Source organism: Solanum verrucosum, unplaced genomic scaffold (assembly GCF_900185275.1).
Source record: "Solanum verrucosum unplaced genomic scaffold, falcon-dt-bn FXZP01000252.1, whole genome shotgun sequence".
Lineage (NCBI taxonomy): Eukaryota > Viridiplantae > Streptophyta > Magnoliopsida > Solanales > Solanaceae > Solanum > Solanum verrucosum.
In genome coordinates, this window is record NW_026019988.1 from 7,501,817 (window position 1) to 7,571,361 (window position 69,545).

Here is a 69,545-nt window from a genome sequence, read left to right on the forward strand (position 1 = left end):
TTATGACTTTTATGAAAGGTTCTGACTTTTTCGAAGGGTTGTAACTTTTGTGACCTTTCCGATAATGAACAATAAGCATTTGTTCACACTACCCTTTGTTGTTTATAAATAGAGGGATTTTCTCTCATTTTAAAACAACGAAACTTTGAACTTCTTCTTCTTCGTTTGCACAATTAAATATTTGTGTACTTTGCTCATGTTGAGTGGCTCACTGACACCATTGTTTTTGCATCAATACACTGGTGAATATAATCGTTCTATTCTGAGAGGATCTATTCCTTTAAATCTCGGGTACTAGAGAGGAATAATTTCCTTAAAGGGACATTGTACATTCAGTGGGCTCGATTTTTTCCTTTCTATTTCATTCTATTGTTACAGATCCTGATATGCTTTTTTATAGTCATTAATTTGTACTTATGTTATTAATTGTTGTTTTTGAGTACATGTTTTAAACTTTATTGTTTATGTTTCTACAAAGTTGTTGTTATAAGTATTTGTTAGTACATATTAAATAGCACACGTTAATTGAGTATTCAGACAAGTTTTCTCTATTGAAATTGTTGAAGGTACAACAAAAAAAAAATCCTTAAAGATCTGCACTACCATCTCTCGAAGACAAAATTCCAATTTGGTATGCCATTGTAAGGACATAAGACCTTAAAAACTTTATCTCACCTTGATGTGCGAAGCGAACTAGGAAAAGAAGACAAGAATTAATAAACTTTTGACATGGGTTCAAGGATATGTCGGATGATCTGTAGAGGAATATAACTAGACTAGAGCCTCTTTGAATCCCAGAGGCATAGATAACTACACAATAAATTAATTGTTAATATTCAATATGAAGTATAGACAAATTCTCAAGTTTAATGCAAGTTGAAAATATTTTTCTTGAAGTAATAGATGTGTTTCTCGACACTACGATTGGAATAGAAGTGTAGGTTCAAATTGTACTTCATCACTTTGGTATATTGATTTCTAAAAAACACTCAAACAAACTAAATAGTTTTGTGTAATATTTTTCCCTTTCAAGCATACATAATAAGTTGAATTGCATGATACATTCTCCCTTTAATTTTTCATTTTAAAATTACTTATGATACATTTAAATGAGAAACTTTAAAATGATATATGTAAAACAAAATGTATGACAGAACTTTCTACACGATAAAATTAGAATATTTTTTCACCTTTTTTAGATGTTTCAATTTATTTATCCCTTCACCAACGATTATTTATTTATAAGAAAATTTAATATATCAGGTTGATGTTCATTTGATTCCCCAAAAATATCAAATAGTAACACTTCCTGGAAGCAAAATGATAAATTATAAAATCATATTAAAGATGATTGATTGAAGTATAATTATAAGATGTTATAATTATCATTTCATTTACATTATTAATGTTTGTTACTACGTAATCTTGTATGTAAGATAATATAATATAATATAATATTTTTGTTTTAATGAATGACAAATTTTAAGTATACTTTTATAAATTCTGTCATATTAAATTTAATCGCTGACAATTTTGCATATTAATTTTATAAATCCCCTAAATATTTACACCTCAAATCATATTAAGGAGGGGTTATCATCGCTCTGCCTATTCATCAGTTTCGCCCGCCGTCGCCGTCACCGTCACCGCCGTCTCCATCACTATACCGTCGAGCCCTTTTGCTGCAACACTTAGTATCAGGTAACTTCTCTCTCTTTTGTGCCCTCCTTTTTCCTTGTTGCATCTGCTGCCGAAAATCATTCCTTGTACATATCAAGCAACCAAATTTTAAGTAGTAATAGCATGTAAATGAACTGGGTTGAGCAGTTTTAGGTTCAATTTCCAGTACAGACAGAATATTTCTTCTATCTGTTTTGTCATTTGTGCACAGAGTTACTTGTTACCGTTTGCTGGTGGGAGGTAGGTGACTCAGGTGACAGATATTTCGTGGAATTAGTCGAGGTGTACTTAACCTGGCCTGGATGCCAGAATTATCAAAATAATAATAATTTAAGAAGTAATAGTAATACATCTTAACCAGGTCCAAGGAGACAAACAAGGTTAAAGAGTTGAATGATTCAAACACTTGAGGGGTTATTTGATTGGTGGGAGGTCATAGGTATCGTGTGGAATTAGTCGAGGTGCGTGCAAATTGGCTCCGCACCATGATTATCAGGACAAAAAGTCCAATAAGTAATAGTAATACATCTTAACAAGGTCCTCAAGGAGATGGACTAGAGGTTGAAAAGTTGAAGTATTCAGACACTTGAGGGGTCATTTGGTTTGTGAACAGTTTGTGTGATTACAATGTGGGGATTATGGCGATTAAATAATAACAAAATTATTTAGTGGGTGTACTTTTATTGTTAGATGTTTGGTTCATTGGACTAAACATGTGTTTTAATGGGTATAGTTTGAATCATGTGTTTGGTTTTATGAAGTTTTATTTTCAATTTTAGTCCTGGGTTTCTTGAAGAACTTTGGAAAAAGAGTTTTGGAGGAGGACATATGTCATTTTCTTGTTTTATCTCTAGGATTATTAATCTTGGTATTGTTGTCCATATTGATAGTGGTATGAAAAGAATAACAATATTGTGGTTTAAATAATCATGGGATTACTTATACCGGAATAACATGTCCTACATTTATCCTGAGATTGTAATCTCTTATCCTTGTAACCAAGGTACCAAACACCTAAGTTAATTTTTCCAATTGCCTACTACTTATTGGCTGGGCAGGTGAGTTGTAACAAGTATCGAGTGGATGTGCGAGCAAGTTGTCCCAGCTAATATTGTTATGTACTAACAAAGAAAAAGATCTGCCAATGCTCTGAATTCTTAAATCTAGTGGGACCATGATAGACTGGTGACTACAGATGAAATGGACCTGAATGGAATGGAATGTCTACCAACATCTTCAGAATCTAGGTGTAGTTGATTGATATTATTCAATAATCTAACTTAACGGGTGACTTTTGACCTCAATTCTGATATGGTTGTTAAAGCCATCAGGAAAGCGTTATATGTGGTGAACACGTCCGGACTATGACATAAAGAAAAATGGAAGCAACAAAATACTAGGTGATTAATCCCATCTGTCCTAGCCTTGGTGGACAAAGTTAACTCTGGTAACTGTTGTTGGCGGGAGGTGACTAGTAACTGTGGAATTAGTTGAGGTGTGTGAAAGTTGGCCCGTACACCACAGTTAGAAAAGAAAAAAAGAAAAAAAAGGAATAAGAGTAGCTTGATGATCTGTCTTTCTATCACTATTGTTCTCTTTAATCACTCATAAAGTTGTTTTGGAAATTGACAGGAATGGGAGCTGACGAGGTTATAGTGGAGCAGACTCCTTCTGGAACAACGTCTGAATCTATTGAAGCCTTGCTTGAGGTACCTCAACTTAGCTTATGTGCTTGCTTTATGTTGACCATGATATGCCTGTAGTCTTGATTTACGGATTGAGTGGAAAATAACATAATCACTGTAGTAGATATAGAAGTCTGCCTAACTTTGAACTTCCATAAATTCCAATTATAATTAAATAAGTTTTTACATTCAATTTTCACCTTAGTGGTGTAGGCTTTTTTGCTTGAGTTAATGCCCTTTATCTCTCAATCATTTGCTCTCTATCAACAGGCTGCCAGATATGATGATTTGGATGATGTCATGAGCTTAGCATCTTCTGGTGTTTCTCTCGATTCAAAGGATTCTGAGGGACGAACAGGTTTAAGTTTTTGAAATGACTTATTTGATGATTTAGTAGCTACCCTATCTGAGAATATCATACCTGTATACTTCTCATATGCCTTATTTGATTATTTGATGGTTACTCAAGCAGAGAACATCAATAATGTTGAAGTGTGTGGCCATCTCAATTAAATCTTAAGCAGTTAGAGAGAAGTTTTAATTACTTAATACATATTATGTCTCAACAAGCCCTCATGTGTTGGCATGATTCCTTTTCATGGGTCAAACACGTGAAAATAAAAATTATATTTTTGATTTTTCGCTGTTGGTGAGATTTTAACTCAAGATCTTTGCTTGCTCTAATATTGTGTTGAAGTGTGCGACCATCTTATTTAAAAAATTTAGCTAGATTGTTTAGAGACTGATACGTTTGGCAGAACACGATGAGTTACTTCAGGATTAAGGTAGGAAAATTAGAGAAGGGAATTTTCCCCAGTAGACCTGAAATCTATCATGGTATTGGAGATCAACTTGGCAATTTCTTCATTTGTTGGAAAAAAGTTGTTCTACAATTTGGAAAAACTTTTGGGTTGACATTTGAGCAACAACACCAACATACCCAGTGGGTTGACATTTGAGCACAAGTCAATATCTCATAAAGGTGTAATCTTTTACTACGGAAGTTTAACTTCTAAGTTTTATACTTTAAAGTAGAATTGCCAAACAATTTCTAGAAAAAATATAGGTTACCTTTATAACAGGAGGCAAGACACATATTACATGTTTTCAGGTGACGTAGTCCGGCTTTCGGGAAGGTTATGTTTATATAAACAAAAGGTGCTATTGGGTTTTTCAGGAATTGGGTTTAAATATATTAGGACCCTTATATTCACGATTACATAGTGTGTGGACATCATTTTACCAAGGTTATTTGATATTAGAGTCCGATTCTTGGTTACTTGATGTTGGACTCCCATGTAATATTGTCCACGCACCAGAGGTCCAGTCCTGATTTTTTACAAGATTGTAGTGCTATGTTACAACAACAAAACAAAACTGAGAAGTCACATCCTATCTATGGCTACCTAACGGAAAAAGTTAAGAAAGACAGAGAATTGCAAACTAACATTATCGAAGTGGGACTTCCTTCAAATTATTTCATCAAGATAGAACACCAAACCAAGATTAAGAGTTACTCGTGATTTTCTTGTTTCATGAAGATAAGAAACGGAAAGGAGTTTGGGAATGGGTTATGAACTTCTTTGTTAAACGAATTTCTTTTATCCTATATAAGCTAAATCAATCTTTTTATCTTATAAAGCTAAAACACACTCTTTCTGATTATGTGGTCATACATGTGGAGAATCATCTTAAAACATACATTTGGAAGTAGCAAAAACTTCCATGTTTCTTTTGTATAATGGTAGAACTGTATGACTCTCAAAATTTCACCGAACTCAACCCCTTATGATTTAGTCTTTATTGATGTGTCTTTGATATATTTTAAACTTATTTTTTATAATCAAGAAATCCCTTGAGGGCCAATGGCACATGGTTAGAAACTCGGTGGATGATGGGTCTGCTCCTCAACCCTTCTTCACTTAAGTACCAGGCTTTTATATGCAACATGGTTTGGACCTGTGACGTGCCTAACCCACACATCATGTGCTAGTCTTACCACTATACCAAAGCCTCTGGGGCGGGGGGGGGGGGGTAAACTTATCCCTAAAGTCAAATATTTAGTAGTGTTATATAATTCTTAAATTGCATGTACATAATGTGAATTTCAGAAGCCTAAATACACAAACTTCCAATAATTTCACAAATTAATGGACACCTTTCCATTCTGTTGTTTTTTTCTCAAAAATATGAACTTCCCCACAAGGATAGCCTGTTTCCCTTGGCAATCAATGACAACATAGTCACAATGGTGCAGCAGCTGGAGTGCCTACTTGTGAGATCAAGTTTTCTTTATTGTCCTAAGCCATATGAAATGGCCAGCTGGTTTACAAATTCTGACCTTGACCCATCTTTCAAAATTTGAATTTTGAGACCCCACCCTTTTGAGTGTCTACTTCATTTGGATGCCAAGTCTGATACAGGCAAGCCAACTGTTATAAACTGACTACCTGCTATGTTGATTGAGTTGAGTTAGTTCCGAATAACAGTGGTATTCAGGCAAGCTTGTGTATAGCTTGGTTATTCCACTGGGTACCTGCTACCTCCCACCAACACAAGTAAGGGTAGTTTTATCTCAAAAAAAGTAAGGGTAGTTCTGCCTACAAGGTTTAGGCATATGAGAAGAAATCACTTAGTATGTTTTGTCTTTGCGGTTATCCTTGGTTTTCTTCCACTTCATAACCCGTTAGGCCACATCTTGAATTTTGGTATAGTTGAATATCTATCATATCTGAGGTTCTAATTCTTGAACTACATACGTAACTAGAAATATTTGATTACACTAATATGAAGAATTTTATGTGGTCAGTTGAGTATCTGCCAATTGCCATACCTTGAAGTCCTAAGTATTGAATTATATATTCTGCCTAAACTAATAGATTTCTAACATGACCTGTAGTCCTTATAAACAATAATAGGGCTCCTAATATGACATGCTGAACTAACTTCTTGCTTTGGCTATTTAATTTTTGCAGCGCTCCATATGGCTTCAGCAAATGGGCATTATGGCATCGTAGAGTATCTTATTCGTAATGGAGCGGTGAGTAGACTGCCCCACTTATTTGCATTATTACATATTTGAACATATCTACTGGTTTACGTACTTGTTGATGTGATCTTACAGTCTCAGTTTAATGGATAATCATTATTATCCATTTCACTGAAGAAAACTGATACACTCGAGTGCATTTCTGAGCATTGGGCAAAATAATTTTTTCTTGTAAAATTGAGTCAGACAATATCCACCTCACTGTCAAAATTTATTCTCTTTGGGGTGGATCTTTAACTTCTCTTATCCTTTGATATATTTAGATACACATTGAGTGATGAAACAAATTCTTGGTAACAGGATGTTAATGCTTCCAATGTGGAGAAAAATACACCTCTTCATTGGGCTTGTCTAAACGGACATATCGAGGTAAATTTTGCATTACTCTTGGATTATAAGTCCCTAGCATCCCTTAATTTATATGACGGCTTGTCAGGTAGTGAAGACCTTAATCCTTGCTGGTGCAACTGTCTCAGCCTTGAATAGGTGATGTATTTTTAACTTGTATAGATTTGCAGTTCATCTATATAATAATAATAACAAAAAAAAAGGCAGCTCGGTGCATTGAAACTCCTGCTATGCGTGGGGTCTGGAAGGGCTGGACCACAAGGGTTTATTGTAAGGCTGTGTACAATAGACCCTGGTGGTCTCCCCTTCATTAGATCTTGCACATTGCGGGAGCTTTAGTGCATCAAACTTCCTTTTTTTTTAATTAATAGATTTGTAGATCAAGTATGCTTTTACTTCTTCTGCTCGTGCTCTTCACTGAATTTTGTTTTGCTTGTTTTAGCCATGAGAAGACTCCAATCGACGAGGTCGTGTGTAGGGGTAAAATGAACGTCATCGATGCGATCAACGAGGCGGTAGCGCAACTTGAACTCACTGGCACAACGGTATCATAAGAAGTCAAAATTTTACTTGTACATTTTTCATGTGAGGATGCAAAAGTCTTACTGGTGGTCACTATGTACAAATATTTTCTAATAACTTAAATAGCCTCTCTTTCAAGTATTATGTAAGCTTTGAACTTCTAGTGCTCTCTCACATCATATTTGGTGACTAAGTTGACAATGGCAAATGATGCATACTCCATTATGTTAGTAACAATTTCCTTGACCAATTTATCAGGTCATTTCTACAAGGACAGCTTTTCTTTAATCAGTTTTGAAAGTTGAGGGATTCTGAAATGTTTGGATTTTCCAAAACTCCATAGACATGCAGAAGAAAAATGCTAAACAGATTCATTTTGGTAGTTTGTTATTACTGGTAGTTCCTACAAAGGATTGGACTAATGACGTATACAATACTTGAATTCTCGATGTAGATGCTACATACGTTCTCATCCTCATTTGGTCATCTATGGTGTCATTTGGACAACATTGAAATCTAATCCACTCACAATGCTAGTAATTTTAGAGGGATTGCAGAGTTCACCACATGAATTCAGTGCAAATTTTAATTGTTTTTTGGAGTTGGAGTAAAAGAATTAACAGTGTAGAATATGATGATAGAGGAAGAATAATCTTTTTACTTTCTTTTCTAGTTTCTGTGTTGTGAGAGAACACCCAAATCAGTTTAGCCCCTGTGAAACTGAGTCCAAAGGTCTGTGAATAACTTGAATGCACTCATATTTATCATCGAAAATATGATAAATTAGTCGATTTTTCCTCATCTGTCCTAGCCATAATGGATAGAGTTACTCGGTACCTGCACTTGAGGGAGGTATCGGGTACCTTGTGGAATTAGTTGATCCGTATACCAAGGTTACCCGGAAAAAAACAGAAATATGACTTGTCAACAAACCATTTTGGAAGCAAGATCATAAAAAAAAAAAAAAAAAACTATCCAGTATATGGATGCATGATTTACAGTATTCTTGTTTCTCAGATAGTTGTGGCTGGGCTTCAAAAATTACTTTACATATCAAGAAATTACATAGAATTCTACAACAACAACAACATAGCTAATGTAATCCCACAAAGTGGGGTCTGGGAAAGGTAAAGTGTACGCATACCTTACCCCCTACCTTAAAGTTAGAGAGGTTGTTTTAGATAGACCCTCGACAAGAGTTCTACATGCTGCGATCCTCCCCACATCTACATCGTTGATGGTGACAATGGTATATATTTTCCAAAGCTTGATGAGATAGCAATTCTTTTCATTCTTTGGTATGCATCATGCTACAATTCAACAAGTAATTGTACAGTTTGTGAAAGAGTGAATATCTCTGTTAGTTCTTGTGCCAACATAATGAAGTTTTATCACTGTCAATCACTTTGGTATCTACAAAGTGAAAAAATGAACTCATGTTGCACCAAAGCTTTCTTGCAGCCATTTTGCTTGGATTTGTAGCCCTGCATCCCTCAAAGAATTCAAAGCTGACTTTTGAAGTCTTCCATCTAACTTAGTCCCTTCTCTCTTCATATTCTGCAGAAGACTAATCAACTCATCAACTCTATTCATCTTTGAGAAAACACCAACCATAATCCCAGCCATTGCCCTATCGAGCCTTCCACCGTTTAGTGTAAATTCTTGATAGTATATCAAACACTTGTCAAACTCCCTTGCCTTGCTATATGCACTTATAATGCTTGTGTAACTTACTCTATCTGGAAAAATCTTCCTTCTCTTCATTTCCTTCCATATTTTTTCGACTTGTCTCAAGTTTAGAACTTTTCCATGAATGTCTAAGAGAGCATTGTACACCCAAACATTTGGTTGACAGCCTCTTTCTTTCATTATCGCGACAAGTTTCATTGCATCTTTTGGCCTTCCTGTTTTGCCATACATTGCAATCATGCTAGAATAAGCAACAACACATTTGTCAAACCCCTTTTGTTCCATTTCAGAAAATACCATTTCTGCATTAGAATACAATCCAAGCCTACAATACAAGTTCAGTACTGAGGCATATGTCACTTGACCTGGTTCACAGCCTTGTGAAGTAAGGTCTTCATACACTTGAACAGCAGACCTAAGACCTCTTTTTCTTGAAAATCCATTCACAATTGCACAAAATATGCAGTCAGACACTCGGATTTTCACCCGAGTCATCGTTGCAACAACATCAAGAGTCTTTTCCATACACCCCTCTTCAATATACATCAACACCAGTTTCAAAAACAGTGCTGGATCCCTCAGCATTTTCTTCCCTTCAGCTTCTTCTAAAAGCTCCTCAGCCATTTTCACTTCACGAATGCTCGCGAATCCACATATAACTATGGAGTAAAATGAATGATCCTCTTGAATCCCCTTCTTAGTCATGTCTCTAAAGTACTCCAAAGCCTCAAAAGCGCGACCAGATTTCCCTAACGACTCACAAAGACTCTTGTAAATTTGAACATACTGAGGTATTGTTGACTCCACTCTCTTGCTCTCAAATTCTTCGAAAAACGACACAACTTTATCAGAATTCCCCATTTTAGAATGTGCTTCCATGATACTGCAATAACATCCAGGGTCTAATACAAGCCCTGCAGATTTCATTCTCTCATACAACACAACAGTACTGCTATACATATGCAACTTATTATAACCTTTCATAGCAGAATCAAAAGCCAAAACAGAGATTTCTTGATCAACTACTATAAACAATTCAAGAAAACTATTTACAATCTTGAACTTTCTTGATTTCATACAACTACTTATCAATCTACAACATGTAGAACTATCAGGCAACACTTTCAAAGTTCTCAAATCTTTAGACAATGAAAAAACTGAACCCCATTTGTTTGAATTCACTAAATACCTGATAAGAAGCTTTAGTGTTGATTTCTCAGGTCTAAAATCTTTTTTCCCCTTTGCTTTCTCATAGTAATCATATCCAATTTCTTGAGTTTGAGAATCTTTAAGTAAACTGCAAATTACACCATTCAAATCTTTAGAATCAGGCAAACTAGTACTACTAGTAGTACCATTTGTTGTACTACTAAAATCTTGAATTTGTTCCAAGTCTAATAATTCTATAACTTGAGAATTCTTGGAGGGTGTTTTTTGGCTTTTTTTTTCATCTAAGACAGGAGAAGAACAACTACTAGAGGATTTTGCAACTAGAGTTGTTGAGTTCAAGAAAATGTTTGAAAGAAAAGGCAAAGTTTTACAAGAATAGCAAAATTTTGGTTTCAAGATTCTGTTTTTACAGTTAATACAAGGAGGAAATGACCAATCTGAAGAAGTGGCAATAGCCATTGATGATGATGTTGAAGAAGAAAAATGAGAAATGAATTGAAGTTTTTGTGTATTTTGCATTATTATGTTGTAGTACTAAGGTGAGGGGAAATTGTAAAAACATTATCAGTTTCAGATTCTGCCATGCATGTGGCTTGTATTGACCACTTATTGTTTGACAGGTGTGTGGTTATGGACTTTAGACTTATCAATGTGGATTTCAGCCACATAGTTTTATTTTGTCTTGAGGAAAATTGAAAATCAAGCAAAGTGGAGGAGCATTTGAGATAGTCAAATTAAAGTTATACAAGAAAAAATAACAATATCGTTTGTCCGGATATTTTTTTTACTTTTATAGTAAATTTATTGTTATAAAGAACATAAAATATAATATATTATAAAAAATAAATTTTAAAAAAGAGCTAACCGTTATAATACAATATTGTTATAAAATATCCCTTAATTTTATGATTTATAGCAGAAATATCCATTGTTAAAAAAGTATTGCACATACATCTTTGTTTAAGTTTTAACAAATAGTGCATAATTATCCTTTTTGTTAGCACGCCTACATTTACTAAATTAAAAAAATAATAATCTAAAAATATTTTTATTTTATTTTTAAAAATGTCAAGTAACTTTAAAAAGTTACATCACTCATTTTTTTTACCCCTTCAAATCCGGTCCAAATGAAAATAATAATCAATCCCTCTTCTAATTGACTAGTCATATTTAAAGTCATGTGACCTTTTTGAATTTTTAAAAAAAAAAAAATCAAATTTGAGATTTTTTACCTTTTATACATTTAATGAAAAGACTAAATATATATATACACAATTTGTTAAACATCCAGGATATATATGCACTACCTTTTTAATAAGAGGTATATTCGTTCTAAATTGCAATGTTGAGGGATATATTTTTTTCTTTTCCCTAAATACAATCAGATGGTGATTGTGCTAGAGAACGTGCTTGCATCAAGGATTCACCCTTAACCTATTTTTATTTGTGTTGGCGATGGATGTATTGATGTAACAATATATTCAAAGAGAGGTATCATGATGTATGTTTATGTGTAGATAATAGAGTATTGATTGATGAGATACAGAGAATGAAAAATAGAGTGGAGATTTGGAGATGAATTCTAGTGTCTAATGTTCAGGGAGAACACGACTAAGAAAAAATATTCAGACTGTAAGAAAAAATATTCAGAGTGTAAGTTCAGTCATGTTCGTCATGAGATAGATGTGATACACAAATTATCTCTATGTGAGAAGATTTCAAGTATCTTTGATCAATACTTCAAGAAAATTGAGAGATTGACATAATGCTATACATTATTATGGAGCGAACTGGATGAGATGAATATTGCATTCGATGTCTTGTCTGATAAAAATGGGCTCTGAGATTTAAAGGTTATTAGATCAACTATATATATTGTATGAAGCAGAGTGTTGACGGTCATCAACTTGCATGTTCAGAGATAAAAGTAGCGAAAATGTAGATGTTGAGATGGATGTATGAGAGTATTAGGAGAGATAAGATTATGAACGAAGATATTTGGGACATGATGAGAGTGACTTTCGTGGTGAATAAAATGATGAAAGCGAAATTGAGATGATTCGAGATGTGAAGCGTAACGACTCAGTCCGCTAGTGATATTGTATGTTCTGGGCTTAGGCCCTCACAGTTTTAAAACGCGTCACTAGTTGGTAAGGCCCGCTGACTTAAATACCCAACATCTCTCATGTGTTTTGTTGATGTGAGACTTCCAATCTTAAGCTGAAGCATTACATCACCCCTCTATGGACTCAGTGTCCTCATTGAGGTTTGCCCCACCGTATGAGATTTGCCTATACCCCTTCTATGGACTCAACGTCCTTACTGAGGTTTTCCCCACCGTATGAGATTTGCCTATACCCCTTCTATGGACTCAACGTCCTCGCTGAGGTTTGCCCCATCGTATGAGATTTGCCTATACTCAGCACTGAGATTTACCTCGCCTTATCGGGATTTGTCTAAACTCAGTCAAACTCTGGCCCACATTGACAAGGCTGATACATGAGGGGATCTGATACTATTTATAATGTCCCAGTCCGCTAGTGATATTGTTTGCTCTGGGCCTAGACCCTCACGACTTTAAAACACGTCACTAGTTGGTAAGACATACTTACTTAAATACCCAACATCTCTCATGTGTTTTGCCGATGTGAGACTTCTAATCTTAAGGCGAGGCCAATGGCGGAGCCAGGATTTTTAAGAGGGTTTAAAATCTGAGAAGTAAACATACGAACTAGTGGAAGGGGGTTCAACATCTATTATACATATCCAAAAAATAATTTTAACCATGTATAAATAGTAATATTTTTCGCCGAAGGGGGTTCGTAAGTATATGCTGCCTCCGCCCTTGGGTGAGGCTTCATATGAAGATGAGACGCACAAATATGTGAGATGTTGTCTATGATGGATCTGAGGAGATGTAAAGTTAAGTATTGGTAAGAGATGATTAGACATGAGATGACACACGTGCAACTTATCAATGAAAAAATATTAAATATGAGGATATGAAAGTTGAAAATGATAGTAAAAGGTTAATAGGTAATCGATCATTGTCTAGTTTTCCTTATTAGTATTATTCTCCTACTATCTTTTTTTTCAATATAATTATTATCTTATGTTTCCTTTGCTTCAGTTATCATACTATTATTATTCGATATGATTTTTTTACTATTATATTCTTCCGTACATGATTTTATATATTTTACTTGAGTTAAAAATTTATAATAGTAAATAACTTTACCTTTATAGATAGACCCCACTTGTCTCTCCCCTGCTAATACTCAATACATTGACCTGACGGCTTTGGTTCGGCTGATAAGGAAAACGTCGGAAATTAGGTTCGGAAACTGCTTTGAAGACGAGACTCAGCCTCGGCTTTTTGTTGAGGTTAGTACAACCGTAATTCAAAATTCATGTTCAAATTCAGCTCCGTCACCGGCACCGGCACCGGCTCTGGCACCGGGACGGCGGCGGAGGTGGCTGGCTCAGTCACTCACTATTATCCGTTCAATTTCATGCAGATTCTGTTACTGAATGCTTCAATTTCTTTAGGCGGAGCTATAATAGTTGCTTGTAGAGTGGTGAGTTGATAGGGAAGATGGGAACTAGGGTTCCGGTGCAGCACTACGATATGAGGTCGGCGGCGGATTCTTATATAGAGACTTCATTGCATGATCTCAATGCGGAGGGTATTGGTGGTGGAGGTGCTGGTGGTGATGATGTTGATCGTGGAGGAGGTGATGTAACTGAGGATAGCATGGATAACGGTGAAGAGTCAACAGCTGTTGTGAGTGAGCCCTTTTCATTTTCAATTTCCAGAAAATAATTTAGACATAAGACATAGCTGTCATGTAAGCATATCTAGGCACATCAACTCGCCTTTAACTTATAAAATGATCATTTAGACACTTCCAAAATTTATGTGCCAGCTCAGCGTAGGGTGCCCATGAGATATCGTGGGGATGATGAGTTGTAGTGTTTAGTTGCTAGTTGAGATCAAATTGAGCTGTCTAGATGTGCACTCTCAAAGTTGAAATGCTTAGTTGCTAGCTGCGGCCAAGTTTGAGTGTTGTGTTTATATATTATGCCAAAAATTTATCGTGTGTCACGTTAGTGTCAGGTGTCCACGAGACACAATGAGGACAAGTTGGAGTGTTTAGTTACTAGTTGAGATCAAGTTGAGGTGTCTAGATGTGCACTCTCAAGCTTGAAGGGCTTACTTGCCAGCTGAGATTAAGTTTGAGTGCCTATTTATGCATTATGCCAAATTCTCTACAACTAATACAGTCTTCCAGCTTGCTATTCTCCTATTTGGTGAGGCTCAGCGTATCTTGTTATACCAATTATACCTTTCTGGTTTTATTAATTTGACAAACAACAATAACAACTATGCCCCAACCCTAAGCTAGTTAGCGTTGACGGTATGAATCCTCACTTTGCACATGTATGTTAGAACCGTTTCCATCTGATATTCAGTAATTTACTGCTGTCCATTTTCCACTGGCTTACAAATATATAGCAAGATTAATGGCTCCTAGTGATGATTGGATCTAAAATAAGCATGCCTGAAATGATTTAACCTTAATCCCAACTAATTGTTACACATACATGGATCTTTTTCTTCCATTGTTCCCCAGTTTTCCTTAAGTTGGCATGGATTCTTGATATTTTAGGTCTTTCGAGATAAGTTCATTCCATGTGATTTTATGGCCGTCCTTTTGTTTTTAATGGCATTGACGTTCTGTTTTGTTGTGCCAAATTGGGGAACTTGTTTAGGGAGTAAGCAAAGCTTCTCTGCTAGTTAGACATCTTTTTTTCTGATGTTAGAAACTGGCGTTTTGATTGTGAAGCCTACACCAGTGAGTGTACATGTGCGCAAATTATTCATGAACTGTAATTGTATTGGTACTTTTTCAGGATTGCCTCCATGAGACCTTCAGAAACTCATTACCACTTCATGGTATAGTGGTGGAGGAAGATCGTACTAGCATTGAAAATAGTGGATCTTCAACGGGTTCCTACAATATTGTTACTATTGATGGTAACTTGAAATTTCATTTTATACTTGATCTTAAATGTATTAAAGCAACTAGATGACCTTTATTTTTAGATTTGCTAATACCAGTTTTCATGGACCAGATATTTCGCCAATTGAAACGGCAAGGACAAGATTTTTAGACATTATTGTTGATCATTTCATAAGGCCACATGTAGTTGATGTTGTAGATTCAGAGGCAGACTTTGCTGCTCAATCTTCACAAGATAAAATGAGCAAGCGGAAGTCGAGAGAAATCCATTATGAAGGTGATGCTACATATGTTTTGCCCTTGATGTACGTGGCTAACATGTATGAAACATTGGTTAATGAAGTGAATGTAAGGCTCTCTTCTTTGAATGGAATGCGTGAAAAAACCATCGGTGTGGCCCTTGAAGCAGCTGGTGGTTTATACAGAAAGCTTGCGAAAAAGTTTCCTAGGAAAGGTATGACATATAAGGCTCCAAAATTTCATTTCGACACTTGCAAGTCATTCGTGGTCTTCTCTCATTTAATCCATCTTGCTGTAATGTATATGATTTTTCATTGGGATCGGGGTAGAGGAAGACTGATTTTATTGTTGTATGTGTCAGCTTCAAATTTCATGCTACTGTATGCTTACGTTGTTGCTTTTCTACATCTTGCTTCCCTTCATCCATGTGAAGATGGAGAGGATAGAAAGGTAAAAAAAAGATGAATAGGAGAGAAAAAAATCAGAAGTAGATTCTTTTTATCTATGTAGAAACATGAAGCTGTGCAGAATCTTGGATCACCGGAAGCATCTAGTTTAGCCCATCAACTTTTAGCTTATGCATTTACTCATTGTTTTCCTCTTCTTTTAGCTGATATATATCATTATTCCCTGACAAGGGTGAAATAAAGAAAATGTTGTTTCCTGTAATTGTCTTCTCCTTTTTTTTTTTTTTTTTTTTTTTTTTTGGAAATTAGTAATGTTGTATTCCTCAGCATTAAGGATATGCTGAACTGCATTATTCCTGTTATTGGCCTTCCATTTTCACAGTTAACTTCTTACTTTGCTGATATTAATATACAGGACCTTGCATATTTAAAAGGCGGGAGTTGGCTACATCTTTTGAAACAAGGGCAAGGTTTCCTGAATTAGTGATACAAGAGGAGAAGCGTGTCCGGTTTGTCGTGGTTAATGGTTTAGCCATTGTGGAGAAACCAACTAGCTTATGTATTGATGATGTAGAATGGTATGTCAAACTCTCCATCTTAAATATTGAGGTTTGATTTATTTTAAATAATCTGTTTATTTACCTAGAATTCTGTCCCTCTCTATATCTCGGTCTCAGTTTAGCATCATATATCACTCTGGGAGATCAATTTTTATTGGTTGAAGTGCGGATATTGGAGCAGCTTCCTTTGCTAGTACTTCTGTTGGCATGAGATAATAGATGCATTTTTCTACATTCCACATTGACTTACTGTGTGTTTGAAAACCACTGTGTAGCCTAGTAATTACAAAGACCTGTTTGTTTGCCATTTAGGTAATTGTGGCAAAATTCCTAGCACCATGTCTGGTTGCACAAGTGTAATTACATAGTAATATATTTTTGAACTTTTCATTGACAGTTTATTGTCAAAAAATTAATGATTTTTTTTTCTCAGATGAACAGGTAAACAAATTTTAATGTGTGAGAAATGTGCATCTAAGTATATTAAATACTACTCCCTTTATTCCAGTCTATATGATCTTTTTTTAAGTATGTCCCAAGAAGAATGGCACCTTTGTCTTTTTGAAAACCATTTGATCTTAGCATCCCCATTTTACCCCTAATGAATTGACTTGTTGGGACCCTCACCACCACTCATTTAAAATGAAAAGAAATCTGGAGCTCTCACCACCACTCACTGAATAGTATACTTCTGGTACTTTGCAGTGTTGTCAATGGTGCGCTTAGAGCGCGTTAAGCCCTGAAACGAGGCTGAAAATGCGTTGAGTGCTTTGTGTCGCTTAATGTGCGCTTCAGTGTCGTCATCAAGGCTCTAGGACATACTTTTCCTTGTGAACGAGCATTTCTTGAAGAGGCTCTAAACCATTGATGTTTCACTTTCTTGTTAAAATAATCAATTTCTTTGTCCATATATTTGTTATTCATGCTTATATTATTCATCTTGGACTAAACCTACATGTATATATATTTGTATGTTTTCTCCATTTGCGCCTCTTCTCAATAAAGCCCACACTTTATTTGCGGTTTGTGCTTAAATCCCCCATGAACCTTGGAGCTTTTTAGCGCTTTTCGCTTTTGATAACACTGGACTACTTAGATATATTTGGCTTCACTTAGATGTCACAAGTCTTCTTTAATTCCTTAAACTCTATGTCCAGTAAAACATTGTCACATAAAATGAGACGGATGGAGTATATTTATTACTAAGTAGTTAAAATACATATTTTTCTTTAAAAAATGTATTAAATAGTTATGGATTGGTAGGTATTAAAAAGGCATATTGTCCTATACATTTTAAATATAAAAACTCATACATAAATGTAATACCACGAGTCCATAACTAAGAAAGCAAAATAGAGAGAAAAGGAAGGAGCAAAATATGAGAAGTTGCAAAGTTACCTAGAAGCACCATTAGCAACACATATGGAACATTGGAAAATGAAAAGAAAAGAAATAGAAGAAAAAGAGTTTAAAAAGAATAGTATTATTGAAAAATTAAAGTAAAAGAAACTTTGAAAAATTACCTTGTAAATATACCATACAATAACCAACAATCTCACTTCTTCCCCAAGAATTGGATAGTGTAATTGTTCTCCCTCAATTACACCCAATCCTATGCAAACACTCCAAATTTTTGTAACACACCCAATTACACATGTTTTTGGTCAAACGATATCCGGTCAGGCCTGTGGCTGGATCCTTTTATCTCTACCGAGTACCGACCAGTTGGGGCCGTTTACATGAGCATAGGGAATTCCGATTCTAAGGTTGCTTTCTGAACAGGTACTTAATAGTGGACCTTGAAGACAATAAGGGAATAAGATATAATCTAGAAGTTAATCATCTTTAATCAGACTTTGTTATCTTCCTTTTTGTCAGTTAAGGACACTTTTATCCTAGCACTGTGTATTCTTCATTGTCTTTAAACAAAATTACAGCTTCTCATAAAACAAAGAAAAATGGTTCCAGTCAGTATCTTAATTCATGAAATATCAGCATTTCTTATTGATCCATACTCCTGTTAATTTAGGTTCAGAAGAATGACTGGCCGAAATGAAGTCACTATATCCCCCAGAGACTACAAATTCTATGCTCCAAGACACAAGTATAGACGTGCGTCAAACTCAATTTCCAACATCACTGGTTTTTCAGTAAGTTTTGATGATCTTGTAGTCATCAATCATATGTAATTATGTATCTTTTTTCCTTTTCTGTTGTTTGGAAAATGGATTAGTTTTTTTTTCTGCTCATGTCTATCAGGCATTCACCAGCACGGACAATGCGTCTTCATTAGCTGCAGGTCAAAGCTACCGCTCTGTTAGTGAAGTAAGTATTTTCTCTTTTCCAACATCTTAATTTAATTTGTACATTGTTCCTGTTCATCTGATAAACTAGAACATGCATATAACAGTTTGCTATATATCAGACAATAGTTAAGGAGAAACAGCAAAAGGACCTGCTGGGAATAGGAACCAGAAATTTTATAGCCATCTAAGATGCAGTACATTGTCTGTGCGCATTCCATTAATACTTTTGGAAATTCATGAATCAACCTATTCAATCAGTTATTGGACAAGGAGATTTACGTAGACATTCTGCGATAAGTATTAGTAGTGAGTTACTTTTGGCAATTTATGAAAAACCTTAATGGCTTTCTGTATTGCTTATTTTGTTCTCTAAATTGCCAGAAGCTGCTGATAAAATAAGCAAAGAACTCCCCAAGAAACTTTGTACTGTTTCTAAGCATCCTTAAGGGATAGTTTAGCATCCTTTTCCTAGAAACTGCATAGAATTAGCAGTAGCAGTTCCTGCGCTGAAACATGTTTAGGCATCTTAGACCTAACAGGTTGAAGGACTACCATTCTTGTCCTGCTAGGTCCAAATGGATTAGACTCAATAGTGAAGCCAACTTTCTGTTAAAGTTTATAGAGGACTTAATAGGTTTTCCCCAGTGGATAAATTGGCTACAAACTTTTCTTGTCGGAGCTTGGGAATGCTTTTGCAGTAGTTATGACTTATGAGGTACTTGATACTAAACAGATTTCAGTGCATACGAAAGTGTGTTTTTTGTTTTTTTACCTGTTGGGCTTAATGCTGCATGAGATGTTTCTTCGGATGCTTTGATCTATCTTTGCGACAATGCAGATGTTTATACAGCTGTATTTGTTGATTCATATTCATTTTGTTCACTATGTTTCTGCAACAGGATAGTCAGCAGACTACCTCAAAACAGCAAATGCAACCTCTGGTCCATCAGGCTCAATTTCATCCCCTTCAGCAGGGTCACCACCAGCACCATATCAACCAAAGTCAACATATAGCTCATTTCTCTCACAATCAACAATGTGGCCCTCAGTCTCACTTGCCCGAAATTGTTCATGCTCAGCAGTCGCTAACCAATTCTCCGCACATGGCTTGCTTACAACAATTAGGCCATGTAGGAGGACGCATGCATATAATGGTGAGAGATCTTTTTATGTTGCTTTTTCCAAGTTATTTTTCTCAGCTCTATTATTTTTTTCTAAAAATACTGACCTCACAGCCTATTTAACGACATTGATAATGCAGCCTACAAGTCCTGCGAAGTTTTGTGATGAATGCGGTACTCCCTACTTGAGAGAGACCTCTAAGTTCTGCTCAGAATGTGGTACAAAAAGGTTAGGAATATGATGTATAAACTCATCAAGTCTCCCAATGTAAACTGTACATTACTTTGTAAATACATACTCCATCTGTCCCAATTTAAGTGTCTTACTTTCCCTTTTGGTCTATCCCAAAAAAGTTAATGACAATTATTTTAAAGCTTCAAAAGTTTTCTTATTTACACAAAGCCCCCACTTTTCGTCCTTCCTTTCCTCAAAACAATGTGGAGAGAGATGTTCTCTAGATGATTGAGGAGATGAAACTTTGAAATTAGTATATGCATGGATAGTAGTTACTTGTAATGCATTCTTTTTTGGTTTCCCCATTCCTCCGGTGTGCTGAGCCTGCATTGAAGCTCCGATTAAATTTGGATCGCGCACTTCGAGGGTATTGTAATGCATTCTTATTCCTTTTAAGATGAGACCTAGATATAGATTTTTCATTTTTTTAATAAAAAAAATTGGCCTTGGTTTGTGATTGTGAAGCACTTAAAAAGATTACTCCAAATCTAGTCAAACATAGCAATTATGGTATACAGTTGCACCATACCCACCTTTCTGTTGACATAATAATTCTCTTGCTAGTTCACACTTGGGGCAAAATGCATGTCTGCTTATGGAACTCAATAAATGAATATAACATTTTGTTGAAAAATGAGGTATCTCAAAAGGGAATGTTCCTTTTGAATTGTACAACAATAATATATCGAGTTTAGTTCTACAAAGTGGAGCATACATACACAAACATGACCTCTACTTTAGAGGTAGAACAATTGTTTTCGAAAGATCCTTGACTCAAGATACAAACAATTTAGAAAAAGTAGTGGAAAAAACTCAGATAGTAGCAGAATGATATTACGGCAAAATAATACTATAGTCAAACTACTTTTTTAATCATTTTCATAAAATAACTATTTCTAATAGTATTTGACTGGTTAGAGAATTGAAATGCACATTTGATGGATCTTTAATGTGGTTTCTATTTTTATTTCTCAAAATGGGCAAATTGAGCAAAATTAAATGAGTCTTGTTACAAAATTCTAACCAATTGCACTAGTGTTTCCCTTTTTAGGCTCTTATTCACTTCTCCTTTGTTTTGTTCAAATAAAAGGTAAAAAAAATGTAACTTTGAAGGGAGAATAAGAGGAAATTAAAGTAAGGTTGACTATTTTACAAAAATTTGCAATCCTAAAATGAAAATGATTAAAAAAGGGATATAAACTTTTATTACTCTCTTTGTGACAAAAATAATGGTGCAATAATATTTGGACAGCCAAATAACTTTTTCTTTAATTATAAATTTTGAAATATTTTTTATTACTTTAAATAGAACGAATGTATAGTGTGATGTATTGCACTCTACTCGAAAACACTTCCTATTAAAATAATTTCATTTTAGGATTCAAATTTGAAATCTTTGATTAATTATAAAAGAATACTTGCTACCTACCAAAATCTTTAATAGTCGAACAAATATATGAATTTTACTAATAAAGATATGAAAATAATCCTAATTTATTCTTAAAATTTAATTACCTTGACTTTTGTACTTGAAAATTTAATTTTCCTAAGAGTTGCACTTGAACAGTTGGACTATGAGATTAAAACTTCAACATGTACAAGTGTGATTTTGTAAAAAAATAAATCATTAAGTTTGTGAAATCTATTGAACTAAAGCAAATGTTCATGGACAAATACAATTCATGAAATTTTCCAAAAAAAAAAAAAAGAAAGTTAATTTAAGAGACAAAAACAAGCATGCATAGAGAAAAGTTTGTGTAGTTTATTAAACTAAAGCAAATATACATAAAAAAAAACATATATAAACGTTTCTTGAAAACAAAAATAATTTCTATAAGTGGGGAGATAGAGATTTCATTACTCTTCAAAGTGAATTACCAGACTTCAAAAATTAATATAAAATACTACAAAATTTAATCATTTCTAGTGATCGATTTTCTTTCTTCACTTTTTGTCAAAGTTTTAACTTGTATCTATTTCTATTTATAATCAAGTTATAAACCATAAAAAAAAAAAAACAAGGTAAAATAATTACTTGATTGACATGAATAGATCTTAAAGGGATATTTGAATTTTAAACATACATCCAACAATGAGCATGATTCTAGTTTGGTGGAACACTTCCAAACAATCTTATCAAGCTATCATCTTTAACAACATTAATGATTATATCTTAACATCTTTTTAAAGTAAATGTTCAAGTGACAAAGTTCTGTACTAATAGCATATTATAAAAATAAAATAAAAATTTAAGAAAAAAAAGAACAGTTTATTATTCTTCAATAACATATAAAATCTAAATGCAACACAAGTCACGTTGTAAGTCAAGTGATGTAACACGTAATGTCTTACATAGTCGCCATGCGTTGCTTCACATGACCGTCGAGTCAGTAAGTCGTACTCCACATAGATGTCATGTATCACCATTTAAAGTTATTTGCTTAAACTACTTACAAGTTATTTACTTAATTATAAATGTCTTCGAAAAATTGTTAAAGTACTTAAATGTACATCTTCAATTTGATGTATTCATAACAATTCAAGAAACCAATCAAGGTTGTAGTGGAGTGGTAAGTACGCCTTCATCCTTAACCAAATGTCTTGGATTCGAGTCTCCCTGGGTAGGGAGCCGCCTTTGATAGAGAGCGTTTTACCCCCACCATGGGACTTTTCAGCGCAAATACAGATTTAGTCATACTCCAATGTGAGTGAGACTTCCCAGCGCAAATACAAATTTAGTCGTACTCCAATATGAGACTTCATGTGAGTACCGAATATTGAGTGGAAAACAAAAACAATTCATAAAATTTCCTAAAAATCTGATTTTACAAAAATAGGATTTTAAAAAAAAAATAAAAGCTGAAAAACCCAAAAATAATACAAAAAATTAAAAATAAAATTGATTAAGTTAAAAGCCTCTCTTCACCAATAGCCTCATCTCTTTCTCCTTCTCTCTCTCTCTCTCCAAGCTCCTTGTTTTCTCACCCCACCCCACCCCACCCCCTAGGGTAGTTCTCTCTACAATAGATAGCTCAAATTTGCCCTTAATTGTATCATTCTTGTATATGCTTGAAAACCCTAGATCCACTCTCAAAGGCTTCTGCTAGGATCTGTTTGTTAGGGTTAATAACAATCATGGTGGGTCCTACACCGCCGCAGAAGCTGCAAATTCAGCCGCCACCTTCTTCTACACCGGCGGCGGCGCCTTCAGCTGAAGAAGAAGCTCTCAAGAGAAACACTGATTGTGTCTACTTTCTAGCTTCTCCTCTTACATGCAAGAAGGTTCAGCTCTATTTCATTTTATTTTTTTTGGGTTTAATTTGATTAGTAAATGATTATCAATTAGTTGAGATTAAGATTATAGTACTTCCTTTTAGTGTGAGATTTAGAGATTAATTGGGATTAAGATTTGGTTTTTATTAGTTTGTGTAGAGATTTGTATGTTACTTAGCAAGATTTAGAGGATTTCTTGGTTTTGGGATCCAATTTTTAACCTTTCAAGAGATGGGCAGTGGAATTGATATATAAGGTTTCGTATAGCTGATCTTAACTAGTTTGTGATTGAGATGTGCTTGTACTTTTGTAGTTGTTGATTTGATTTGAAAAGATTGTTGTATGGATGAATTAGTTGAAGATCTGTGTTTAAATGGCTGACCATTTTTTGCTTTCTAATCCAAGGTGATTTCTTTGTGTTTTTTGGAACTTGATCTACTTATGTTTTTAGCTATGGGTGAATACTAGTGATGTGGAAGCTGGGGTTTTTCATTTGGTGATTGGATAACGTCTGTCTTTTGTACTACTGATGCTTGATTCTGAAGTTCTTGTTCCTTTTTTGTTGCCTGCGTTGTCAGATTAAAGGAAGTATCTTTTTTTTGGTCGGATTTTAAATGAATTGTGTACTCGAGATTGTCTAGAGTGAGAAGCCACTGCCATATATAGAAGGTTTAACTTATATATATTTAGAAGTCTTCAAGTTACAGCATGTTGTCGTTTGTTGCCCCTGTGTTTTTGTCGTTCTTGGGAACGGTTAGGTTCTTGCTATTTGTCGTTTTGATACATCCACTCTTGCAGCTTGTTGATTTGTTTTTTGATTAGAAATGTGTATCAAAGATTTTATTTTTTTGATTTATATGATGGTTTTGTGATACATACTGGACTGAGAGTCAATCTTGGAGCAAGTATAAAGTTAGTTACTAGGATGTGGAAAATAAGTGTGCAGGTGAATGACTATCCGTGTATAATTATTAGCAATTACGTTTGTCGTTCTTGTCTACTACAAAATGTTTGTTTTGCATCTGAATTGTCGTTTGCTTTGGTCGGATCATGTGAGACCGTAACATGTGCAGTAACTGAATTTATTTCTCATTTATTTGTCTTTTTATAACCAATGGGGAAATGGCAAATGTTACAAAACCAGTTGGCATCGTGCTTTTACGTTATCAATTTCTCTGTGTGTGAATGAATACAAATGTGATTGGCTTCGCCATGATAGGGATAACGTTCTAGATGATTCAATCTTCGTCTTTGTTCTATACAGATCTAGGTCAGTATTTACCGACGCTCTAATTATTTTTATTTTGTCCATAGGGAAGCGAGTGTGAGTACCGTCATAGTGATGCTGCTCGGCTTAATCCTCGAGATTGCTGGTACTGGTTGAACGGAAGCTGCTTAAACCCAAAATGCGCATTCCGGCACCCTGTGAGTCATTCCTCTCTAACATACTACACATTCTTATCATCTATGTGCTATCAGTACCAAGGGTTCATTGCCGTGATGTGAACTTACTTATTTTCTTTTATTAGCAAACCAGGAGTGCTCTGTGTCTGTAAACTAATTGTTGGCATGATAGTTAATAATCTTCTACTTTTGCAGCCTCTTGATGGACTTTTGGGAGCTCAAGTTACAACTCCTACAGGATCTTCTGCACCGCCAATGGCATCTGTTGCACCTACACCGAATGTTCCATATGGTTCTAGCAAGCAAGGTGTACCATGCATTTTCTTCCAGCAAGGGTTTTGTTTAAAAGGTGATAGGTGTCCATTCTTCCATGCACCATTGTTTGTGTCTAACAAAGCTCCTCCACATCCTGTATCTACTGCATCTGCATCTACTGAGAAAACCAATTTTAAGGCATTTGGTGGGCTTGAAAAGTGTGTGCAAGAGAAGACATTTTTTCAAGCAAATATTTGGAAGTCTGGTGAATTATCTGTACAAGCACAACCAGTTGAGAAACTGAAAACTCCTTTGCCCAAGAATAATGCTGCCTTTAATGAGAATGTGTTGCCACCCAATCCTGTCATTGATGTTGCGCATCACAGGCACAAACCAAAAAGTGTGCCGCCTCCAAATGGAAATCCTGTCGGTAGATCCAACAGAGTGCAACAGTCTGCTAGGTTTGATAATCACAGTAGCTTTCAGAACAAAGATGATGAGATTTCAAGGGAGCTTTCACCTGGTTTTGATGTTCTTGTGGATGATGAGCTCAGAGGTACTGATTTTTATCATGGTGAAGGTCGATATGGCAGAAATGGGGGAAGGAATGAATATGATATTGGCCGATCTGCTGATTATACTTCAGTTGCAGATGTGGACCAAGATATGTACCATGATGTCTATGGGCATGACTCTCACGACAGGCTTCCGGGTCGCTCTGGTAGGGTGCAGCATAGAGCTTCTTCTGAGAGAGTACAAGGGGAATCCGCTCATCTTGAAAGGAGACGCTATGGTAGAGCTCACAGCCCTGAAGAAGTTCGAGAGCCAGATCTGAGGCATCGTTTATCAAAGCATAACAGGACTAATGGTTTGAGGTCAGTCATTAGTCATGACTATGCAAGTGAAAAACATGTTGAGGATCGAGGCAACCAAAGTTCCAGGAGGGATCGACCCTATGTACCTTCACATGATAGTTCCCTTGCTAGTCGTCTTCGCGGAAGAATAAAGCTACCAAGTAGATCACCCTCTCCAACTAATGGGACAGATATGCGGCTGGATAGGGCTAGGGACCGTGGCAGGTTATCTTCAGAAAGGCCACAGCTTTTCTCTCAACAGGGAAGGCTTCGTGATAGAATAAAGGGAAGAGTGCAAGAGGATCTCAATGATACTGGAAGAAATAACAGTGGTCCACGTATAAGAAGAGATGTAAGTGAGGATGATTCAAAATTTTCTGGTCCAAGAAGTCTTGCTGAACTTAAAGGTCGGAAAACTGCTGAGACCACTGAACAAAATATTGACGAGCGACAGGCCCTAGGGAAGCGTAAGTTCCAAAAGCGTGATGACTATCAGCAAACAGGAGGGGATAGTGTCTCATTTGACGGACCAATGCCTCTGCAAGAGATCTTGAAGAGAAAAAGAAGCAGTAAAACAGGCATGTCATCTGATAAGAGTGAAGACTATCAACATGAAAGAAAGGACCACTCTGTGCCAGTGGTGACTTCCTCCATCTCCAGGAACAATACTGACTTTGGGCAAAAGGAAGAGTCTGATCCTCCATCAGGTGTATCAGCTGATCATCAATCTCCTGCACACCATGGTGCAAATGAACTTGAAGCTGAAGAAGGGATGATTGTGGAAGAAGCAGACGATCAAGACCCTGAAGCCGAAGGTCATGATCAAAGAGATGGAGACTATGATTATGAGCAGGTCGATGGTGAAGATTACAATTTAGACGAAGGTGAGAATATTGATGCTGGTGAAGAATACCTGGATGATGATGATGATGATGAAGACGACTTTGCTAAGAAGATGGGTGTTGTTTTCTCATAAATGATGGGATACATCAATCGCTCTAAGCTATTTTAGGTTGGCTCGGAATGAGCAAATTCAACTGCTCTACTGATTTTTATCTTTTAGAAGTAGAGAGAACACTCTTTTTCTTCGTTGTATTTATACTCGGAGACTGGCTGGAAAATTTTCCACCGGTTAGTGGCATTTGGCAGATCTCTAGCTTTGCCAAAAATGGTGTTGACTGTAACATTAGAGGGCTAATAAGAAACATGTTTGCTAGTGTATTTTTTCTATAGATTTACAACTTTTTCCCCATATATACCTGGCAGAGTTGGAAGTTTAAAAGTTTTGTAATTTTCACAGGAGTTTTTTCCTTTTCATGCATGGTGAGAGTGCTTTTAGGTTAAAAGGGAAGTACTAGACTCATCTTATGTGATCTAGGTTTCGGTTTGTTTCAGATCCCTTGACGCTGGATTGGAGTTTGATGAAGCAATTGGTCGGACTTTGATTGCTCAGATTTTGAGAATGTGTGCCGTTAGATTGGAGTTTGATGAAGCAATTGATCGGGATTTGAGAATGTGTGACGTTGGATTGTAGTTTGATGAAGCAATTGATCGGTCTATGAGAATGTGCGACGTTGGATTGTAGTTTGATGAAGCAATTGATCGGTCTATGAGAATGTGCGACGTTGGATTGTAGTTTGATGAAGCAATTGATTGGTCTATGAGAATGTGTGACGCAGGGTTGGAGTTTGATGAAGCAATTAGTCCCTCCTGAATAATGACATAATTTGCATTATAAACTATCCTCTCTAAATTTCATTTGTAGTATAACATCGCCTAAGTTGTTTATTGTTGCTATATAATAATTGGGATATAACTTGCGTTCATTTGCTTTGATCATGTCACTAGACAATTTTGATGTAGACATTGCAAATGAATAAGTATTTTTGACGTAACTAAAGTATATCTCAATCTAAAAACATACATTAGTATTAATTGTTATAATCATAAATTAAAGGACAAAAACATATCAGCTCTAATTAACCATTGGTTAAACAATGAAACTTTAAGTAAAAGACAAGTGTCAACTTGATTTTGATACAAACACCAATAATACATGACCTTAACTTTCTAGATTCATGAATATTGAATCAATCGAATTATGTTATATCACTCAAATTTCGATTTTTCATATATAAATATAATTAATGTATTTCCTTCTTAAAGGGATATCTTTATTTGAAAAGGAGGTTTCATCGTTATATCGTGCAAAATTATTTTAACCTATTATAATGAATTACTAATCTAATTTTAACATTATTCATTTTAATTGTTATGAACAATTATCCGTGTAGAAAAACATACATAATTATTTGCAATTATATACTTGCAATTTAATCCCAAGAAATGCTTTTCCGAATATGTCTTACGTCACATAAATTTAAATTAGTGGGCTTTGAATGCACGTATCAGATATCAAACGAATTTTTATTTTTATTTTTAAAACAAACAAACTAAAAGCACATCCCTCAATAAGAGGTCTTATGTTCACGCTTTGAATATGAAAAAAATCTTAATAGGAAGCTATTATTCTACCCAATACAAACCCTGAATAATTAAGCTTCAATGTAAATAGTAAACATCGAGCGAGAAATCAAATAAAAAGCACATCTCCTATCCATTATTCACCCCACGTGTAATCTGTCGGATAACAACTGTGCATATTCATTACTTTTAGCAAATTTGCTGTCCAAATTGATTTAAAAAAACTTGTACATTTCGGACGAAAATACCCTCATCAATCTATTTTAAGCATTGTACAACATTTTTCTTCACGATAATAAAAAAAATCCTAGAACATTCGGGTAACGCCGCCGTGCTTCTCTCCTTTCTCGCCGGCCGTTTTAGACTCAATAATTTTCCGATCAAAGAAAAAATTCCCTAAAATTTCGTTTCTTTTTTTTTGGTGTCTAATTTCGGATATCCGGCGATGGGTTGGGTTGAAACGGCGGTGGAGCCGTCGTCGACGGCGGCAATAAGCTGGTGGGATGAAGTGAATGAATCTCCTATTTGGCAAGACCGTATTTTCTATGTCCTTGCGATCTTATACGGCGTCGTTTCTGCTGTTGCTCTTGTAATTTATCCCTATTTTGATTTAACTGTGATGAATTTTGAATGAATAGTAGATAATTTATGTAGCTGAGCTGTATTGATTGATTATTTACTGGAATTGGATGTTGATATTTGGTAAATTTTTGCTTATGCTATTTGTGTTTAGAGATATATGAAAATTTTGGGTATTTGTTGATTGTTAGCTTTTTTCTATTTGGGTGTAATACAATTTGGGGTTTTTCCTAATTTGTGTTAACCTGAGGTGGGGTCGTTTGGAAACAACCCCTCTAAAACCCGTCTTATGGGACTAAACTGAGTATATTGTTGTTGAAATTCAGGATTTTTAATCTGTTGAATGAATAGTTTAACTGAGGGTTCTGTGAGTTTTATTGAAAGTGAGCAATGTTAGAGTTATGTTATGTCGGATGTATTTAGCAAGAAAGAATGAAACTTGAGATGGATATGCTTTTGCTTTTGGTCTGTAAATCTTCTTGTTGCACCTTCTTGGTGGTTTTATCAATACAATTGCCATTTCTCAAAAAAGACTGAAACTTGAGTGTTGTTTGCAAGGTTTGCGCGCATCGTGTGTGGGTGGTGGGGGGTTACAGTTGTTGGTAGAACCTTAAATAGAGAATTACATGCTTTATTACCATGGCAATTGAATCATTTGGCAAGATCATGAAGAGCATGCTGCGAGTAGGAAGGAATTGACAGTTGGTAACCTAAATAAATATAGAATACATGTAATCCCATAGAAAGATTCTTTTTATGATTGTTGATTTAAATAATCATTTTAAATGAGTCGTATTTTGTTTAGACCAATAAATGGACTGAGGTTATAGTGGAAAGTCATCCAAAGGATTTAAAAAACCCGTGTTTTCCGAAAAGAATCTAAACACATCAAATAGCAATGTTTGTACTTTCGTGTTTTGGATTTGGGGGGGGGTGGTTGAGATAGGATCATATTAATCATTTAATTACACTTCAAATTGGTTAGCAACATGAATATTCTGTATCCTTTGGAGGATTTATCAATCTAATGCTATCCTCATCCTTTATTTGGACTTGGAACTGGCTATGCTTTGCAAAGCTCTCATGGGCGGAGGTAGGAAGGTAACTTAAGGTGAACTGGGTAATTCGTAAATTGATATTGATGTCCATTGATGTTTTTAGTTTACCATGACAGATATCTGCATATATTAAACATCTTTTGTAATAGAAATCGGTGTAGAGTTGCTCTTCCTAGTTGCCTGTAAATTTGCCTGATGTATGCTAAATAAAAAGGGCCTACACTATGCATTCATTCACTTCCAGTTTGAAACTGGAAACAGCTATAGGTTGGTTTTATCATTTATCTGTGTCCTTAGTTGATTTTGGATAATGATCTGAATTTCCTTGTCTATAATTTTTCTTCCTTATCCAATAGCCATTTTAATATGTGTTCTAAAGCAGATATCGTCTGTGACATCAATGCTTTAGTGTATTTATGATTCTGCAGAGTTGTTTCTAACTTTGTCAATTTGCAGGTGCAATTAATCCGGATTCAAATGAGAGTTCCCGAGTATGGATGGACCACTCAGAAAGTCTTCCATTTCCTCAATTTCTTGGTGAATGGGGGTTGGTATCTTCTTTTGTGATTATTTATGTTGGAAACATCCTCATGGAAATATTATGAGGTGTTTTTCAAATTATAGTCTGGTTATACTAGGGGAAAAATGAACATTTTTCCTTTACATTTCACTTTGCTTTGATCTGTTAGGTTTATATTGTATTGAAGTTGTGTTTTTCTCCTTTGGTAGTTCGCTCTCTGGTTTTTGTATTTCGTCGGGATGTTCAGAAGTTGAACCCTGAGGTTAGCCACTGACATTGGTTACATGTCTTGTTGCCGTTTTTATCTTGGTCTCTTTCATCTTGTAACCGTACATGTAATGTTTTGGTAGATTATCCAACACATCTTGCTTGATATGCCAAGTCTTGCATTCTTCACAACTTTTGCGCTTCTAGTATTATTCTGGGCTGAGATATACTATCAGGTTTGCGTGTGCTCTCAACTGAATGTTTTGCAGTTTGTGTCAATTCTCAAGCTTAATATATCTGCTTTTCCTGTTGCAGGCACGTGCTGTATCTACTGATGCTCTTAGGCCTAGTTTCTTCACAATTAATGGAGTGGTTTATGCTATTCAGGTAAATATTTAGTCCTCGTGCTACACTTTCTTCTGAAAAACTTTGGTGCTTTCGAGTTAAATTAACTCTTTAAATATTGAAATGGTTTAAACCAAAAATTATTTTGCCAGATTGAATTTGACAAGACTAGTCTTACAAACAATAATTGTCGTTTCATGTTCTCAATATTTCTCAAGTTCAACAGAGGTCTTTTTTTTTTACTTTTTGGTTGCGTTTATTTGTTACTTTAGTTTGCGTTATTTATTCTTAACTAAACATCGGCTTAATTTAAAATTCCAAAGAGGAAAAGGGAGGAGTGAATGACTACTGAAAACTACTAGTTCCTTTTTTCCTCTTTTTTGGGGGGCGGGGGGGAGTATCCCAGTTGTTGCAGCCATGCAAGTAGTTTACGACATTGGAACTTATATTGTTTTATATATTTGCCGTCTGAATCTCTTGAAGCCTATTGAAAGGGGAGACAGCATTGTATTTCAGCAAGCATAGTCGAGACGAAGACAGTTGAAGTGAAATCATACTCCAAATTAAATACCCCTGTTGTTAAACTTCAAATTCTAGAATCTTATTGAGGATTAATCTTAAGGCAAGTATAAAGAATTAAAGATGATTCTATCTAAAAGGACCGTATGCTGTCTGCGTTTGATAGATTCTCTCCATCTAGAAAATGTTTGATTCACCATTTTCTTCTTTTTTTTTGGGATGAAGCATCACATTTTATTTATAAAAAGCAATAAATGTCCCTACAGAGAAGTATACCAAAAAGTAGGAAAATCATACCAAAAAAAGTTGATTTTCTACTAACAACACACACTCTTCTATGCTTGTAGGATCTCATTAAAAAAACTAAGGGATAAGAGACTATTCTCTATACCATCAAAACTCTCCTATTTCTTCCTTTCCATATGGTCCACATAAATGCAATTCGTTGAATTATTTTATTAGCTGCTCACAGGTGGTCAAATTAGTGTGGACTGGGGTGATTAGTTCTGGTCTTGAATCAAGCAATAAATGGGCTGTAAAAGATGATGAGTTGGTGGAATTTGATGAATGCCTTTGGCAAAGATCATTTTGTAGCTATTATCAATCATAAATCATTAAATAGGTTCTGAATCTTATTAGTTATATAACCAGCATTCAGCTTGGCTTGAACTACTATCCACCCAGTACAAGCTCAACAAGTCTATTCATGTTGCTCTTGGATAGGTCACACATGTCCGACCCTTAACCCACCCATCAACCCCCAAATGTACACATCCAAAGTAAAAAGAATGAAGCACTAGTACTAGTAACTATACTTCAATTTCACCACTATGATACGGGAACTTCACATTTAAATTACATGAATAGGACTGGTTTTCTAAGTTTGAAGATGTCTTATCAAGAAGGGATACTGTGTTTGGTGAATGCTCATTGCCAGAGTCGGACATTACACAAGCTTATGTCCTGTTATAGTACTTTCACATGAAACAACAACTATGCCCCGATTCCGAACAAGTTGAAGTTGGCTTTATGAATCCTCACTAATCATGTTTATCCACTTAAGTTCAATACTATATACATTAATCTTCTAACACTCTCCTTAAGCTTATGCATGTAAGTCATATGTACCAATCCGAGCTTATTACTCATGTAACTAAGTATGAGGACTAGTGAGGGACTTGATGAAATATCCGCAAGCTAATCATTTGACTTCACTAATTTTTGTAATAATAACATTGTCAAAAATATTTGTAATAATATCTCTTGAGAGTATTTTTTTTCTTTTGATGAAGTAAGTGATGTACTAATAGCAAAAGCATCCAGTAGATGCAGGAATTACAAAATAAAAGAACATATCAACTCCTTAGAAGAAACCAAAAAATCTATTATTAAGACAATAGAGCTGATAAATTTGAACGGTTCAGCCAACAAAAAGGAAGGACAAATATCTAACCTTGAGTAGAGATGTGAAAGTTGAGATGCCATCAGAACATCTTTGATTCCTTTTTGACCAGAAGCACCACAAAATAGCAGCAGGAACCATAGACTGGATTTTCTTGATGGACTTCTCAACTTTCCAGGAGCTCCAACTCACAAAAGCTTACCGGCACTGCATGACATTGTTCACTGCAGTCCAAAAAGTGATAGAATCGTAGACCACGTGTCTGTTGCAGCAGGACTATGAAAAAAAATAGATGATTGATAGATTCCGTGTTGCTTTTGCACATATGGCATGTGTAACAATCTGCAAACCCCTTTTGCTGCGATTGTCCTGGGTCAAACATGCTACATTTGGTGTTATCCAGCAAAAAACACTATTCTTTGGAGGTATTCTAGTCTTCCTTATAAGTTTGTAGGGCCACTAGCCGATCATTTCCTTGTTGGAGCTCAAAGGTTGCATAACTAGCTCTAATTGAGTATTAGCCACTCTTATTGCTGCCCAATAAATCTGTCCCTATTTTGAGTAATGGTTGAGTTATTTCGAAGGCTGCCAAGAAGTTCTACCAGCTTATCAAACTCCTAATCATTTAAATTCCTTCTTGAACTTGGACTTCATGAGTTAGAGCCCGTTTGGATTGGCTTAAAAAAAAGTAGCTTTTAAGTCAAAAAAAATAAAAAGTCAAACTTAAATGACTTTTTAAGTCAAAAAATAAAAAGTAGGGGGAGACCTACTTTTGATTTTTAACTTTTTTAAAGTCATTTTAAAGTTATTTTTAATCTTGCCAAACACTTTTAAAAGTTAAAAATGACTTACAAGTAGGGTTGACCAACTTTTAAGTCAATCCAAACAGGCTCTTAGTTGATCCAAATTAGCTCACAAGTTGCTACAACCATGGCTTGATATTCTACTTCTGCATTAGATCGAGTAACCCCGCTATGCTTCTTAGTGGGAAGGACACAAATTACCTCCTACTAAAATACGATATCCAGATGTAGAAAGCTATCAAAAAGTGATCCTGCCTAATCAATGTCTATATATCCAACGATCTACTCATTGCCTCGATCCTCTAAGATTAATAAGGGAGAATTCTTAAAATGACTTACAACACACAAGAAAAGAAATGTTAAGTATAGTCACTGTGAGATAATTCAACTTACCAACTAATCGTCTATATCTTCCAGGATCACTGTGTAGTTATCCCATCCTGCGTCTGAGCAACCTCAATACCTAGAAAATACTTCAGTGAGATGGTGCATGAATTTAGGGATACCATCCTTATTATTGCAGTGATAACAATATCTTCTTTTTGGATGACCATGGTGTCGGGGCAAGCTGTCGCGCACCTCGCCTAATTCCACGAGTAGGTATCTACCTTCCACCAGCAATAGGTATCAGGTAACTTGTCCACCAAGGCTAGGACAGATGATATCTAATGTTTTTTTGGCTCCACTGTGTTTTGAATGTAAGACCTCAGGGTTCTCAGCCACTCCATTGACCACTAGGCCACACCGATGAAGCATAAATACACAGATTTGAAGCAGAATGACGGTAAAACACAAAATGATCAGCTTCATTAGGAGTTGTGCTGAACCCCTGAATTATTGTGTTGAACTTTCAAACCAGGCTCGAGGAGATACTTCAAATCATAGAGGGACTGGTTCAATCCGCATACAAGGTTACTAGGCTCCCCCTAAGCAACAAAAATATCAAACCCAAATCACAAATTGGATTGAAGAAAGGTCTACACCAGTTTTTAACAGTGAAAATTCAGCCAAACAATGACTGAAAATTGCAAAGTGGACCTGGAAGGGTTGCACACTCTTCAAATGCTTGAGAATTTGAAAGAGTCAAAACTCTGCTGAAACAGTGGAGAAGGCTGAGAAAAAAAATCAACTGTAATGCCGAAAAACACATTATTTCAGTGATGGAAGATAACCAAATATCTATCGGTCTAGTCAGAATCAGAAGGGGAGCTCCATGAACTAAGAATCAGCTTTGGAAGTCGTCCGAACACGCACTCGACGTGTGGTCTGATGCTGGAGCATCCACTCTTATGTGCACATGAGAGCACGTGGATGGGAGACTGTCGGAGGGTGGGGAACTCTGTGGTGATGTTGGTTTTCGCACAACACTGTCGGACACACATTTCATGCAAAACATCCCTAGAGAGTCATTAAATTTTGAGAATTGGTAAACATTGTATTCTTCAGCATATACCTTTAAAAAATTCAGAAAAGAACAAAAAGCATAATACTTACAAGGATCCTAAGTTGATCTGAATCCTCTAATCCTATCTCTTTACAACAAAAATATAGAGATACAATGCAATTCCATTTAACCTTGTGAATGGAATTGGATATATCTTAGAGAGTCATTAAATTTGATTCACAATGATTGTCTGACTGTGGTTTCTTTCCTGAATGTTTCTCACCAAAGCTCTAATACTATGCGAGAACTAAAGACACGGAAATTATGATTAAGATGCGTATCTACATTATTATACTGAGCCCTTTGTTTTGGTTTTATTTTGATAGTATATAATAACCCTTTTCTCATGTGGGACACTATAATTTAATATTCTAACAATAATGATACTGATATTATTTAAAAAATTCTAGGTTTTTCCTCGGATATAAATCTATGATTAGTTGAAGTATTCCTGGAAAAGCAATAGGTTCAAAATCAACGCACTAGCAAGACAACGTATTCCTAACTAGAAGATATCAACTATATGAATCTTCTTCTTTCATTTTGTCCTGAATTGTAGGTCTTTACAGCTTCCTTCTATGTAATTTTAGGTTTACCTCGTCCCCTTGCCTTCATTCACCATAGTTTCACATGGATCGGTGAATTTGTAGGTCAATGCAGAACATGAGTAAATCATCTCAAGCGACCTTCTCTCATTTTTATCTTCGATTATGTGCACCTTCGGGTGAATGTGCTTGTTTTTAATTTTATTTAATCTTATAGGACCGCACTTCCATTCTAGTATTCACATCTCTACAACACTCATCTTTTGATATGTGGGACTTTAGCGGTCCAACATTTACTACCATATAATGTAGCCGGTCTACCTCGTAGATAAAACAGTATATGAGAAAATGATAATTCTTTTCATGGTTATAGATGCTTTGTGGATGTTCATTGCTTGATTTTTTCTCTTTCTTATTGAATTGTTCAGATCATATTATGGCTGATAATATGGTGGAAGCCTGTTCCAGCACTTGTCATCTTATCTAAGGCGTTCTTTGCAGGTCTGTGTCTTATGGTTAACTTATTTTAAATATATTTTCTATTGCGTGGATATGTTGCAACTGCACTGACACATTTTCTTTTGTACTTGCATTATTTTGCAGGTGTATCTCTATTTGCAGCCTTGGGGTTTCTTCTTTATGGAGGAAGGTAAGATCTAATTTCTTTACCAGTGATTGGATCTAACCTCTGAAGGTGTGTGTTGGTGTAACCACACATCTTAGAAGCACAAGAACAAGCAGCATTCATATGCCGTGCATTTATTTCTGTCCTTTGTGAGAAATTGTCTATGTTTATCGAAAGAATATATGCCTAATGGCTATACAGAGCCTTAAACCTCTTCTACGAAAGCCTTAACCACTTCCATTTTCGTAAATGTCTGTTAGTTATGCTGTGTAATTGCTGTATGCTTTGCTCAAGATTTTCTTTTGGATAAGCAATGATCTATGTACCCAGATGCAAATCCATATATTTTAACCTTTCTGAGATTAATTAAGCTGAGTCTCTGGGATCACCTTTTTCTGAACTTAGGTATTTCCTATAGTAAGCTGCATCCCAGGTAGTAGATATCGTTCGACCTCTGATTGCCAATGCATACGGTTTTATCATTTATCTATAGCAGTCCATATTGCTATGCTTTACACCCTGGTGCCTTCCTGTTGTTGCCCAACATTTGACTATTTTCATTGGCACCAAACTTGTGTTCGACACATTGTGATTGATAACTTCGTTGAATCATAGGACCGTGAGCTCCTTTTTCTTAACTTGCTCATTTCTCAGCCAAAACTTATAACATCTTAGCTGCAATTCTTGGCTCTCAGCAACAAAAAAAAGCACTTGTAGGGATTTGCATCATGACGGAGCCGACAATAATCCCGCCACTATGAATACATAAGACTCGCTGCATGATAGAACTCTATGTACTGGTATACAAGGATATAGTGACATTTTAGCTGCTATAATCGTCTAAAATTTTTACTTTGCTTATTCATCTACTAGATTTGTGCTAACAAAATCTCCTGCATTGTAATTTTGAAATGTGTAGTGTGTAACCTAATTAGGTCCTGATTAATATTGATATGAGTTCACTCTTTGCATGCTATGGGAAGTAGGTTCTACATGTTCGTTTAGTTTGTCCCTTCACCTTTGGTTCATACACACTTCAATATAGTTTGAGGTGAAAAAACATGTTAAGTGGATAAGTCATGTGTTGATACCTATTTGATGATCACAATTTTCCTTCACCTTACATCACCTCTTGCAGGCTTTTCCTTATGTTACAGCGTTTCCCTGTAGAATCAAAGGGGAGACAGAAGAAACTACAGGAAGTATGTCGCTCACTATGTATCTTTCATTATTAGTTGGTGTTCTTCTTGTTTAATGTCATCTAACTCTACATATATATTTTGGTATCTGCAGGTTGGTTATGTGACAACAATATGTTTTTCATGCTTCCTGATTAGATGCATTATGGTAAGACCACATTTCTTGTTAATAAACTATTCTTAACTGAATTATGACCATACCACAGAAAGCCTTGCAAAGGAGTCCATCCACATTGTGATGTGTGATTGACCTCTGTGGGTTCTCCCTATATGGTATTTTTATATTGTAAATATTGTTGTAAATTAGTCTTAGTTTATACTTCTAGGAATTCAACTGAAGTTTTTAAGAAGGTAATGAAACTAACTTTGTTCTATCCATCTTACTCTTATTTCTCTTATCGTTTGCGTCGCAGATGTGTTTCAATGCATTTGATGAAGCTGCGGATCTTGATGTTTTGTACCATCCAATTTTAAATTTTGTATACTATCTGGTAAGTTCTAACAACACTGAACCTTTAGTGTTAACTTGCTTTTGTTTCGCACATTATTCTTTATGTTCCAGTGAAGAAGATCAACATTTGCAGTTAGTAAGTGTAACGGACAACCTCCAAATCATAATTTAATTGGATAAACGATTTGATTTACCAGTTTGTCGCATGCTACACCCTGTTTTCATGTGTCAAAACTTCTTCCCAGGTCCTTTTTACCTAAGTAATTCCTTTGTCAGGAGCTGAGAGGTTCTTGTTTATGTCAATGGTATTTTAGTTTGCGAATCTCCAATTTAAAGCATCCTGGTCATTTTGTTTCTGCTTATGTCTTCATCAATGTTGTGTTTTTTGCTTTCCTTGAACCAAGGGTCTATCAGAAACAACCTCTCTAACCTCTCTCTGCCTGCCAAGGGTCTATACTCTACCCTTCCTAGACCCCACTTGAGACTATATTGGATATGTTGCTGTTTTTAAAGCATCTTGGTGAAACAATGGGTGTAGGAGGGTTGAGTGTGTGTATTGAATTTAAAGTCATATTTGTATTCCTTGTGTCCTATCTTAGGTGCATTTTGATGGGAATTTGACTCATGAGTGTTCGAGATTTGGACTTTTTGGCCTTTGTTAACATTTTTAAGTGCTTTAAAAGAAGTTTATATGTTTTGAGGATGACCAGACTTCTGTCAACTCTTTGCAGTTGGTAGAGATTCTACCTTCTTCGCTCGTCCTTTTCATTTTGAGGAAGTTGCCTCCAAAGCGAGGGATCACACAGTACCACCCTATTCGCTGATACAACAGTGTGCATTGGATGATGGAAATCAAGCTCTGGGATCAGGGTATCAGATGAGTTGGCTTTTACGATACTCGTCTTACCTATAAGTGTTTGAAGCAAAGACCATATAGTGAGATATTGTACGTGGAGCATGGTTCATCAGGACTCTTGGAAAAATAGTTTGTTCTCTGCAGATATTAGTTATGTCTGTAATTTGTTTGTAGTCTTGAAGCAAGAGTTGTGGAAGAAGTTGTGTTATTTCTAGTGTAATTATCTTCATATTTGTATGTTTCAGATTTCAATTGATTATTCTTTCCCCCCATCTCTTTTTTCCTTGAGTCGGAAGGTCTTTTTGAAACAATCTCTCTACCTCTGAGGTAGGGGCAATGTCTCATGTACACACTACCCTCCCCAACCCGCACTTTGTAGGACTATGTTGGGTACATTGTTGTTGTATTCTTTTCCCCCATATTTCAAGTCTTATTTCGTGGCGTGCTAGTTTGGAACACTCTTAGGTTGTGCTTGGTTACACACAGAGAATCAATATCTACGTGATACATAGCAAAGAGCAAAATATTATGATGCATAGAACAAAGTAGATGTTATGAATTGTACCTGGAATATTACAGTGAGATTAAATTTGCAGAAGGAAGAACCGTACGAGATAGCTCACGTATGGTTTGCGAGCCTACGTCAACACTTATATAATAGCCAAACGGGATGAGAGGATCGACCCCTTCAGAGAATTTTGAAGAAAGGCTGTTCCTTGAAGATGATTGTCTTCTCCAGAGAGATAAATTGCTAGTCATACACCTACCTCTCTTTTAATGAAGAGTACTGGTTGGTGCACTTGCATTTCAGCATTTCTAACAACCATTCTCCTTGATCACGCCTTTACTTTTGTTAAAATGCTCAATTTCATGTTTGAAAACTTTGTACAAATTATATTTGACTATTTAAGACTTATTTGGTTGGTTTTGATTGGGACACCAGGGGTTCACAAGAAGGAAAGGCCTGCACTATCATACAGTTTGGGTGCAATCGCGCAAGACGGGCTAGACAGGTCAGTGATATTTCTCACAAGGCAGACAGGCATGCAGCACTTGTGCATGAGCTAGAGGTGATCGCGCAGAGCATAACACTCACTTTGGGTTGTGACTGCGCGATCACCTCATAAGATCAAGTGCTTTGGCTGAACTCATAGTATATGTTGCACAGCTTAAACAAGTCAACAAATCAATTAATGGCACCAGTAAAATGATCAAAGTTTAAATGGCAAGATCTCAATTCAGTGTAGCCAAAGGAAACAGAGAGATGTATGAAGCAAAATTAAAGAACATAGTTCAAGAATTCTAGCCCATTAAAGTCTTAATCCAAAGATTTTTAAGTTAAAGAATTAACGACACCAACAACAGAAACATCAGCTTCCAAAATGCAACAGTCTTCAATAAGAAAGCCCTTTTTAGGATCATTGAATTCACAACATGGCATAAATGATGACCAGCCCCAACCCTTTGTAGCAGCTGAATACCAATTTGAACTACCTGTAACAGAACAATGTCAAATTATTCAAAAAACCAGATGTAGAAACCAACCAATTGAGGGGGAAGGTATCATGAGAACGCAGAGAAGCTGTTTACGATATATATATATATCTATATACATATCATCATTTTGTCCATTGTATGTATGTGTATATTCTTGTGACTTTTTACATGTTTTCATCCCCTTCAAAATCAGAACAAACAAATCAACTCTAGAGAGTTTGATTTGGTACTGATTGAAAGTGGTTTATTAAAGAACTAAGTTCAATGACAATTATTTTGTATGGTCATCATTTTTTCATGCTATAGAGTTGCGATAAATGAAAACATTTTCTTTCGTATCAAACATTTAACAAATCCTGCAGGAAATCAAGGAACAAGAGAAAGTACCACTCTTGTTGTGATGTTCACCACCAATCTGGTTTTTGAGAGAAATGCTAAATTTTGCCTGGACTCTTTTTTGGCGATTAAATCCTTTAGCATCAACTGATTCAAGAAAGACGGAGATGTTCTTACCATTTTGTCGGTTGTCACCTGTAGGATATAACGAAAGTTTCCTGCATATTCCAGACACATCAAGTACTCGTAAAGTTACAGTGTTAAAGTAAGTTCAAGAGGGATTTAACGTATTTTCTCAAAGAAATAACAACATATTATATATACCATTTATAACCATCAACAATAAACTCTTCAGAATAGTACACTTTTTTCTTCAATTTTGTGAACTTAGTAATCTTCCAGTTGTGCTTATAAACCTTGGTGCCTTTCAATAAGGACATACATTCACCTATTCCCTGGTTCTTGATGACATATACGTCAACTCCAACGACACATTTGTCATTAACAAGGTAACCATTAGAGGGATCTTTGAATGTTTTATGAGAGATACATTTCGAAAAGCCCCATTCAGTCTTGATATTGCGAAAATGCCTCTCCATTCCTGCATCAAAACAAATTTAGTCATAGAATTTGGCCACAAAAGATGTAAAAGTAACCGTCTGTCAAGAGGAAAATAATGTCATAGAGTGAAAGAAAAGACTATACCTTTCATTACATTATAGTTGTCGTGAATTTGATCGAATATCAAGAAGCTAAATGAGACATTCACCGCCCAAACAGCATGTAGGGAACCTTTCCCAATAATGGCCAAGTATACAGATATATGGCCTGCTCCATCTACATCTCCATCAGGATAAATGATCATTTTCCTATCACATGTTCATGAAATTTTAAACTTTCTTTTCAACCTCGTGGAGATAGAGAGGTTTTCTGAAAGAAATTTGGCTCTCAAGTAACATATACCAAGAAAATTTGAAAAAGCCAATACAGAGGTAGAACAAGGCACAACAAATAATGGAGTAAGGCATATGTAACATACCATACATAGTAGAATAATAATGTGATAATCGAAGCATAAGAAACAAGAGGCAATAGCAATAATCTAAGAAGAGCGAGACAACCCTCAAATACCTTCTACTCAGTACTCTCCTATCTATAGTCATGTCCTCGGTGAAGCTGTTTCATATCATGTCCTATCTAATCACCTCTCTCTAGTACTTCTTCGACCTAACTCTACCCCGTCTTTAAAAGAAAAAATAAAATTGAAAATGTAGTCAATAATGATGAGCAAGTACCAATTGAAGCCACCGGATTCGAACTCATTTGATTCATACTTGGAAGTACCATTTTCTGAGAGCAACGAAAATGATTCAATCTTCCACAAGTAACGTCTTGGTAATGAATTTGTAATATTTTCCATGTTTACTTCTGAAATGGAAATTTAAAAAAGTTAACATTTTGCATATGATGTATAAACTACTTTTAAAAAAACAATATTTAGCGACAGACAAATTTTGTAGCTGATACTACCTCCCATGGCTCTGTTGCTGACACTACCTCCCATGTCTCTTTTGCTAATTAACTTTTATGATCACTTCTTGTTATATATATATAAAATAAATAAGTAAAGAAACTAATAAAATATTGCATAATATTCTAACTGCCTAATTAAAAGGATTAGGGAATATTCTTATATCTAGACTATCTAATCATACCATATATAAATATTTTCATATCTATACTATCTAAATATACCATAATTAACACAATTAAACACCTCAATTCCTGATGAAGTGTTTCAATTAGACATTTTTGTAAAAAATATTTGAGTGTGTTTTCATTAGTTTATTATGTGATTAAATTAATCATATAAAATGTGACATCTTTTTTAATTATACGCACCAACCTCAAGTAGAAAACGTCTGGAGTTTTATGACTTATTTGTGGCGGATGAATATAAATAAAGGAGATGACATATTTTATGTAGTTAACTTAATTAAGTAACAAACGAATGAGAACACATACAAAAATTGAATCTGAAGTGTCTAATTGAAATACTTAATTAGGAGTTGAGGTGTTCAATTGCATCATGTATTAGTTCGAACGTATAAATGGAATATTCTAACAAGTTTAAATGGTTGGCTATGTATTAAGCCTTCCAATTTTATCATGTTTGGACAAAAATTTTAATAAACATTTTCCGTAGAAAACAAGTTCCTTAAAAAATAAAGAAAATGATTTCCTTAATGGAAGTAGAAAAAACAAGTTTCATAAGTATATACTAAGTTTATTGTCTCCTCCCCACTCATTCGTTGCTTATGTAACGACCCACATTGTGATTTGAAACTCCTTTCCCTGAGAAGACCTTTCCTGTAGTTTTATTAAAGTTTGGGATTAAAACAAGTAAGGAAGAGAACCCTTTTAGCTACGACAATGAGTATAGACCTCTTCCCTTCACTACTTACCCAATGGACCACTTAGAATAAACTGAATTGAAAGCGATAAGCATTCTGTAAACATTCCAAGTTTTCCATGCTGCTCATTCTCTTTGTATGAAAAGTAGGAGTAGAAAATGCCATAGGTAGAACCTCCCATGTATTCGTTCGTTGGGTAAAAAAATTTAGAAGTGTAGGGAGAGGCTAAAAGAGACATTTTAAGGCCCACTAGCCATTCGGCAGGGCTGATGAGTCTGGATCCAACCGAGACCAGGTCCAACCGGGCCAGGCTAGGCTAAGAGAATTTTCCACTTGTCTGCCCCATCAACCAACCCGGTTATCACCGGGGCTGGGACAACCGGCCTACTTAAACCGAGCCGGGCCATCCCATCCCCTGCCACAGTTTCTCATTTCTGGAAACTCAACCAGTATAAATAATGCCAACCATAACATTAGAGGGAGCCTTGTATTATATTTAACCACACACAGCTTAAACAAGTTAATGGCACCAGTAAAATGATCAAAGTTCAAATGGCAAAATCTCAATTATGTGCGGCCAAATTAAAGAACATAGTTCAAGAATACTAGCCCATTAAAGTCTTAATCCGAAGATTAAGTTAAACAATTAACAACGCCAACAACAGAAACCTCAGCTTCCAAAATGCAACAGTCTTCAATTAGAAAGCCCTTTTTAGGATCATTAAATTCACAACATGGCATAAATGATGACCAGCCCCATCCGGATGCAGTAGCTGAATACCAATTTACACCACCTACAAGAGAACAATGTCAAATAACCAGATGTAGAAACCAACAAATTGAGGGAGAAGGGGGTGGGGGTGCAGGGGTTTACCCCTATCTTGAGAAGGCAGAGAGGCTGTTTACGATATATATATATTCTTGTGTCTTCTTTCATGCTTTCATCCCCTTCGAAATCAGACTGCAGATAATATACTATTTATTGAGGAAAAGGAACAAGAGAAAGTACCACTCTTCTTGTGATGTTTATAACCACTAATCTGGTTTTTGACGGAAATGCTAAACTTTGCTTTGACACTTTTTTGGCTATCAAAGCCTTTAGCATCAACTGATTCAAGAAAGATGGAGATATTCTGACCATTTTGCCTGCTATCACCTGTAGGATATAACAAAAGTTTCCTGCATATTCCAAACACATCAAGTACCCGTAAAGTTACAGCGTTAAAATTTAGTGGACAAGTAAGTTCAAGGCATAAATAAACTATATACCATTTATATCCCTCAACAGTAAACTCCTCAGAATAGTACACTCTTTTCTTCAATTTTGTGAACTCGGTAATCTTCCATTCGTTCTTATAAAGCTCGGTGCCTTTCAATAAGGACATACATTCACCTATTCGCTGATTCTTGATGACATAGACATCAACTCCAAAGATACATTTGTCATCAACAAGGTAACCATTAGACGGATATTTGAATGTTTTATGACTGATACATTTCGAAAAACCCCATTCAGTCTTGATATTGCGAAAACGCCTCTCCATTCCTGCATCAAAACAAATTTAGTCCTATACTTGGGCCACAAAAGATGTCTGTCAAGAGGAAAATAATGTCTTAATACCTTTCATTACAGTAAAGTTGTCATGAATTTGATCAAATATCAAGAAGCTAAACGAGGCATTCACCTCGCAAACAGAATCCAACAAGCTTGCCCCAATAACAGCCAAGTATATAGATATATGGCCTGTTCCATCTCCATCTCCGTTAGGATGAATGATCATTTTCCTATCACATGTTCATGAATTAGGAAGTTTTAAACAATCTTTCTTTTCAAAAATTAAAAAATAAAGAAGTGACAATATGGAAACAAGTCTATAGCCAGAGGACTAATAACAATTCTACTCAATGAGCAACGCGTCCAGCTTTCCAGACATCTCACCGGAAAACAAATAAGAGAAGAAAAACCACAAGACGAGAGGAAAGTAAAGTTAGTTACTTGTCTGAACCATAGCTTCATAGCTCATTACAATTTACCCTTTATTGTATTCGTTTACCAATCTATGGTACACGTTAGGGGTGTCAAATGAGTGGCTTGAACTGAAATAGAGCAAGCTAAAAGGGCGATGAGTTGATAAATTGGTTCGACTAAAATCAACCCAAAAGCTACTTGGGCTGAAATGAGCTAAAAAAAAAAGGACCAGGTATGACCTGACTAATTTGAACCAACAACATACCTTAGTGTATTAATCCCCGCAAGTGGGGTTTGAGAATGGTAGAGTGCACTCAAGCCTTATCCCTACCTCGTAATAAGACAATTCAAAAATGACAATACCGAGCTAGAACAAGGCATTAAAATAATGGAGAAAGCATAACAATGTGATAAACAAAACATTCACTACTAGAAACCAAGGAATTAATGACAGACATAATTTCGCACTAAACGGTGAAAATTCCATGCTAATCTCATTTAGCTATAAATTGGTGACAAATTACTAGAAAATTCAATTAGCTAGGAGGGTTTTAGCAACAGATTGCTAGGGATTGCCGACAAATTCCCATTCCATTTTTTCTTGTAGTGATAAGAAAAACCATGTAGTAGCACTAATCAAAGAACAAAAAACTACACGAATAATGTTAATACTATCTACCCACCAAGCTTACCCCATAGGAGACCGAGACAACCCTCAAATAACTTCTCCCTTCTATCCTAATTTGTGACCTCCATATACTCTTACCTTAAGATAATGTCATCGGTGAAAACATAGACAAAAAAATAAAATTGAAAGTCTAGTCAATTTTATTTTTTTTTAAGTTAATGATGAGATAAGTACCAATTGAAGCCACCGGATTCGGACTCATTTGATTCGTATTTGGAAATATCATTTTCTGAGAGCAACGAAAATGATTCAATCTTCAACATGTAACGTGTTGGGAATGAATTTGTAATATTTTCCATGCTTACTTCTGAAGAAAAAAAAAACAGGATTTAGCGACAGACAAATTTTATAGCTAAACAACACAATACATACCAAAATATGTGATACATACCTACCTGGCTACCTCCCATATCTTTGTTGCTGATTAACTTTAATTGTGTCAATGAACTGTTGATAATTATTTGAACCTTTTGGCAATATATATAAAAATGAAATATTTCATTACTATTATATGAAATAATAATCAAATGGACTCCTCCTTTTCTTAGCTTTCCTAGTCAATTAAGAGGTCTTCAATTGTTTTTATCTCAATATATATCTATTCATACGTCTTTTCACAACATAGATACGATTAAATAGGTATATTTAGCGGTAATAAATATGCGTTAGGATTTTATCATGATTTTTTTTTATCTTACTTGAGTTTTATTTTACCGTAAACGAGTGGGTTCCGTAGTTAACTAAAAAGGCGATCGATTGGCTTGGAGAGGAAAGGAAAGTTATAGACCCTCTTGTTATACTAGAGGAACATAATAGCATTTACAATTTAATTTAATCGTTAGAGAGTTTTCTTTATGGGTAGATTTTCTCTCAATATAGTTTCAATATTTTCTTAGTTATTTTCATAGGTAGGTCAATTGGCCGAATCATAAAATAATGTTTTGTCTTTTGGTATAAATTTTTGTGTCATATGATTTATCAATATGATTTGTGATGGTAAACTTTTGCATGAGGTTCTGATTCTTTTGAATGCAACACATTAATAAAGAGTGGTAAAATATATATTTGTATTAGTTAATTGTTATTGAATTCGATATTGGTATGGGTTTTAGTGACATTTACAAAGAGTGTTAAAATGTAATTGTCACTAGTAATTACCTCTAAAAACATATATTGTGAATTGCGACTATTAAATTATTGTCGTCAATTAATTATCACTATAAATCAGTTTTGATGTAGTGTATAAGATACGAATAAGGTCTGAGTATACATTATTCTCTTCAAATTTAATTTGTGAGACTACACTGTGTGTAATTATTATAATAATAAAGTGGGAACTCTATAATTGTGAAGTGTTTTTTTATTCAATTACCCAGATAATGTCTAGGGTGTGTAATCGATACGGAGGAAAATATTTTTACATTTAACATGGTCAAATCCTTAAACTTGTCATATTATTTCATTTAGACACTCAAATTAAGTTATGTTTCAATTAAACACTTCAACTCCTAATAAAGTGTTTCAATTAGACATTTTCATATAAAAAATATTTATGTGTGTTTTCATTTGTCTATAAGGTGGTTAAATTCATCACATAAATATGACATCTCATTTGATTGTACACATCAACCTTAAGTAGAAAACGTTTGAGCTTATGCGGCTTATTGAGACATATACATATAATTAAAGAAGATGACATATTTTATGTGGTTAACTTAATTACCAAACAGATGAATGAGGACACATACAAAAAGGTTTATTCAAAATTTGAACCCAAAGTATCTAATTACAACACTTTTTTTTGTTGGTTAAATAATTATAACACTTAATTAAGAGTTGAGGTGTTCAATTGGAATATAGTTTAATTTGAGTGTATGAAATATTGTAACAAGTTTAAGAGGTTGATTATGTATAAGTCTTTCAATTTTATCATGTTTGGTTGACCAATTTTTTAGTAAACAATTTAGTCCATAAGTTTCAAATATAATAACAACCTATCTAGGGTATCAAAACATAAAATAGAATACTAAAACTCATTTATTTTATTGTATCATTAAATTCATCACTAGTTAACAATGAAAAGTCCATTTATATAACAAATTTAATGTTATTGCGTTACTTTAATTTTTTTATTTCCATCATTTTATCTTTTACCCTTCCTTTCAATAATAACTTTATCTCATATCCTATTTTTCTTGTAAATTTATTCTTTAAATTATTGATACGTGACATTATGTAATTACGAAGAACAATACCATCTATTCAAATACTATAGTGAATAAAAAAATATAATACCAATACAACACAACACAATACAATATCGTACTTCTTTCCACAAAGAACTTTTGCTTCTCAAGATTCGTTGTATGCTATTACATAAGAGTAGAACATTGTTATCAAAGAGAAAGCATATAAGAGAGTGTTGGGCACTATACAATATTAGAAAATTGTTATCGAATGAAATACTATTTAACTACTATAATTATACATTACTCCCTTCGTCCCATTTTATGTGGCACCATTTTCTTTTTGGTCAATCCCAAAAAGAATGTCACATTTCCTTATATAGTAAGTATTTAAAGGTGCAATTCCTCTTTTACCCTTGTTGGTCTTATTTAATCTTAAAGATAATACTCCAATATATTTATGAGAAAAGTCAGTCTACTTTTTAATATGACTATTTTTAAAGGGATAATTTGATAAATATTTCAAAATTTTCATTTATTTTTTAACACCGTACCCGATCAAATGTTGTCACATTCGGGAGTATAAAACAATAGATACCGACCGTCGAAACAGAATGTTAAATAGCTCCTAGAAGAAGGTAATAAATAGAAATAAATCTTCATATACATTTCCGCCTAAAATTAAGTCCACTCTCCCCTCTCTACTCTCTCATACAAAAAGCACAAAATTTCTACAAAAATTTCATTTTCTAATGGCGGAATCCAAATTGGAATTGAAATCCCCACCAAACCCTAACTCCTTAATTGTCTCAGCACCGCCTTCATCTCCACCGGAATCACCGCCGGTGACTACCGGTGGTGGATTTGTTCCAGCGGTATGGTTTCGGCAACGGCCGAAGATAAGAGTGACAACGGAGTTTGACAGCGATAGCTCTGTATTCTTCCACAGAATTTCATGCAAAGTGCTGGATAGTTTAGCGAAGTTAAAGTTTTCGTTTCAGAATAATGGTAAGGGTGAGCTATCGGATCCTCAATTGGCGTTAACTTCGAAGTATTTGTCACTTCATTATGATATTGAAGAGAAGAATGCTCTTGTCAATGCTTCGTTTGATGTGGCTCCTGGTTTGCAGTTTAAGGCTGTTCATGAAGTAAAGGTGTGAAGTTATACTGCTTTATGTAATACTTTTTAGTGGGTACTGAGTATTGGTGTTTGTATTTTGATTATGGAGTTTTGAATTCTGTGTAGCTTGACCTTTATTTGGTTTCTAATTTTCTGTGAAAATAGAATACAACAACATACTCAGTTTAATCCAACAAGTGGGGTTTGGGAGGGTAGTGTGTACACAGACATTACCACTATCCTGTGGAGTAGTCTCTGGTTTGCATTTCAATACTGCATGTGTTGTGAAGGTCTGAGCTTTACTGCTTTGTGTAACACTTGTTCTGTAGGGGTGTTTATATTTATGTGATTTTGTATGCAGTACAGTTTGACCTTTTATTTGTCTAATTTTATACTGTCACTGTTCCAAATCAATGATGGTGATCTGATATCGGCAGATTTATGTGTGTGTATCCACATGTGGGATTTCATTATTCCATATATATAACCTCCATTTATATAGATATCATCTATATTCAAAGTTTATACTACCTAGTTCTATGTTAATTTAGATATCCCTTCCCAATATTTTGAGTAAGATACAATGAAACGGCTCTATTTCAGGTTAATACTATATCCATTGTTCAATATTTTTGAAATTTAAGATACATAGTTGAAAATTATCTATGAAGTAATGTAAGTCATGATTTATTATGATTATATTTAGGAAATGTTTCAAAAAAGTCTAAGTAAAAGAAAACATGACTCCTTAAACTGTATTAGTGTCATATAAATGGGTCCCCAAGGGTTAGCTCACTTGACAAAGTTGAGAGACTTGTGTCTTAGGTCACAAGTTCAAGTTTATGCGTTCAAGCCTTGTGTCAAGCGAACTAAGTCGAGTATATAGTTGAGAAGGGTAGAGGGGAGGTCCCATCATCCCCTAGTTTAGAATGCTACAGTTGGCCCTAAAGATTGGTTCTAGACGGATTTCTCGATTATTAAAAAAAAAAGGGGATAAACGGAGTACATTTGTTTTGGCTTATTGATTTGTGTATGAATGTGAGGGGGGAGACTAGCCCAAATCCCCCACTTGCACTGTCTCATGCTTTTCCCATTTCCCATCTGGTGCAAGCTTTAATCAGTATAGAAACTCTGTATCTTGATTATCTTATTTTCTTGTGCAACTCCACATTGTAATTTAGGAAGGTGTGGATGACATGAACTAGGGTGGAAGGTGAGTAGGTAGGAGTGCATCTATACAAGTAAGTAGGGGTGTATTGTCTTGTTGCCCTTACTATCTGTTGTTTTGTGTAGTTTGATTTTAGAATTATTGTTGTAGTACTGTTCTGCTACTATTTGTTGTTTTTTGTTATTTTCTATCGTCTTTTGTACTTCCATACATCTTTTTCTAAAATTGTTTTGTCTTGAGCTGAGAGTCTATCGGTATCAACCTCTCTACCTCACCTCTGAGGTAGGGGTAAGGTCTGCGTACACTCTACCTTCTCATCCCACTATGTGAGATTACATTGGGTATGTTGTTGTTGTTATAACCTGAACTCCTAATCCAGTCAAACACCATCATACAAAATGGGGTGGAGGAAGTAGACAATACGGAGTTTGATGAACTTGGCACATATAAAGATACACATGCTTTCTTTCCTATCTTTTATGTGCCATCCTATTGTGAACCTAAATTGTGCTGAAGTTATTGGCAAGTTTATTGCCAATTGATGTTGCAGGATCATTATTAAACTCTAGTTTTCTAGAAATACAAGTGACACTTTGACTCGTTTATGTGTTGCTTCAGTCTCCGTATTACTATCTAGTATGTGATATGATTGCTTCTGTTTTCATGCTTTATGTGCACTATACCACTTCCCACTCACACTTCTTTTGGTCATACTAGTCGCAACAAGGAGAACTGGCAATGGTAGCTGATCTGGCAGGTCCAGCTTACAAGTTTGAGTTGTCTTCTGCTGTTCCAGCAATTGGCAAGGTATGACCGTATCTCTATGTACAGTTTTCGATTCGGATTCAATGTTATCTTTGAGAAAAATAACTGTTGAAGATATTATCAACATTCTGTAGGTTTATAATATTGACTATGGTTCCTGATTTACCTTTGAGAAGACTACAGGGAATGTAAACTGGGCTTACAGTACTTACGGTTTCTTAAGCTCGTGTCTAAACATATTGATTGGCACTTCATTACTGATAGATATAGCATCGTATATTGTTGTGCAGTTGTGCTATACAATAAAATCTTACCTTTCTGTTTGGACAGTGATGAGAAAGCTTACATTTTCAGAATGCTATTAGTATCTTATGTTTGACGAAGACTGGCACCTGAGTTTGGCTCTATCTGTGCTTTATCTAACATTTTTGACTCATTCATTCTATAATCATCCTGCTGCAGCCAAGAGCAACCATCAGATTTCCTTTAGGTGAAGTTTCACTAGAGGAGAAAGAGGAGGAGGAGGAGGAGGAACAAGCTAAGAGAATACTATCAGTGAATGGAATCCTCAAAGGCCAGATCATGAATGGAGTTTGTACTGCAAAATACAAGGATGAAGCTTTGGATCTGAGATACTGCTTTAAGGTAGTTTCTTTTTCACTACTTGCTCATTTTGGTTTGACCCAACTTTTATTGGATTGCAGATGTCCAGTCCTTTATGCTTTTCTTGAGTTCTTTCTTGGCTGTTAAGCTGTTGGTCACTGTTTTATATCATTTGGTATTTAGTTGTACACCAGATGAAATGCTCTATCGCTCTCTCTTAGATACACACAAGGTGGTCTATTACTCTTGAAAGGAGAGCACATGAAGCATATTTCTTAGGCTGAACATGTGAAGTGAAGCAAATTTAGTAAACCAACATGTGACAATACTAAATTTGCATTATGTTTTAGTGTTTTATGAAGGATTTGTTTCATGTTTCACTTTAATGTAATTGCCCTTTTTAGTGTTTAGTAACTTAAAAGAAAAAGAAACAAAAACAGAAATAGATAATAGGTGAAAAGAGAATTATATCATATATCTAGAGTGGCAAAATCATCTTTTGGATTCTCATAGCTGTTTATCTGTTTTTCCCCTCTCTTTAAATCGACAACCTGTGGTAGAAATTGATGGTGTCTGAAATAACAATATTTGTTGCTGAAACTTATGCTGTAAATCAGATTAAATGTTTTTTTTTTAGTGATGTATTTTTCTGAAACTTTTTCCTTTGCAGTCTCTTTGAATAGGTCTGCACGTTCTTTTTGATTCGATTGATCACCTCAGTTCTTCTGTCTCTGTGTATCTAGAATGCACACCAAAATTGATTATCTTAAAGACTTGCAGCATCTGATTCCGTAATTTATATGGTTTGGAAGTTTCTCTCTACATTTGAATCTATATTTGGAGTTGACCATTCCTATGTTTCAGGATGAGCAAATGACATTTATTCCTAGCATTTCCTTGCCTTCAAATGCAATGTCATTTACCTTCAAGCGTCAATTCGGTCCTTCAGACAAGTTGAGGTGATGTCCCCACTCTCTATATCCATTTAACCTCAATGTTTGTTTGGTAGATTATGATTTTCCTATGCATATGCATATCATATCTAACATTAGTACCTTTTGTTTACTTACAAAAGAAAATGTACTATATATCAGATGTCACTGTTTGATTAGAAACTGTTATATTGAGATTATTCTGGAGTTCGGATAATGAACCTTTATTTTCCTGAATATACCATAAGGGTGGGAACTGCTATTACACCGCCTGATTCATGCAGCGTCGTATAGACATAATAATACATTTTTTCTTAATATGGAAATATAGCTCCAAGTTTAAAAGTTCCTCTCATGATTACAACTGCAGATTGTTGAATATATCAGCTCCTTTGTGAAATTCATGGATATACAACATTTACCATCGATTTCCAGAAGTTTTGTATCCATGAACTTGATTCTTTTAACTGCTAACACATTTTTAGAAAATATTGAGATTTAATGGATGTTCTTCTATTGATATAATTTTTTTCTGGGGTCAGCTACTGGTATAATTTGGACACAAACTACTGGAGCACTGTCTATAAACACAATATTGGAAAAGACTTCAAGTTTAAAGCTGGTTATGATTCGGAAGTGCGACTTGGGTGGGCATCTCTTTGGGTAAGTTTTGTTGGCAACCCTTTCACAAATGGGGACAAACTGCTTTTTGAGCTTTAATTGCTATGCTGCTTTAATTTGCCTTGGTAGTTATCTTCAAGTTCATTGACAGCCCTTATCAAAAAAGTACGTTGATAGCTTTGACATATTCCTTTCATTTCTTCAAATTAGTTATTTTTTTAACAATTGAAGTTTTACTTGCCCTTTTTTGTAAGATTTTGTTCTTAATGTCTAGAGGGAAACTAGCGTGAACACTATGACAATAATTAAAGGTAGAAACAATCAAAAAGGAAAGTCTCTTTCTCTCTATGTAAATAAACCCCACAGTCAAAAAAAATCTAACGTCTTAAGATGAGGTATACACCTTTGTATTTAATCAGTTCTGAAGAATGTTTATTGGAACAGCCCCCTCCCCAAGTATGTTTATTGCAGTGGTTTGTCAATGATATGCAGATCTCACACTCATATGTTAAAAGATTTTTCTACTTTATGATTGTCTCATGTGATTCTTTTTGGTTTCATCTTATTGTATGGAACCTGATAACCCCATTATTTCTTTTGTCTTTTCCACGTACTCTGGCCGCTGCACATTTGTCACGATACTGAATACTTTAGCTTATGATCAAGATCCTGATATGGTTTCATCCATTTGACATATTGATCCTGATGACAGGAAATAAAGAAAAAGAGGCACTAACAATGTTGTGTGATAATCTTATAGTATACAGATGCTTATTTATCTAATGATTGGATGCATAACAAAATGGAAAGAATACGAAACTGTGCATTGCCGTAATTGCTCACTCTATAAGGAGTACATATGATTGAATGATGCATCATTTTCTTTGAAATCGTAGTCTTCAGCATGGATTTTCATATCATGTTCTTCTGTTTGTTTAGGTTGGCGAGGAAAGCGGAAAAGCAAAGACAGCTCCCATGAAGATGAAAGTACAATTTATGCTTCAAGTGCCTCAAGATGACATAACATCTTCATCTTTGATGTTCCGTGCAAAGAAGAGGTGGGATATATGAACTATGATGACATAAGACCCCCACTCTCTTACCCTGCTGTATCGAGATAGTTGTTTACAGTGGAAAATGGATGTTTCACTCCTAAAGTAAAATTATCCGTCGCCAATTCTGAACTTTCTTACCATATTCATTTATGTTGTTACTTTCATATATGCTAGTTAAAGCTTAACAACAACTTTTAAATCAATCATGTTTGCACTCAATAAACCCTGTTCTTTCAGTTGAGTGAGATTTTGGTAAATTTTCTTCTATGTGTTTCAAGCTTTTTTCTTTTGTGTTTAAAGTATTTTCCTGTCTGTATAATGTGATGGAGTATCTAATATCACTATTTTTTTATAGGATTATATTGAGGGATATAAGGGGTTGCAATGTATATGGAACTTAACCTATTTGAGATCATGGGGTAGGTTATGAAGGTGAAAATGGGAGATTTATTTATAGGGTAATGAATATTCACACTAATTATTTCATAATATTCTTATCTTTTGTTATAGTTTCCCAAGTACACAACACTGTCCTCTAAAAAGGAACAAGAAAATAACATTTAGTAACTTAACTTAGATGGATGAAATTTCTCCACCATATGCATATTTTGATCAGTGAATATTTGACATCATAGTTATACAAAATTAAGGTATTTAGCTAGCCATTTCTTGTATGATACTAAAGGTTTGGATCACAATCTTTAGGGGTTGTTCGAAATGGGGATTTAATGTGCTCTTCTATTGATATAAACAAAAAATAGCATCATATGGTAAAGATATAAAATTGACAAGACTAAAAGCCACCAAGAACTAATCATAATTATGTACATGTTTACAAACTTCATACCATCTTATACAAATTCAAAGCCAAGATACTATATTTGAAAGCAAAATAACAGCAAAAGAAGTAAAGGTAGAAAGCAACTTTTTTCTGTTTTTTTTTTTTCTTTTCTTAAATAAGTAGATAACGCAGAAAGCACCCGAGCAGTAGGAACATGCCCTCTTACATCGACATCTTTACTGAGCAACTATAAATAAAATCCATTGCTCATTCCCAAGTGAATGAAATAATAGAATTGGCAATACCGGATTCCTCAAAGGTCATGTTGTTATCGAACTCTAAAAACTTTGATACACCTGGAATTGCTTGCGTGAATTTGAATGGCCTCGACTCAGCTTCCTCAAACTGAGTAGAACAGAAGGACCATAGCAGCTGAAAAGAGAAAAGACATCATAAGACGGCTGCATTCCAAGGGACTTCAAATAATCATATTAACGTGTCAAAAGATCAAGGAAATCACTACATTACTAAAGAATATCGTCTTTATCAGATGCAGTTTAGTTTTCTTGTATTATATAGATAAATAGGAAATCTAACTAACACTCTGTATCCTCGTGGGCTCAGGAGATATAACTTCTGTAAATGTAAATATCATATGCTGAACTCTTTGAAAAGAATTTGTAAATCTATAAGCACAAAGCTGACATTAACAGCCTACAAGACTGGAATCTAGGAGGTCAAATCAGAATAAACCACAAGCCAAACTTGGGAGGCATCAACTCTAGTAAACAGGGAAATTAAAATAAAGGTTAACCTTAATTGAGTCAGTTCGTAAGAAATTCCTTTGAAGCCTGCGTCCATCAGGAAAGCGAATTGCAACTCTGCAGAGAAGGTTCCTGTCACCCTTGGGTTCTTCAGGTAGAGGCGGATAAGAAGGCTTCTTTATCAAGTTCTCCTCTTTTACAACATCACTGGCAGCTTCATTAGTCTCTTTAGAGGCAACTGAACCAGAATCTTCTATACCTTCCATAGAGGCTGCCAATGCTCGTTGTAGTTCTTCATCCTCTTCTCCAATTTCATCTGCACAAAACAAAGTGTTATAAATGAGATTCAATCTGGATTGAGCACGGCCTATTTATATTTTTCTATACATTTCTATTTTTTATTGGGTGGAGGTGGCGGTTATCAACTTGAGACATGTCCAATGTGGTTGCTGGTCAAGACAAGTAACTCCTTTGTCTATATGAAGGTAAGCTACATACACGCACTTTACATTCATGCGCTTGGCTGACATGGACTGCAGATGTAACTCTCTCTGCATACTAAGGTTTAAATCAAGATGAATGACATAGAGACTTCGAAAACTGTCATGATCTCTTTACATGAGTTTCAAGGCCATATTATGAACTTGTAGACCCCACTGTGTGGGACTACACAGGGTATGTTGTTGTTGAGTGTCACCTCACTAAAAAGTTTCACTTTGCCTCTGCAATATATAGCTCTTCTCAAAAACTGAAACCTGTTACTTTGTACAGCATTAGAAAAACATTAAACTTACTCTGAGGCTGAGGCTGAGGTTGAGGTTGAGGTTGAGGATGACGAGGTGCCTGAGGAGTTTCTCTGGGTCGTTTATGAGATAGATTAACATGATATTCTGAGGGGCTAGCATCCATGAAGGATAGGAGATCCTGCATCAGAAAATAATAATATCGGTTCCCCTCAGTTGTATTAGATTGTTATAAACACACAAAGTTACTCAACTCCTACAACTTATGTAAGCAAGTAGAACAAGGTAAACAACAACAACGAACCTCTAGCAAAGTTTCTGGCTGAACCATTCCACGCCAAGAACGCATCTTCTGACCTGTTATAGGATCAATTACCAATACGACAGGCATAGAATCTAACTTGTAGTACGTGCAAACTTTGCTGCCCTCCTCAGTATCATCATACACCTGCATGCAAACAAGCAAACTGAACATTGGGTGAAACAGAGACATTTTTCAGACTTTTAACTACTCCGACTCCAACCAAAAAAAAAAAAAGGGAAAAACACAGAAGTAACTAAAGCTACTACTTTCAGAACCATGCAGCCAATATGATGACAAGAATAATGTAGCCCTTCGGGACTTCCAGTAAAATGACAGTAATTTAGTATCCCCTTCAGAAAATCACCCCAAATAGAACAAAGGAGACTGCCAGCTTTATCCATTGTGTCTTTTCCATCAGCTCTTGCAAGTACAAACCCAAGATTGTGACACAGATTCTACAGGCCAGATGTTCAGTATGGATATATGAATTGAAACTTTGCTCTCTCAATGGAACAGTTTATGGGTCCCCATTTAGTCTGGTAGTTAAAAGTTGCTCACACTAATAACTGTTTCCAAGTTCTCTCAAGAACTTTTAACTCTTTACATCTTACCATGTAGGCTAGTCCATTACGGGTTCACTAGGAAGCTAGACTAACATCAAACTTATATACCCATTGGCGGTCTTATCTCTAGCTGCTAGCTATGGCGTCAACGTTATCAGCAATGTATTTGGGATTGTGTCCACAATCTATTCCAAACATTTACCCAGGCACCTTCAGGAGTGTAAGGACTGCATGCCATGTGCTCCTTTGAGCGAGTGTGGAACCATATTTTTTCCTACTTCCTTCCCCTGTCCAAGCTCAAGGCTAAAGAAGCTCATGTATTTCAAACTAGAGGGGATAGTGATACAGCAAAACCTGGCATTTTAGTCAGGCACATTAACATTACATGTGGAAAAAGTATGCACATAGGGTGTGTTCGGTTGGTCAAAATTTTCCATGGAAAACATTTTCTTCGTACCGAACACACCCATAGTTTCTCGTTCTTTTGCTTTCTTTCAAGACCAAAAGATTCTATTGATGTCGTCTAACATGACAACATACAGAGCCAAATTTCTAACAGACTTCGGCACAAGAAGTTCTAACAGCTCTAGTGACCTTTGGAGATATATCTAGCAAATCTACTAAGTTACACATAAAAGATGAGGCACACTGGTAAAACAGCATGCAATTCTGACTACCAAACTATTTTCTCTATTTCAATTTGTTTGTCTTACTTTCGTTTTTTATCCGTTTCAAAAAGAATGTCGCTTTCCATTTTTGGCAACCCACATATTACTTAAGACCACAAGATGGAAGGACATTTTGGTACATTCTACATATCTTTAGGTTTAGACATAAAATTAAGAAGTTTTCTTTACTTTCTTTAACTCCGTGCCAAGTTATAACCAGACAAACAAATTGAAACAAAGGGAGTAGTTTAAAAGAAAGAAATAAAGAAAGGAAGAGCGCCAACCTGCCAGAAGATGAAGTTACTTTTGATAGTCTGGGCAACAGCCTCATTAGCCCAAGTGTCTCGGTTAAGCTTCAAAAGCAGGTTACACAAACCAAAAGTGAGTCACAGACATAACTAGGAAAAGATTATATTGGCTCAGCTACTATGTTCCCAATATCTTTGTTTAGAGGAGGGGATGTCAAGAGATTACCATATGTGAGCTGAATTCTCGCGTGGACTGCATATTCACCAAGAGCCATTTGTTTTGCGCTCTAGCAGCATCTTTTGCCTGTAATTACATATAATTCAGTGTAACAACATCCAACAAAGGAACTAGGCGAAGTAGTAATGTACTCCCTTAGCAAAAACATCATAATGAAGTACAACCCAAAAAGTTAAAACAAGAGACAGCAACCACTGACGCAAGATTTTGTTCTTTTCCATGTTACCAATTTCAAGAAAAAAAAATTGTTCTTTTCCACAGTTTAGAACACCCAGTTTGATAGGCATAAGACAAATGGATTAAAAATCAATTCAATGCAGTAAAACAAATACAGCCCTCCAGAACATTAATAAAGATTGCTATTCAACATAGTTTTTCCTTTTTAGAAAGAACAAATGACCCCAGTTCATAGATCCTAACAGTATCCTACTTTCTCAAATTTTGGCGCTTCAAAATATCCCCTTTCGTACAGATAGTAGGCTGATGTTCATGGGGAAGTCACTTGTTTTTGTAAGACTCCCTACTTCCCTAAGAGTATCCTCCTTTCTCGAATTTTGGCGCTTCAAAATATCCCCTTTCGTTCAGATAGTAGGCTGATGTTTATGGAAAGTCACTTGTTTTAGTAAGACTTCCTACTTCAGTATATTTATTGTACATGGTGGTGCTTTTAGTTATTAATGCAAACACTCTTCCTCTTTTGTTTTGATAAGTATATTAATGCAAACGCTCTTCTTTTTTTGATACGTATTATATTAATGCAAACACTTTTAAACCAACCAAAAAAAGAACAAAAGAGAGGGATGCGTAGACCATGTAATGTTATTTTTTAAAGTTCTGTACTTAATAATATAATATACACACAACAAATTTGTTCTTTTTAAATACATTTATTGATTAAAGTGATACACACGTGCAAAGCTTGTAAACTTAACAAGTTACTAGTAAAAGAATATGATAACTAGGATAAAATAAAAAGTAAAGAAGCAATGCTAGAAGCATAATAATAAGAAAATTTGACATCTAACATCTCTGAAAAGCCAAAACCAACAACATTGCAATTTACTTTGTTACCCCTCTACTTGAATAAGGGAACACAAGTAACCATCATCATCACTAGTTGTAAAGGGAATAACTTCTATTGCTAATTTTGACTTTTGAAATGCCACAGCATTATAAGATTCTTTGGGTAACATATAAATCTTCCACCTGTCTACTCAATAGTTGACAGAACCCACCCGGCATAAATCTCAAATGTATAAATCCAGAAAACTCCTCGCAAGAGCAACAATAGCAAGGAAAATCACCACAGAAACAAATGAACTATTTACTAAAGCAGGAATGGCAAATCTTCCAATTGATAAGGTCCACTTACCTTCTCAAAAGACCCATGGTACATCAAGGCAAAAGGAGGACGATACAAAGAAGCAAGATTGTCTTGAGCAGCATCTGCTGTAGAAGTAGAACGTTTCTCTGCCTCCCAGACTCCCGGATGCTTCATTTCCTCCTCAAAGTTGCGAAAGGGAACTACTAGACGAGGTTCACGTGATGAACCTCCCATTCCCGAAGAACTAAAGTACACAAAGAAAATCAATTAAACAAAAAAAAAAAGAGTACAAATGAAAGGGAGGAAACATCCTTCAGAAAGAATATTAGAAAATGAAACAGCAAAATAGTACAGAATAGCAATGCATACAACCACTAGTATTCTTTGTCAAGACAGTCAATTAGCAATCTAAATGCATGTACTGCACAGACTCACACTCCAGATATTGCAAGAGATGGAAAGAAAGAGCCATACCACTTATGAAAGAGGTATGATAGTCGAGTGGTTTGCACTGACAGAATAATGAGTACAGTTCATGGTATAACTTGATTGCATCATAACCATAATAATGAAAAGAGAGACATGAAGAGGAAGAAGAGACCAATAGAAGGTTTAATTTATGAGCAGCATCAATTATTCTGAGTGATAGATATCTATAATAATGAGGGAACACACTTTTTCCTAGACTAGTTTAGCGTATGTGCATGCACGTATATTTAGCATATTCATTTAAATGAGAAGTTTGACACAAATTTACATATATATATATACATATATATCAAAAAAAAATTGCAATCACAAAACAAATATTTAAAAAAGATATTATCATCAAGATTGCGAGTACAATTTTGTGTATTCTTCTTTTCTAAAAGCCGTTAGTAGCATATTTCTCAAACTTTGGATGATTTGTCATGCAAATTGTGTCATCAGTTAGTCCAAGCTATTGATATACCCTTAGAATACGATTGCATTCAAATTATGAGCATATTGTTGGGATCGAAATAAGAGGGCATCGTGCGGAAGTCAACAAAGAAACCTTGAAATTATAACAAAGAGAAATTATAAAAATCTCATCATATATTAAAGTGGTTTGGTCAACTGACCTACATATGACTAATATAAAAAAAAGTACAAAACTATTGGGAGAATGATCTCCTCCTAAACAAGACTTCATTTGAGGACTACGTTGAGTATGTTATGATGTTGTAGAGAGGAAGGATCCTTAATTCATAGATGTCCAAAACATTTTCCTCCAAGAAAGGGGTTACCTAAGTATGGGAAAAAATATTTTTCTTTTGCAAAGTAAAAATGAATTATGGTATCAAATTTTTATGGTAATGTCATCTCTAGCTAATTTACATAAATAATGTGGTTACAAGCCTAAAATTCTAGATTTTAATATATAATTAATATAAGGCAAATCTTAATTATAGACATCTTATAATTTAGATTTATTTGTATATATTAATAATAATTTGAGAAAAAATAGTAAATGACAATTTTTTCTATTGTAAAATCTTTTAATAAAGGGAAAAATATTTCAATCAACATTTTTAAGGACCTCTGTACTTTTAAAGTAATATAGATAAATATCAATATGAGAGACCTTATGATGCCTCACATAAGAGACAAGAATTTTTACAACTATTATTAGCAGTTTTAAACATTAGATTTAAATTGGATTTAGGAAAAATCACAACTTGACCAAACACCGCTTCTCTCCTTTCCATAGGGATCCGAAAGGGTAAACCCCTTCCTAACCAAAGGTCAAGAAGGTAAGACACTTTTGTGTACATTGCCCACAACCCACCTGGATGTGTTTACAGGTTCCTAAAACCTCTCATTCTTCATATTTTCTAGCACATGGAATTTAAAGTGATAGTATCTATGACATAAATGACCATGTTAACGTCCAGTAAAACAGGAGAATGAGAAAAAAACTAAACGCTCTCACATATAGACAACGAAAGTAGTTTAGAAGCATGAGAAGTTGAACAGCATACCCATAAAGTACTGCATTGTCATAAAGAACTTCCCTTTTTACAGGTAAAGGTGGACGCACATCATCTCCATCGCCTTGTACCAAATTGGTGTCTACTGAGTCGTTTACAACTCCACTGGATCATAAGCAAGAAAAAAATTGCAAAACTACAAATAGTAAATAAAAAGGACAAAACAATAACTAAAATAGAAAGATCACAGGGTATCTATATTTAAAATACCTCAAGCTTGGATCACCAAGAAGTGCATCATTCCCCAATTGTGGAGAGTTAAAAAATGCTGCTGCCCCACTCTCATTTCCTATGTAGAAAAGCTGAATTGCTTCATCAAGCTTCCAGCTTGTTGCCTGCACGCACACAATATTTATAATCTCCACCATTTAGAAACTAGGCTCTAAAAATTACCAAAATGAAGAAAAATTGTCAATTCCAATTGCACCATAACTCAATATTCTGCATAGGCCCCTGATGAAAACAAGATGCTACAAGAGCCAAAATAAAGGAAAGGTCAATGCCATCAGTACCTACTCGGCATTTAATTATCTGCTTATTTTCCACCCATTGACTCGTGTTATAACCAATACACAAGATAAATATATCCTCACACCCAACAACTAAAACGATCACAAAATAAGTTGCCGGCAAAGCTAGACAAAATTAACTTATGTGTGATGTAGAATCAGAAGGTCCAACAAAAGGGAAGAGCACAATTGACAACGGCTCAAAAAAGTATAAAATCCAATGTACAACTCTCACCCACCTCCTTTCCTAAATGCTGAACATGTGCCAAACAAAAAGAAACCCCTAAATTCATAAAACCTCCACAATCACCATCTCATTTTTTATTTCTTTTTAAACTGATAACATTTTTCAGAATTTGTATGTGATGTTTGGGTTACGTTCCAATCACTTTCCATATGATGTATGAGATGGCTTTGAGACTTATGTACCTCCACTTTGTTTAAAACTCCCTTGATGTATAAAATGCTACTACTTAAACTCTTCATACCATCTCATGTTTTAGGAACAAGATAAAGATAGAACGTAAAGTTGGGCATACATCATAATATACTAGGCCCCAAAGATGCTAATTTTTCTTTCATAATGGTTATGTCCGGAAGGTCGCGTGCACCTCAACTACATATTCATCCTTGACTAGTGCCCCAGAGGTGCGAAATTTATCCAACCATTGTCATTATAAATGGTAGGATCATTGAATTATTGTTCCAAATTCCAAATCTGTATGCACTCAAACTGTTAACACAGTTCTTTCTATGAGCCAAAAGCCATAATCTAATTCAAAATAAAAACATTTCATAGACTTGCAGGTCAAGAACGAAATAAAAGAACATCTGATCCAACTTCTACCATTTAAAGCTATTTTTTTTGTGCCATAGAGCTATAATGGCATCACTCCGAAGCCATTAACAGCCAAAATTCTCCTTTACAGAGCTCGAATCTTCTTTTTACAAACAAATTCTTCTTTATAAAGCTCGGATCTTTAAACAACAAAAAAAAAACAAAGAACAAAAACTAAAGCTCAAATTGATTAATTCTATATCTCAACATGAAAATGCTGAAAACATACAACTTTAACTCTCCTAAAGCAATTAGGACCCAACATCTACAACCCGCACTTCGAATATAGTAAAATAAAGTTCAAATCGCACACTAGTCCACAGCCATAGCCGGAGAGTGCAATACCGGATCTGCTATCATCAGTAACCACATAAAGCAAAACACATGCATTCATACTAAGCAAGTCTAGAAACAGAAATTTTGAAACCTGGAGGAACTGCCGGGCAGTATCGGCGGTTTGTCCAACGGCGATTTCGAGGAAAGAAGAAACTAGCATCTGCTGGTCCGACGCCGACATTACGCCGTCCATGGCTTCTCTCTGTTCAATTTTCCGGCGGCAACTACTTAGAAAGAGAAAACGGAAACCCTAATTCTGAAGAATTTTTACCCTTTTGTAGATTTCTTCTGTAACACACCGATCTGTTCGTTTCGTTCTCCGGCTCAGAAAAGGGAATTTCTATCATAATAGTAATTTATATTATATTATATAGTTTTTCATATATATACATATTTTAAAATATTTTTGGTTAATATTTTATATTTTATATATACATATACTTATACTTAGTTTTGCTCTAATTACAAAAAGCTTCATTGTAGTTTTTTTTTAAAAAAAAAATCCCAACACTATTGTAAAAAATATAGAGAAATTAATAAAAATGGCCTCTTATTTTTGGCTAGAGAAAGAGTTTACTCGGTTTATTTTCGTATTTGGTTATGAATATTTTTGTGTAATAAACTAATAACTTATAAAATTACATAAAAAAATATATAAAAATTGTACTAAATTAGTCTAGTGTGATGAGCTCGGCAAAAGCGTTGACAAGAGAATAAGGGTGGATTAAGAGTGGTAGGAATGAGTTCTCGAAATTCAGTAACTTTCGCATAAACTTTGTATTTTATATTGAGAAATGTATTAAATATAAATTTAAAAAAATTGAAAATCTAGTAACAAGGTGATATCTTAGTTCATCTATAGAAATGGAGTTTGTTTAATACATACATATTAAATGAACTATTTGATATACTTAAAAAGAACTAGAATTACTTAATACATATTAAATGAAACTATTTAAAATTTACCCTCAAATATAAAGGGTCATGTTTATTATTTTCTCTAAATTTGTATATGGAAAATTACAAAAAATGTCTTCTAACTTATTCGAATAAGTTATTTACATAACTTAATTTTATTGATAACTAGGCCCGCTTCTATTTTTATTTGGAGTGTCACACATACAATATATTGTATCTTACACGTTTCACTATATGTTAAGAAATTGTTGTTTTTTCTCTTCTCTTCCTTTTTTTTAGGTTACTTGTAAGAAAAAAGAAGATAAGGTTGTATATTTGCATGAAAAATAAATATATTATATATTATTAGAAGTGGTAAAATTTGTCTATAAAACATAACTTGTTCAATTTGTCAAAGATTGAGCGGGTTATTAATAATTTTTTTTATTTATTCAACTTATTTCGGTCTATCAATTAGGTTGATATTAGAATGGGATGGCCGTGCGATGCACGGGCCCAACATGTTATTGAAATAAATAAAGTTAATCAAGAATTCTTTGTACAACATCGGTATAACACAACTTTTTCTTTACAATACGTGCAAAAATAATGCTAAAATTGCGAACTTCCAACAACAATTTCAGAGCTTCATTTGCAACACATGTTTCCGCTTGCTTCTTGTTTATATGTCTCAACTATGTGGGATAGCACGAGTTCAAGAAAGGAAGTGCATTGGGGTGCTTAGAGGAGTAAAAAAATCAAGTCCATTGCTTATTCCTTCTTGCATAGCTAAAAATATTGATATATATATATATATATATATATATATATATAATATTAGTTGCTTACCATCAAAGGTTGCACTTGTCAATATCGAACAGTTCGACTCTTTGTACATATAACAATCAAACCAGACCATGAGTCTGAATAACATCACATTTCACCAATATGTGTTGTCCAAACCATTGAGAGAATTTATTTATTGCATTAGCATATAATAGAACAACTTAATTAGTCTTCAAAATCTATTGTTTTGTCTATCCTTGTGCTTCTTAATCTGGGGGTCATAGAAAGAGCACATATTAAAAATATTTGCTTCTCTTCATCTCATCTACATCTCACATTTCATCCATTCACAATCAGACTCATGAGTCAAAAGAAATAAGGTAGTAATATGAAAACTAAAATGAAAGGCTTGTGAATTACAAAATAAATATTTGTTTCACTTCTAATGAAGGACGGGGAAGGAGTAAAAATATTCAGAGAATTGATGTGAGATTAAACTAGCTCAAAGTATTTGCGCAAGATAATCACAAGCATTTTAGAGATCATACTTACAATTAAGCGAAAGCTTCAGTTTTTCATCTACTATTTTATTTGCCAAACTAACAAAGGCAATAAGCAAAACATAGAGAATCACATCAATTAGTTGAAATTCTAAAAGATACAACTGATTTATTTTCTTTAGAAAGTGTATCGCTTAATCTAAAATGTATCAATGATCATGCCACAAAATTCTAATGACAAAATATCATGCTACAAATAAAAGAAGATAACATATCGAATATATAACTCTATAAGAAGCATATGACAATAGTTTAACACAATATTATTATATTACATAATGAGATTACTCCTATTGCACATATGATATAAAAAAAAATTAGGAGTTAGTAGCTAATCTTGAGCAACAAACTCAAGGTTAAGAAAAAAGTTCCTAACAAATAGCCTTAATTATACAATGCTCCCATTACCCCCAATTAACATGACAACATTTGTTCTACTCACACCCATTTTCCAAACTTCCCCTAGCATCAACATTTTTATTTATTCCTATTAGTTTGTTAGTTTTTTATCTTCAATTTTTTCACTATTGTTCAGATGAAAAAGATTTTAACACACTAATTGTATCTATTCAACCAAAATGAATACATGAAACAAAAGCTTTGAGAAAATTTTATCATATTGCTAAGAAAATAGTACTAATGTTTAAGCATTTAAGATCTTGATACTGCAAAATATTGGTAAAAAAAATATGCATGTGTAAAGTCAATTAAGAGAGTCAATATGAATTCGAATGTTCCAATTTTTTGACATGAAGAGATGTGCTACACCTATTTTACCGAAAGCAGTACACGTTACCCTATTGTTATAAGATGAAGTCCTATTTGTAGTACAATTTACCTTGCTTTTTGTACCACAATTTAATGTTATGTTGGTCCTCTCCAACGGTCCCTTCTAAATAAGGATGATATAGTTTAAGTTGATTTGTAAGAAATTTTATCAATTTTTTTTTTTTTCATCTTGTTCATCACGGAGATCAGTCCAACGTTATCCCAAATTTCTTCATTCATTTGGTATAGATAAGTTTTATTCTAATTAACTATATATATATATATATATATATATATATATTCAAATAATCAAGTACAAACTTATGATGGATTTCATAATTGATCATATTTAATTACTTTTTGCATGGCAACAACACTTTTAATTCGATACAAATTGATCATCATACACATTTGAAAGCCTCGAGATGACTTACTTTTTTTTATTTATTTAATTGGATCTTACATGTTCAAGAACTTCGTTTGGGAAGGGACAAATTTCAAGAATATTTTATCATGCATTAGTTGAATAATGTCTTCTTATCGTTAATCACTCGATAAATTAATATTTGATTTGTGCAATATTTAGTTATACATCATATCATACACCAAATTAATTTTTTAGTCCAAATCCAAAATGATACATCTAACTAACAAAAAGTGTATTTACACAATTAAGTTATATATAATTAGGTATTTATAAATAAATTTCTCAAGAATATTTATTAATTGATATCCTGATCAAATGACAAATAATATATGCTTTTATACATGATATACTAGTATTGTATACCTATGATCCTACACCATTCTCATTGTTTTTCATTTGATTTGAATACCCTTAGATTGTTCTAGAGATATATTTTAACTAATACGCCGATTAAATTATTCAGACTATATTTTTAAATTTACAATATATTATTTTAAATAAAATACTATGGGCTAATATAATTGATTTAACGTCTTAAAGTCCAACAAATGTACATGAGTTTAGTTAATGATTTGATTTTGTTGGACTGATTCATTTAATTGTGCTACAAAGTCACCTTATTATAGAGGCTCCGTCTAGTGTTATATGTCAAATGATGTAATATGCATGACAGGTAAAACAAAACAAAATAAAATAAAATTAATGGAATCATATTACATGTTAAAATTAATGACATGGCATATCTAGTTAAACAAAAAACAAAAATATGTGTCATGTATATAAATGTCATGTTTCGACTAATCAAATGTTGTCATGTCATTTTATTTTAATGTTGAAAAGAGTTTATCCTCATCACAACCCTTATATCCTACAATCATAAATAAATATCTTAAATAGTTCAGAAAAGACACTAAATTCTAACAAGATGTCGAGAAAATTTGTGGATCATAAGCTACAATTTTCTATACAAGTTGTAAGCATTGCTCTACAAGCTTCAACTAGAGAAAGGCAAATTAAATATACAAGGTGTTCAATATCAAATTTAATGAAGGCATATCAAATATCAAAACATTCGAGATCAAACTTACTTGTTCGTGAGATATTTACCCGTGCCGCCCATTACGAATAGTTAAATTCACATTGAAGATCAAATCCGTCTAATTCAAGATCATTTTTTAAAATAAATAAATAATCAAACTATCAGAGAATTCATAGAGACTATAACACTTATTGCAATGAATTTTTTTTTAAAAAAAAAAAACTATGATAATCACAATAATTTTAAGTTTTGATTGTTTTTTCTTGGTTCAAATTATTTTTTTGTTATAATAAGTACACTAGAAATTAAGAAAATTCAAACATATTATATATTTACATTTAGATCTAAGAGTTTTTTCATCAAACTAAATATTGTTCGTGTCTTGACCTATTTTTCTGAACAGTACTTCAAATAAAAAACTAAAAAGAAAGGACTAAAGAAATAGAGTCAAGACTATAGAACTTATAACTACAAAAAAGGGGTAAAAAAAAAAGTCTTAAGAATTTAAAGGAAAATTAAACAACAAACAAAGTTTTTTCATCCTTAGAAATTCTCCTCCTTCCAAACATAGATACATACCCTGCAAAATATAATCATAAAATAATCAATAAGGGTGCCTGTGCTTTTAAGAAATCTTTACGATTCTGAACTATTGAAAATAGAGCAAATATACCTTTCGTGGCATAAAAATACGATAAACGATAACCAAGTGGATCAAATATACTAACAAACTCCTCATACAAAATGTATTAACACAAAATAGAATTTTTGTTGAGTTGGAAATTCAAGTTGAAAAATAATAATCTCTATACATATATATACCATTATTATAACAATATAAAGAATTTTTGTTTGTGGAATTTATTGAATAATCGGAGATACAAAAGTGTTTATTTTTAAAAAGTGAGTTGTTTGGCTGAACTTATATAGTAGAAGTTGTTTTTCGAAGCTAAAAAGAAGTATTCTTTTTTTTTTCTAAAAGAATTTTATGATAAAATACACTGAGAAGCACTTTTAAAAAGTCTCGACAAACACTAATAAAATTTTGACTCACTTTTTAATAATAAACACTTTTGACTTTTCGAAACCTTGGTCAAACAAACTATTGGAAGTCTTTGCATAATCTGCTTCTAATCTCGACAAAGCTACTCAGAATCAATTGTGCAATTAATGAGCTAAATTTAAACTTATACCTGTTTTTTTTTTGTGCTCTCCTTTTCTTCATTTAACTTTCACATTTTTTTTCTTGAACAAGCTAGTCATTGAAAATTGGTAGCACTTCCAAAACTCTGTTGGGTTTGGTTTCTCTCTGGATCCAATAATGAGCTCATCATATTGTTCAATCCATTATTCTGTTGTTGTTGTTGTTCTCTTTGGGTACTAAATCTCCCATTCATACTTCTTACTATTTCCCCAACTCCAAGAAAGTCTCTAGTTAATTGTTTCTTTTGAGGTGGACCTTGATGTTGCTCAAAGTTCAACTTTGTTGATGTATTGTACATGCCTTCATGTGATCCACCTCCATAA

At 34.5% G+C, this 69,545-nt stretch overlaps 10 protein-coding genes across 17 annotated transcripts in view; 5 read left to right on the forward strand and 5 right to left on the reverse strand.

Annotated features, from left to right (window-relative positions):
• Positions 1-1,590: 1,590 nt before the first annotated feature.
• On the forward strand, positions 1,591-7,538 carry LOC125818717 (uncharacterized). The gene is made up of 7 exons (XM_049498230.1): positions 1,591-1,701; positions 3,313-3,389; positions 3,636-3,723; positions 6,341-6,405; positions 6,715-6,783; positions 6,851-6,900; positions 7,205-7,538. The coding sequence occupies exons 2-7, from the start codon at positions 3,315-3,317 to the stop codon at positions 7,314-7,316; spliced, it is 459 nt and encodes a 152-aa protein (XP_049354187.1). The 5' UTR covers positions 1,591-1,701; positions 3,313-3,314; the 3' UTR covers positions 7,317-7,538.
• A 1,088-nt stretch (positions 7,539-8,626) lies between these two features.
• Positions 8,627-10,662, reverse strand: LOC125818729 (pentatricopeptide repeat-containing protein At5g13770, chloroplastic). Its single transcript, XM_049498243.1, has one exon. The coding sequence runs from the start codon at positions 10,660-10,662 to the stop codon at positions 8,719-8,721; it is 1,944 nt and encodes a 647-aa protein (XP_049354200.1). The 3' UTR covers positions 8,627-8,718.
• A 2,776-nt stretch (positions 10,663-13,438) lies between these two features.
• LOC125819125 (uncharacterized protein At2g02148) lies at positions 13,439-20,145 on the forward strand. 5 transcript variants are annotated; one of them, XM_049498640.1, is made up of 9 exons: positions 13,439-13,527; positions 13,693-13,927; positions 15,058-15,181; positions 15,280-15,621; positions 16,230-16,392; positions 18,404-18,524; positions 18,634-18,699; positions 19,580-19,834; positions 19,942-20,145. In XM_049498640.1, exons 2-9 carry the CDS (start codon positions 13,739-13,741, stop codon positions 20,041-20,043), a joined length of 1,362 nt encoding a protein of 453 aa, XP_049354597.1. In that variant the 5' UTR covers positions 13,439-13,527; positions 13,693-13,738; the 3' UTR covers positions 20,044-20,145. The 5 variants fall into 5 exon arrangements, with proteins under 5 accessions (XP_049354597.1, XP_049354598.1, XP_049354596.1 ...); XM_049498641.1 differs by having other exon boundaries at positions 13,447-13,527; positions 13,662-13,927; XM_049498642.1 differs by lacking the exon at positions 13,439-13,527 and adding an exon at positions 13,601-13,616.
• A 2,919-nt stretch (positions 20,146-23,064) lies between these two features.
• On the forward strand, positions 23,065-27,054 carry LOC125819124 (zinc finger CCCH domain-containing protein 17). The gene is made up of 3 exons (XM_049498638.1): positions 23,065-23,318; positions 24,624-24,734; positions 24,909-27,054. The coding sequence occupies exons 1-3, from the start codon at positions 23,172-23,174 to the stop codon at positions 26,796-26,798; spliced, it is 2,148 nt and encodes a 715-aa protein (XP_049354595.1). The 5' UTR covers positions 23,065-23,171; the 3' UTR covers positions 26,799-27,054.
• Positions 27,055-28,751: 1,697 nt separating this feature from the next.
• LOC125819127 (tobamovirus multiplication protein 3-like) lies at positions 28,752-39,131 on the forward strand. The gene is made up of 11 exons (XM_049498644.1): positions 28,752-28,895; positions 30,400-30,490; positions 30,673-30,725; positions 30,814-30,906; positions 30,986-31,057; positions 36,157-36,229; positions 36,332-36,377; positions 37,492-37,555; positions 37,647-37,700; positions 37,966-38,043; positions 38,735-39,131. The coding sequence occupies exons 1-11, from the start codon at positions 28,752-28,754 to the stop codon at positions 38,825-38,827; spliced, it is 861 nt and encodes a 286-aa protein (XP_049354601.1). The 3' UTR covers positions 38,828-39,131.
• A 1,061-nt stretch (positions 39,132-40,192) lies between these two features.
• On the reverse strand, positions 40,193-42,112 carry LOC125818867 (uncharacterized). The gene is made up of 5 exons (XM_049498381.1): positions 41,988-42,112; positions 41,398-41,561; positions 41,017-41,293; positions 40,744-40,910; positions 40,193-40,353 (listed from the first exon to the last, which is right to left on the reverse strand). The coding sequence occupies exons 1-5, from the start codon at positions 42,110-42,112 to the stop codon at positions 40,193-40,195; spliced, it is 894 nt and encodes a 297-aa protein (XP_049354338.1).
• Positions 42,113-43,739: 1,627 nt separating this feature from the next.
• Positions 43,740-46,062, reverse strand: LOC125818888 (uncharacterized). The gene is made up of 5 exons (XM_049498400.1): positions 45,938-46,062; positions 44,728-44,891; positions 44,376-44,652; positions 44,116-44,285; positions 43,740-43,900 (listed from the first exon to the last, which is right to left on the reverse strand). The coding sequence occupies exons 1-5, from the start codon at positions 46,060-46,062 to the stop codon at positions 43,740-43,742; spliced, it is 897 nt and encodes a 298-aa protein (XP_049354357.1).
• Positions 46,063-48,630: 2,568 nt separating this feature from the next.
• On the forward strand, positions 48,631-54,476 carry LOC125818828 (outer envelope pore protein 37, chloroplastic). Its single transcript, XM_049498347.1, has 6 exons — positions 48,631-49,103; positions 50,955-51,044; positions 51,465-51,647; positions 52,470-52,564; positions 53,080-53,200; positions 54,098-54,476. Exons 1-6 carry the CDS (start codon positions 48,702-48,704, stop codon positions 54,227-54,229), a joined length of 1,023 nt encoding a protein of 340 aa, XP_049354304.1. The 5' UTR covers positions 48,631-48,701; the 3' UTR covers positions 54,230-54,476.
• Positions 54,477-55,026: 550 nt separating this feature from the next.
• On the reverse strand, positions 55,027-63,874 carry LOC125818823 (plant UBX domain-containing protein 7). The gene is made up of 10 exons (XM_049498342.1): positions 63,633-63,874; positions 62,069-62,193; positions 61,850-61,963; positions 59,895-60,090; positions 58,511-58,588; positions 58,321-58,389; positions 56,806-56,949; positions 56,553-56,682; positions 55,809-56,074; positions 55,027-55,426 (listed from the first exon to the last, which is right to left on the reverse strand). Exons 1-10 carry the CDS (start codon positions 63,732-63,734, stop codon positions 55,262-55,264), a joined length of 1,389 nt encoding a protein of 462 aa, XP_049354299.1. The 5' UTR covers positions 63,735-63,874; the 3' UTR covers positions 55,027-55,261.
• A 4,449-nt stretch (positions 63,875-68,323) lies between these two features.
• Positions 68,324-69,545, reverse strand: part of LOC125819036 (protein indeterminate-domain 5, chloroplastic-like) — a 7,879-nt gene continuing 6,657 nt past the window's right edge. For 3 of the 4 annotated variants that reach the window (XR_007442427.1, XR_007442428.1, XR_007442429.1), the window contains 2 exons: positions 69,212-69,545; positions 68,324-68,598 (listed from right to left, as the gene is read on the reverse strand). The exon at positions 69,212-69,545 is cut by the window's right edge. Coding sequence is in view for 1 of the 4 variants with exons in the window: in XM_049498550.1 (XP_049354507.1) it covers positions 69,278-69,545 (268 nt within the window). In the remaining 3 variants the exon portion in view is untranslated. Of the gene's footprint in view, positions 68,599-69,210 lie in introns of those variants that run through there. The other variant, XM_049498550.1, reaches the window with a different exon arrangement.

Bases quoted from the DNA above. Each gene is read 5' to 3' on its own strand.
- LOC125818717 (XM_049498230.1), top strand. From the start codon at position 3,315: ATGGGAGCTGACGAGGTTATAGTGGAGCAGACTCCTTCTGGAACAACG. The intron at 3,724-6,340 runs GTTTAAGTTTTT...TAATTTTTGCAG, and splicing joins GGATTCTGAGGGACGAACAG to CGCTCCATATGGCTTCAGCA. The intron at 6,901-7,204 runs GTGATGTATTTT...TGCTTGTTTTAG, and splicing joins ACTGTCTCAGCCTTGAATAG to CCATGAGAAGACTCCAATCG.
- LOC125818729 (XM_049498243.1), bottom strand. From the start codon at position 10,662: ATGCAAAATACACAAAAACTTCAATTCATTTCTCATTTTTCTTCTTCA.
- LOC125819125 (XM_049498640.1), top strand. From the start codon at position 13,739: ATGGGAACTAGGGTTCCGGTGCAGCACTACGATATGAGGTCGGCGGCG. The intron at 15,622-16,229 runs GTATGACATATA...ATTAATATACAG, and splicing joins GAAAAAGTTTCCTAGGAAAG to GACCTTGCATATTTAAAAGG. The intron at 18,525-18,633 runs GTAAGTTTTGAT...CATGTCTATCAG, and splicing joins CCAACATCACTGGTTTTTCA to GCATTCACCAGCACGGACAA.
- LOC125819124 (XM_049498638.1), top strand. From the start codon at position 23,172: ATGGTGGGTCCTACACCGCCGCAGAAGCTGCAAATTCAGCCGCCACCT. The intron at 23,319-24,623 runs GTTCAGCTCTAT...TTTTGTCCATAG, and splicing joins CTCCTCTTACATGCAAGAAG to GGAAGCGAGTGTGAGTACCG. The intron at 24,735-24,908 runs GTGAGTCATTCC...CTACTTTTGCAG, and splicing joins AATGCGCATTCCGGCACCCT to CCTCTTGATGGACTTTTGGG.
- LOC125819127 (XM_049498644.1), top strand. From the start codon at position 28,752: ATGGGTTGGGTTGAAACGGCGGTGGAGCCGTCGTCGACGGCGGCAATA. The intron at 28,896-30,399 runs GTAATTTATCCC...GTCAATTTGCAG, and splicing joins TCGTTTCTGCTGTTGCTCTT to GTGCAATTAATCCGGATTCA. The intron at 37,556-37,646 runs GTATGTCGCTCA...TGGTATCTGCAG, and splicing joins GACAGAAGAAACTACAGGAA to GTTGGTTATGTGACAACAAT.
- LOC125818867 (XM_049498381.1), bottom strand. From the start codon at position 42,112: ATGGAAAATATTACAAATTCATTACCAAGACGTTACTTGTGGAAGATT. The intron at 40,911-41,016 runs GTATATATAATA...TGGAATATGCAG, and splicing joins ATTGTTGATGGTTATAAATG to GAAACTTTCGTTATATCCTA. The intron at 40,354-40,743 runs GTACTTTCTCTT...GTTCTGTTACAG, and splicing joins TGAACATCACAACAAGAGTG to GTAGTTCAAATTGGTATTCA.
- LOC125818888 (XM_049498400.1), bottom strand. From the start codon at position 46,062: ATGGAAAATATTACAAATTCATTCCCAACACGTTACATGTTGAAGATT. The intron at 44,653-44,727 runs GTATTAAGACAT...GTTTTGATGCAG, and splicing joins CAACTTTACTGTAATGAAAG to GAATGGAGAGGCGTTTTCGC. The intron at 43,901-44,115 runs GTACTTTCTCTT...GTTCTCTTGTAG, and splicing joins TAAACATCACAAGAAGAGTG to GTGGTGTAAATTGGTATTCA.
- LOC125818828 (XM_049498347.1), top strand. From the start codon at position 48,702: ATGGCGGAATCCAAATTGGAATTGAAATCCCCACCAAACCCTAACTCC. The intron at 51,648-52,469 runs GTAGTTTCTTTT...CCTATGTTTCAG, and splicing joins ATCTGAGATACTGCTTTAAG to GATGAGCAAATGACATTTAT. The intron at 53,201-54,097 runs GTAAGTTTTGTT...CTGTTTGTTTAG, and splicing joins TTGGGTGGGCATCTCTTTGG to GTTGGCGAGGAAAGCGGAAA.
- LOC125818823 (XM_049498342.1), bottom strand. From the start codon at position 63,734: ATGGACGGCGTAATGTCGGCGTCGGACCAGCAGATGCTAGTTTCTTCT. The intron at 56,683-56,805 runs GTTCGTTGTTGT...TTTCTGATGCAG, and splicing joins AGCCAGAAACTTTGCTAGAG to GATCTCCTATCCTTCATGGA. The intron at 55,427-55,808 runs GTTAACCTTTAT...TTCTCTTTTCAG, and splicing joins TACGAACTGACTCAATTAAG to CTGCTATGGTCCTTCTGTTC.